This window comes from Morone saxatilis, unplaced genomic scaffold (assembly GCF_004916995.1).
Source record: "Morone saxatilis isolate NCDOM2014 unplaced genomic scaffold, NCSU_SB_2.0 Contig15, whole genome shotgun sequence".
Classification (NCBI taxonomy): domain Eukaryota; kingdom Metazoa; phylum Chordata; class Actinopteri; family Moronidae; genus Morone; species Morone saxatilis.
In genome coordinates, this window is record NW_023339707.1 from 21639407 (window position 1) to 21702746 (window position 63340).

A 63340-nucleotide genomic window follows, 5' to 3' on the forward strand; every position below is an offset into this window, starting at 1 on the left:
GGGGGGAAGAAAAAAAAGCTTGTTTATTTAAAATGATAATGATAAACAGAGAGGAGCACGAGTAATACCAAAGATAAAGTTGTTGTAGTGAGTGTGGATTGATGGATGGAGAGCAGGTGAAGCAGACAACAGGTGTGTTGAGATTAGCAGAGCTAGGCGTGAAACAGGTGGTGGGATTTTCAAATGTCACAGCTACACGATCAGTTACAATCAAAATGTAAGATTATCTCGTCTGCTACACTATGTTTCCGTTTTTTATTCTTTAGCATTTCTATTATGTTGTTTTGATTCAGACATACTGTATTCATCCCCCCACCCCCCCCAACAAACCCAGTACAAGACATGTTCTGGGGCTACCGGGGGCAATTACTTTTATATTGATTTGCTTTTAAGGCGATAGTTTTCTATGCAATTCTTTTATAAGCTAGTCAAAAACAGCTTTTTGTATTTGATTTTCATTGCACCTGGTTTTGTTTTGTATTATTCCTCGCCAGACTTTGGTTACTGATGACTTCCCTGTTTGAGATAAATGTGGAAGACAATAAAAGGTTGTTTTTGAACTAGTGTCGTTATACAGCCTGGCAGATTAGTGATGTTTAATGTATTCTATAATAGGCAATGTCATGATCATCAGTTTTGCTGCCCACAATCGGATTTGTTGGAATCGGAGATGGGTGCACAAATGTTTTAGAGAACATACTGCACATTACACTGAGTTTGTTAAGATACATTTAGATACATCCATCAGTATAGTTTAAGCCAACAGTCCAGCACTAAATCCCACAATCAAAGAGTATGTTCAGTTTTTGTTGACGCCGTGTTTGAAAATTGACACCTTTTCAGTAAATGAATATAAGCCAACAAAAGCAAGGATTCAAATGATCTCACGGCTGTGAGTCAAAACCTTCCTGTCACAATGTCAGCAAAAAACTGAATTTGACAAGCTTCATTAAGTTGTGATTTATCGTGGGCTGTTGGATCAAAATGCTATGGATGTGATAAACTGGCAACTCCATGTTGTGCTGGGTGGTTTTGACAAAAATACACATCCATATTTGACTCAATACTGTTTATATCAAAGTGACAATAGTTGGGTTGTGACTATTGGTTCTTTCATACAGTACGTATACTAAATTAAGGTGGATGATGAGGATTTGACAAAAAAAATCTTGGTGATATTGGTATGAAGGTCAAGCAAGTAGGAGCATCCACTCAAACAAGTTGATAAAACGATCATTTACCTGTGATGCAGTCTGGCCAGGGGAAAGACAACATTTAAACTATAATCACAACATAACAGTAACCAAAATCTCAGATGTTATCTTGGATCAAAATCATGAAATAAATACCTGCCCTGTTCTAATACATTGTATATATGGATAAAATTAAAACAAACATGCAACATTTCAAATTTCCAAAATAACCTTTATTCTAAACTTACATTTTAAATTTTAAGTTTAGTATAAAAAAGTTAAGTGCACCTAAGTTCTTTTTTCAAAGTATTCCATCTTTGACACTCATCTCCTTTAGTAATCTTAAAAGATAGAATGTGTACCAAAGTCTATCACATCACTTTAGTACATACATCTATTTTTACAAAATATTGTAAAGAGAATCCCTGAACTATAAATGTCCATAATCCTTCAACAAAGGGGGTAATCCATTTGCTGGCTGTGGTTGGCATAGCATCTACTGGTCAGCTGTAGTTTACAGTACTTCATATTGCTGGGACAAAGCCACCATTATGCTGCTTTACAAACAATCAGAGCAGAGATGGAGAGAGAGAGAAAAAAAAAAATACACATTTGTTTGAATAATATTTTAAAAGCTTTGATAGCTGTGGCCTCTTCCCCAGCAAAGCTGTATGAAGCGGCGGGATGAGTGAGATTTTAAAAACACGAGTGACATTGTTAGTCACGTCCGTTGTAGTAGCTGTGTGTGTGTGTGTGTGTGTGTATGAGCTGCTGAGAGGAGGTTCATCGGATGAATGAAGCACGTTTTCCAGACAGCCGGTCTTTCTCACATAAATAACACTGAAATCACTCGATGTTGGTTGACAGCAAACAGCATTTGTTTTCTGGTGGCCACAGCTGTTAAAACTTGATACAGTATGTCGGATACCCAGTGACACATTGACGCTACCACACACCAAAATGAAGAATATCTACAAATATACGTTTATGGTATCTATACTGACTTACCTACTTTTTAGATACCTAAAGTTCACAACATAACGTATTATGTAAAGATTCTAAAGAAGTGTAATTACCAGCACAAAAATGTCTTTTTAAATGAACTATTATGCTGACAGTGATATAGCCTCATTGCAAATGTTTTGCATACACTTTAAGGCTACTGAACAACACGACACATCTTGACGTTACTTTCAAATGGACTAAAACTTGATGAATTTTAAAATCTTAAAAAAGAAATGTTGAAAAATCTCACAGCTTTCTTTAAAAACTCATGAAAAAAAAAAGGAAAAAAAGAAAATAGTAGCCCCTTGTTTGCAACCACTCAGATTTGCTTAGCAGTGCATCTCAGATAAAAAGTATTTAATCAAATTTGTACATAGCAAAGGTGCAAAAGTATGCAACGACTTAAAAAAAATGCAATTAACCCACATAAAGTGACATGAACACATTATCTAACATGTCCGACTGAAGATCTAGGTACCAACAATCTCATAACTGCGTATTCAATGATATGTTTGCTTTTAAATTGTGACGTTTTAAATTTCAAGTCACAACCAAACATAAGTGCATTGTAGACCAAATCTTTGGTACAACCAGCTCATTGGTTATACTAACGAATGTAATAGTCTAACTACTCATGTAGCACGCTTAAGATGTGAAAAATGAAAGAAATAAAAGAAACACTGAAATATTTAGTCTCCTCAACCTTTGAAAAGTTTAACTAGAAACTAACATTTTTCTTCTACAGTGAATAAATATGTTTAACAAATTATACTGTGTGAAATGACAAAGAGAAACAATGGAGGGTAGTTCTTGAAATCTGCACAATAAAACATTTAGTGTATAAAGTCTGGGTATCCGACTGTGAAATAGAAACAAGACACAAAAAAAGCTAAAATGTTACACCAACCACCCCTTCCCATTCAACTTACTATTTGGATTTACTTTAAATTTCTTTCCTTTAAGTTTACTGAAGTTAATTTGCTTTAAATTAGGGCTATCCCCAGTGCTCTTTGGCACTTGACTATGTTCATCTACAAGTTGCCCAACAAGGTACAGTAAACCACTTTGGATATTGCATGAAATCTTTTCTTGAATTATTTGCTTTAGCTTAAATTTATTTAATTTACAAGTGATTTTAATGAAGGAACCTGTCAGATGAGACAGTTCACTGTGCAACAAATTCGCCGTGTTATTTTGGATACTGTGCAAAGGACAAGACAATTCTAGCTAAAAGCATCCAGGATGCTCACTTTTTTTTTTCTTTTTTTTAAATAGTCGAGATGTAAATTCTTATGATCGTCATACTGATATTTACATGGAACTATTACACATCTATTAATTTAACTACACTAAAAGTTTTCAAAAAGACAAGTGGAGATTTCTTTTTTTTTGCGCTTTCACTGCAACTTTGTAACTGCATTTCACTTTCACCATAAAGCAGCTAAACTATATAATGCGGGTCTGATATTTCAACATTTCATTTATGTAGCTTTACAGGTATACAAGAACATCTCAATGTAATTTGTGATCTATTCGATCAAAGGAGACAAGGTCTCTTGAACAAATACAGATGCCTGAAAGAGGTCCAATCTGGAATGACCAAAGAGGTTTGTGACGAATTATGGAATGAATTCTGCGACTTTAAAAATTTTGCATTTGTCCTCTCCAGGCAGTGGCATTCATCATTTGATCTCTAGGTCAGAAGTGGAGTACTGTACCTTTCACGAGGGCTCTAAAATATTACATTCCGTTAGGTGATATCAGTATTGTGGCATGGCCAAGCAGCCTGAAGAGGGAGGCGTATGGGATGGGGGAAGAACTGGGTCATCATTTGGGACGGGGACACGGTTTAGGCATGGAGGAGGAGTCGAGGACTTGCTGTTACCAGATGGTATAACCTCCACTGGATCCACCAAGGAAGAAGTTATTCTTGCGCTGTGTCATTACAACATTGGCATTCTGCATGGCAGCCAGCTGAGCTGCATTGGGGGGATGTCCAGGAGGTGGGGGCTAGGGGAGAAACAAGCAAAGGAATTTGCATTGAGGTGATCAGCTTTGGAGTTTATATATTCCAGCATCCAGACATGAGATCACACTCAACAACATCCTAACTGCAATAATTAATTGAACTCACTGGGATGGAAACACTGCTGCCTGCTGTGAAGCGAGCACCAGCATCAAAGCCACCTTCCACCATCACTGTTGAACCAGGGGGGTACATGGCTCCCATGGGATAGTAAGCCATGGGGACATTCTGGCCCACTGGCCCAACAGACATATGTGGCTGCATGGGCATGAACACCTGAGCACCAGGGTAGGGAGAGGACATCTGAGGCAACTGACCAGGCACCTGAGGTGGAAGCACATATCTGGGCTGGTATATCTGCAGACACAGAGACGACAAAAAAAAGACAGGTTTAAAACGGTTTACAACTGTTTATATATGTTTATATTCGTATATGTCATGTACATGTAATAGTTACCTCAGAATATGCAGGTGGTGTGTCTGTGTAAGGAGGTGCCTGAGGAGACATTTGCATAGCAGGAGGGTATACAGGTGCAGTGCTCTGCTGAGGGTACACAGCCTGCTGTGGATATGAACCTGCAAAACAACATTTTACTTTCAGCAAATGACCATCGTTTAATCTTAAAAAGTGACCGACACAGAAATTCCAGCTTGAGTGAGTAACAGTGCGTTCATGGCAAAGTGTTGAAATATTTCAGCAGTAAACAAAGTCTGGGGACTTTAGAGGCTTCTGCGAAACATCAGCAAAGTATGTGGCACAGGGCAAGACAAATATGTGCCGTTAACGGCCTGGATGGAGCAAAGAATACCACATTTTCGGCAGTAATAGAAACTATTTTTATATCCAAATAGCATTGCTTGTGGGGTGAAATGTAGTGTCACTTCCACTGCCCCATGATGGAGAGCAAGTAAAAAATATATAAAAAACAGCCCTGAGAAATTTTCTTTTCTTTCAATAAATCCTAAATGACATGAAAAAAAATTACACAAGTTTAAGCTGTTTATTCCAAATAAATAAAAAAATACAGTTGAAATTGTTTTTTTTTTTCAGGTTCTAGGTTTAAAAACTGACAAAACATAAAAAAAAACCTAATCAAGCAAAACATACAAGATAATTAAACTATTAGTCAATTATTTGATTAGTCAATCCACAGAAAACAGAATTTTGAAATTAATGTGAGCATTTTTTTTTCAAGCAAAAATTGTAAATCACTGGATTTTTCGTGTTTTCTTGATGCACAAAACAAGAATGTAAAAGCATCCAACACGTGGATGTAGTTATTCGAGAAAATAATCGGTAAATTTCAATCCGATAAAGAAGCAGAAAAAAAAAAATCGTTAGCTGCAGCACCACATCTAAACTGCATGGCTACAACAAAAGATCTGAGTATGTCCAAATAAAGGTGCATATGACAGTAAAAGGATAAAACAAGCCACACTTTGTGCACAAAAGCACCGCAACGGTAGAAATACACCATTCAGATGCCTCTGCATGTAAACCAAAGCAGTAAAATCATGTCAGCTTCGCCTTTAAAACCCCTTGCCTGTGTGTGTGAGTGAAGCTAGCTATCTGAAAATAATGTGACCTGGCCAGTAAAAAAAAAAAAAAAAAGGTGACAAGCAAAACGTCGGGCGTTCATTATTAACAGATGTGTTCGTGAAAAAGCAAATAAACCACAAGAGGCCGAGCTCAAACCTGTGTGCTTTAGTGTTATCTGTTAGGAAAAAATTCTCGGTTTATTGTCATGTACGTAGCTAAAACGTGAAGTCCGCTCCGGATGGCCATAACGACAGCTCCTCATCTCTTCTTATAACCTCCGCGTCGTGTGGAGGACTTATTAACGGTGCCTAGCGGAGGAAAAAACAACAAAAGAAATACCTTTGTTGTTCATTGTTCTGGGCTGATCCGGAGACTTGAGGGATTTTCAGGTTTTAAACACGGAGCTCTGCGTATCTTGTCCACGGGCCTTATAACAGGTTACGGGCTTCACAATCATTCACTTCCTTGTTTTTCAGCTTTCTTGTTGTTGTGGAAGTGGTGACGTCGGTCGTTCTTCTGCCGTGCGGCGGCTCCGACGCACTGGTGCGCGCGCCGCCTACAGGCGAGCGCGAGGTGCGTTCAAGAGGGAGTGAAGGTGAAAGTGTTTGTAGTTGTAGAAGAAAAAATAAAGGGGGGCAAGACAACGATTAGATGTGTATGTGTAAAGAGTTAGACATAGAATAAAAAGATGTGTTCACTGGAAGAATACAGGGTGAAATAGCTAGATAGAGCAATGATAGATAGATAGATAGATATAGATACGATAGAAGATAGAGAAGAGAGTAGAGTAAGTAGAGTAGAGTACTTTTTTCCCATGTGTGGTTTTGTGTGCACTTCTGAATAATGTATATTGTATATGTATATGTTATATTATGCACAGCTGCACGCAGGTCACATTCCTCGTACCGCGTAAAATCCTACTTGGCAATAAACAAAATTCTGATTCTTGATAATAGATAGATAGATAAGATAGATAGAATAATAGATAGATAGATAGATAGATAGATAACCAAAAGTCAAGTCAAGCTTTATTGTCAATTACTTCACCATGCAACCAGACACAAAGGAATCGAGAGTATGTTTCTCACTCTCCCACTGTGAAACAGATAAAGTGCACAGGCACAACAGATAAGACAAGACATTTCTAATACTAAAAGTAAACATTAAATTTCACAGCAATAGATAGATAAGATAAGATATTCCTTTTAATAAATAAATAGGCCACAGTTCTAACTAAGTAAGTGAAAATATAAATTTTACTGGCCAGGTATGTGCACACAAATGAGGGATTTGACTCTCAATGTACAAACACAGACTATGCATCATATATAAACAGGAAAACAAGCTCAACAAAATAGATTTAAACAACTATGTATAGTTTTACATATATATATAAACAAACAATAACATTTGTAGACAATAGTGCAATAGTGCAGAGTGTAAAGGATGTTGAAATACATGTTTTACGTTAATTTCACACTTTGTGTACATGTACATTATGTAGATAGATAGATAGATAGAAAATAACCATAACAAATAACTATAAATATCTACAATATATCTTAAAATACAATATACAATACAATAAAAGAGAAATATAAAAATAGGATAAAATACTATACACAAGACAAAGAAGATGGACGTTTACAACAGTGAGAGAGAGACGGAGTATGAATATGTGCAAATTACTGAAGGGGCAGGACGGAGGGGGAGGTATGAGAAAGAAACTATAAAGCAGAGTTCTCTTTTAGACAGCGGTGGGGAAAGATTTTCTGTATCTGTCCCTGTGGCAGCAAAGTGACATGACATGAAGTGACATGTGAATGTGAAACACAAATAACTAATTAATCAGAAACTGAACTAAAACTAAGAACTAGAACCACACAGTTCATATGTAAAACAATATGGGACATGGTTAGTGCAAGTGTAGGATATACTCCTACATTGCATTATAGCAAATACCATACAAGAACGTTAATACTGATATTAATGGGCAGTCTCTGTCTCTCTCTGACTTGTAGTGAACTATCTGTGTTGCTCACCATAAATATAACACAGTAGGCCTTTTTCACTTTAGACATTTTGACTTGTTGTAATAGGAAAAGGACAGATATTAATAGTAACATTATTGATGGCTCTGTTTTATTCAAGTGTCCCAGTGGATGGTCAATTATTATCTTTTTAGCACTGCAGTCATACGTGCAGTTTTTAATGCTTTAAACATAAAGAACATGTACAATTCAATTTTAAGAATACAACAATAACAGCATAACACTTTAATAGGAATGCCACAGTAGCAAAAGCACATAATGATGAACTAAATAATGGCTTAAGTCCATTTAGATGCTTCAGTTTCAGGCTTCTGGTATTGTACATGCTGTAACAAAGCCACCATTGATGTTTTTAGTAATACCTCAACTTTTTCTACAGTGAGTATAAAAGACACAGGTATTACTACTACTAGTAGTTTTACTACTACAAGTTAAAATGTCTAGGCCTAAAAAAAGGTGTTAAAGGTGGTGACAGTACATGATCCTGTGGGGTTAAGGGGCCCAGAAAACCTTGTATAACTTTGCCTGTAATTTATCTCCATCACTAAACTCAACAGTTAACCATTATTCTTTATGTTGAGATATGCACTATATGTTTGTATACATGTTAATGTATTGTGAATTGTATACACAGTTGGTATTTACAGATACTTATATGCTGTAGGTGCCATTTCCATTTATTAATGTTGGGGATTCAGATTTGTACATTAAAAAGAAATTAAGAACATACTTTTAAGCTTACAAATATTTCTGAAGAAAACTAGGAGATTAAAACCATATGTGTGCAAATCAGACCACAATCTCCTGTTGTTTTGTTGAAGGGCTGGGTCGATAAAATGTTTCCATCCTGTCAGAAATACACTCATTTCCACTTAACCAGCTTAACAAACACACACACAACACAGCAGATGTGTCACTACTCACAGTCATAGTCAAATTGTTAGTCAGACAGAAGGAAGTCCCACCCAGAGGTGTGCTTGAATGGAGCTATTTTATTCAGCTTTCAATAAATAAAACAAAATATATCAGGAAACAGGATACCCTACTACTACTAATATATGTATATCCCTATACATTCATTAATATTCTATATATTGTTTTAGATATTGTATATAAGTACTATTTCTTTAACGTTGTGTGAGTAGTGAGTAACAACTGTAAGGAACACTCAAATAAAGTATTTCTGATTCTGGTTTGTCATTAAAAACACTAACTATAAGTGAGCGAAACAAGCAAATAGTGTTATTATATTTATTTTATATTTCACTGTGTCGGTGCCATAGACTGTAGTCAGTGCTGCGTCCTCCAGAGCTTTTATTTATGGAGGCACTTCCCCTTTAAGAGAACCATGGCACCTCTCAAGTCGAGGCAGACATTTTTCAATGCAAGATTTTTTCTTGCATAAATTATGTTCATGACGTAGTGCAAAAGGCCAATTTTGTGGCAATTTTGTCCGACTTTGTAGCTCAAATAGGATTTTGTGAGACACGCCAGGGATTTTTGATTGTCTGAACTGTTGCAGAAAGGGCATCGTCATTAAATATTAAGAGAGAAGGAGATCCTAACATTGCAACCCTCCTTATCAATGCAAATACCTCTTTTGTGTGCAGTCACAGCGCCTGTCTGGGAGCTGAGATGAATTTTTAATTATGTGTGACTGAAACAAACTGTGACAAGGACCTTTATAAGAGCGAGGGATTACAGAAAATAAGCTGCATTTACGCGGTAAGTTGAATATAATAACCGGAGTCTGTTCTAGCCTGCTCTTCGCGCATAGCAGCGAAATGGCGAGAGGAAATGAGTTTTGGTTAATATGCAATGTTCGTAATTAGCATAATTTATATATTTATGATAAAGAGAGGGAAATACATAATATTCGGTCTCTAAGCACGGGTCGAGATGATTTCTGTCGCCTGTACTTGGTGGTTGGTGCCTGTCTCCAAAAGTGGCCGACGCGGCGAGACTTTTATTGGCCAGGATGGGGGTGGGGAGCCCATCAACACCCGCTGAAGTTTTTGACAGATCCTCATTTCTAACGGGGCATTGCAGTAGGAAATGCACCATCTTGAATCTTTTTTTGATCTGTGTTGCATTTGTAACCACTTCATGTCCACGATCAGCGTGTTTCATCACGTTTTCTGCAGCTTAAGTGCAACACAGTATCGCCTGTTTATAGGCCCCTCCAAATAGTCTGGTCCTGCAATGACAGAATTAGCCATGAATAACAAAACAGTCCTCTGCATGTGGGTCTGTTTTAAACCAGCATTTAACACCCCCTCCCCCTTAAAGTGCAGCTGTGCCTTAACAGTGGTCACCATCATGGAAACTTTTATACTTGAAAATGACTGCAAAACAGATTAGGAGTGGGTTAAGTAGTCAAGACACTAAATCAAGAAGACAAATCTTTCAGGGTTTGTTTAATCAGTGTTTGTTTACCCAGAATGCCAGGAAGACAGTGACGGTGGTGGTGCAGCGAGCCATGAACTCCCAGGATCTCCCTGCCAAAGATGCCCCACTTACTGTCAATGAGCAGGTAACACACTGTTTAAAGCACAGCGAACAGACCTGCACTTTCCACTGTAACCCCTCACTTAGCTTAACCAAACCCTGATAACTTATGTTGTCTTCAAGTTCTTTGCTCCCGTTTGCTCCCCGCCGCTCTCCATGTGCCTACATACCATACCATGTTGGAATGATTAACTTCCATACGAGTTCGTTAGAGAATCAGGACCCACGTTTTGTGTTTTATCACCTAATAATACCTGCTGCTTTATGCTTGGGGACGGTTGCCGTTCTTTAAACTGCCGTGTTTAATAATTAATTGTGTTTTTTTTTATCTCTCTCTAGTAACATTCTGTGTAGACATAGTCAGCAAACAAAAAGCAATGCTCTTCACAGATGTACGGAGGGGGGAGCTTGAAGGAAGCATTGCTTGAGCTGCTTGTTTGGCTGATGCCTTTGTCATTGTTTTGGTGTACTCATGCTCTTTTCGTTTGTGTCTCTTCCTTTTTGGTGTTGTCTTGTTTTGGGTCATTGTGTCCTAACATGTGCTCGGCTTCTCTGTTCTCCTTAGCCATTCACTGTCTGACTGCAGAAGTCTTTTTTCAGCCATTTAAATCCTGCACTTTGAAATTCCCTGCCAAAGACAACCAGGTATGCATCCTCCTCTCTCTTCCTGCATTGTCTCTCTGCACCTTGTCCTCCAGCCCAGGTTGTCTCGCTGCGTCTCCTCTAGGCCTTTCATTATTGCATACCATGAATCATCAGTTAAGTCGAAATTAGATCTAATGAAAGGGGGAATTCATAAAGTGGGGAAATACTAAATTTAGCTGTTGTCTATATTTGTGACCCTTCACGTATCAAGTGATACTTTAACCATAACAGAAATATTTATTTTTTAATTTTTATTTATTATAATAGAATCCTGAGCAAAAGAAGTAGAATAGTGTAGGAATTTTTTTGTTGCATTTGAATCATCTTAGGTTTTACTCCCTAATTGCTGTGCAGGTCATTGTGATGTCTGGCCATGAGACTATTCGTGTGCTAGAGGTAGAGGTCGATGCGTCTCTGCCGTCATCAGTAACTGATGGGAAGAATGAAGGCAAAGCTGAGGAGGGAGTGGCTCGGCCTGCAGAGCAACCTGAGCTCGGCAGCGTGCAGGAAGGCCTCGTTGTGCCCCGGAGCACCGGGGGAGCAGGTAAATCATGGTCATACTAGATGATGATGGATAGCAGATGACTTATTATTCATACGTACATGACACTGTAGCACTGAAATGTTAATAGCAGCTGTGAAAACTACTTCAAATGTCAGTCAGAACTAACCCTGTCTGTGCTCTTGCAGTGCTGGGTGAGCAGCAGGTGGTGTCTGTAGAGGCTGCAGCCCCTGCTGTTCAAACGTTGACTCCTGCTGTTCCCGTCAGTGTGTCCCTGCCACAGCCCCAAGCCACCATGCCCATCACTGTACAAGGCTGTCCACAGGTAGAATTTACACACTTTCCAAATACATCCTATGTTATCAGAGAAGGAAAGTTGTAGGTTGTTGGAGTTTTTCTTTAGCTAAAACCAGGGACAGACATTAACAAGTTTAAGCTGCATTGGGCTTGAAAGTGCTGAAAGTGTGAAATTTCAAACAAGGGGAAATTTACAAGGACCCTATTTGCATTTCACCTGGTTCACATTTGTCCAATATTTATTTATCAGAGGGATTAAATCACCTACAGTAGTCTGTCACCCACAGACAACTGTAGGTGATTTTCTGAAGTCACTGACAGAGGCTCTGGTGCTTTGTGAATGGTAAAAATTGAACAAATTGGATCCCAAACACCTGAATACAGAGCATGAGGTTGTTGAAATTGTTCGTACAGCATTTACAGCAATTGAGAATTCAGACAACTGCCACAAAAAATAAAACACCCACTGAAGTAAAAGACAAAAACAAATTGAAATTCAAATTGAGTAGTTGAGTGCACAGACAGTAAAAAGTGTATTCATAATTAGTTCAGTAAGCTTTCCCCTGTAGAAACACCAGGATGTCAGTAAGCATGTTATCTAGAAAAACATTACTGTGTTCATCCCAGTCACAAATGTTGATGGAAAGCTTTTATTATGCTACATTAGGTGCTGACCCAGGAAAGTTTGGCCACTCTAATGACTGGTATGATGGCACAGACAGGATCTCTGGGGCAGCCCTTGCTCATCCCCCTCAGTATGGCGGGCTCCATTGGTGGCCAGGGTGGTCTGGCTGTTCTCACCTTGCCTACCACCAATGTAACTACTCTACCTGGGTTTGCAGCAGCTACCACAGCCGGAAACCTCCTCAAACTGCCCTTCACTGGCCTCCAAGGTAAAACACAATCTGTTTATGTGTGCTCCCAATTTAGCTTCTCATAAACAGATTTTGTCTAACTTTATTTTAGGTTGATCATAGTTGAGACCTGACTTCAAAATTGCCATCTTTATGAGCATGTTAGCGTTGTTCATTTAGCTCCACAAACCATATGCCTAAGTACATGTTAGCGTGGCTCTGTGACAATATTTTCTCACAATGAGTAACTTGATTACAGAACAATAACAGGTTGATACTGTACTTTCATTCAGCTGCGACTGTCCTGAACTCGGTCCAGCCCCAATTGCACACAAATGCACAGGCGATGTTCCAGCCTCAAGCTTCCATACAGCCAGTGCAGGTGACGTCTCAGCCAACACAGGTGACCAATGCACAGGTCACCGCTGCTCAGATGGCGGCCCAGGCGACCTCGGCCACAACTACTGTCTCTCAGTCCAACATATCTTTAGCAGCACTCCAGACTGCAGGACTCTCTATCAATCCTGCTATTGTAAGAATGCTGCTTAAAGGATTTATGCCTGTTCATACTGTCTGTGTCATTTTAAATCATGTCATTCACAGGATTTAGTTTCCTATGCTATTTTAATTAGTTGTGTTTTTCTGTTCAGATCAATGCTGCTTCCTTGGGTCAGCCCCAGTTTCTCAGTTCCCTCACCTCCACTCCCATCATCACCAGTGCCATGTCCAACATGGCTGGCATCACCAGCCAGATCATCACAAATGCCCAAGGACAGGTGGGTACCTTAAACTGCTACTCTAGCTTTATATTATATTAATATTATATTATATAGATTTGACTAATCTCCGTTAATCACCTCCCCCCAACTGCCCTCACTCTCTCTACTTTGTACTTCCAGCTGAATGAAAGACCTTAAATATGAGGCTCTGTCAGAAAAAATCGTTGCCTTGTAGTACTGTATCATTAGCCAAAAAACACCCTCTAGGCGTTGATTGATTAGAATGCACAGACTTTCATAACAAAGTAAAAACAGAGTAAGAACAAATCATTTACAGACAGTGAGCTCCCATTACACAGTGCATTTTACACTTTTTGCGAGTTTAGATTTATATTGACTGGTAATCACACCCTCTGTAAGGACAGTCAAAATGCTTTTGTGTTGTGTTTCTGGATTGGTAATAAAAGCAACACCCTCCAGATAACCAATCAATCAGCTGTGCTATTTCAGGTCAGTAGATCATAAGACTATTTCTGTGAAAGCTGATTTGTCCTCTCAAACAGATCCATTACTCAATCTGGAGTTAGTATTGCAATGTTTGATCTGGAAAGACATGATTTTATTCCAAGTAAACAGCTAGTAGAACGTACTTATTTCCCAGAAGCAAAAACACTGCTATGACACATGACACATTGATGAATGTGCTGTAACTGGGTTTGGTAAGCAAAAACTACCACAGAGTGTTACATTCAATTGTTTTTTGTATTTCTCTTAAACTCAAACTAAATTCACAGGTAATAGGAACCCTCCCGCTGTTTGTGAACCCAGCCTCTCTGGGTCAGGGTCTCCAGGTCCAGACTGTCACCCCACAGCTGCTTCTCAACACCCAGGGCCAGATCATTGCCACAGTAGGGAATGGACCTGCAGCGGTTGCAACCTCTGCTGCAGTTCTGCCCAAAGCTGCTGCTCCTCCAACACTTTCAAAACCTAGCACTCAGGTAGATAATAAACATCTGTCTGAATTTAGTTTTTAGGTCAGAAAGGACTAAATAATTTCAGCACAGTTAATTGGCTGATCATCAGTATGAGTAAATCTTACCATTACGTTGCATGTCCCATCTAAGAATATTATTTATTTGTTCCCTCGCAGCCTTTGGTAACAACTGCCACTCAGTCACCAGTTGTCATCGCCCCACAGCCGTCTGTACTGAAGACCACCACCACGCTCTCCTCCACAGTACCCATCACCTGTGGAGACATAGCAAAAGTGGGCCAGCTTGTCAGCAGTATGTACACCTGCTTCCCGTATCTAAACATAGATGCATTTTAAGTGGGTAGATATTTTTAACCAGATTCTCCTTCAATTGTAGAACCCCAGCAGGTAGTCAGCAGCGAGGAAGGCATTAATCTGGAGGAAATTCGAGAGTTCGCCAAGAATTTCAAGATCCGCCGGCTCTCCTTGGGACTTACTCAGACACAAGTAGGGCAGGCCCTTACAGCAACTGAGGGTCCGGCCTACAGCCAGTCTGCCATTTGCAGGTAAATGACCCCACTGTTCATGTTACCTTGCGGAAGCTTACTTTACTTCTATATTGTGAAAAACCCATGTATTTCTGTATGTAAGCATCAGTGATTCATCAATGATAGGGTGTATGCAGCATTTGTTATGTGCATACTCTGACCTAATTTGCATGCACACAGAATTACAATTCCATTACTATTGAAGCATGAATGTAGTGAATGCCACGCACCCACATCTACTCATCTACTCTCATCATGTTATTGCAGTCGTGCTTAGTGGAGTCAGTTTGACATTTGTAAAAGGCTTTAGTGTTAAATCCTTAAATTAATATATCATTGTGAATGTGTTATGGTAACTTAACAGTCAAAAACACTTCCACCGCTTTGGCTACATAAAAATAAGTATAGATTGTAAGCTAGAAGTTGTGTGTTTAAATGATTTATTTCCTATGAATCAAAATTATTTTAAAAGAATTGTTTGACATTTAGGGAAATATAGTTAGTTTTTTTGCAGAGAGGGAGAGATGAGAAGATTGATACCACTTTCTTGTCTGTCCATTCAACAAGAAGCTACAGCCAGCAGCTGTTTAGCCTAGCACATAGTTTAACAGTTTTTGTATGGATGAAACCAACAAGATATAATGTGTTAATCAGTGAGCTCAGCTTTAGAAGTGGTGGAAGGCAGATTCTGTTACCTTCACACAGAGCCCAGACTAGCTGTTTCCAGTCCTAATGCAAAGCTAAGCTAATCAGTTAGCTTCATATTTACCTTACAGGTATGAGAGCCATATTGATCAAGAGTAAGAATATTTCCCAAAATGTAAAACTATTACTTTGAATGTGGATATGATTGTAACAGGCAGTAACATTTTTAAGAATTGTCCAAATGGTTCATGATCTTAGATTGACATTTTGATATGAACAGCAATGGGTTTATCCTTATATAGAGGTAAGTAGGTAAATTAAGTAAATAGATGAGACTAGTGATCAAAATATCTAACTTATGTACTTTCCTGCAAATTGGGTCTATGTGAATTCATAGAGATAAAATAGAAATACAGTTCATACAATGTGTTCTCATGATATGGTTCAGGCTGAACTTTCTTTTGCACCACAGGTTTGAAAAGCTGGATATCACCCCGAAGAGTGCTCAGAAGCTGAAGCCGGTGTTGGAGAAGTGGCTGGCTGAAGCGGAGCACTGGAACCAAAAAGGCCAGCAGAATCTGATGGAGTTTGTTGGTGGTGAACCATCCAAAAAACGCAAGCGACGTACTAGTTTCACACCGCAGGCAATAGAAGTTCTTAACTCCTACTTTGAGAAGAATGCGTTGCCAACAGGCCAAGAGATTACAGAAATTGCCAGAGAGCTAAACTATGACCGAGAGGTTGTGCGAGTATGGTTCTGCAACCGGCGACAGACATTGAAAAACACAAGCAAAATCAATGTCTTCCAGGTTCAGTAGCGACCTTGTTGTGGGAGGGTTCGCCACTGATCTTTTGTCGTTTTGGGAAGTTGAACATTTAATACAGCAGCACAGATTCAAATTATGTTACAATACAATACTACAAGCTAAACTCCAATAATATGGTTGAAAGAATATGAACTTTTTGAGAAAATGAAGGAAAAGTGTTAGTAAAAATGAACTATTGTATTTTAAGGCTGTATATGTGTACACTCATGTGTGGTGGGTACTAAGTCAAACTGCATGGTCCTCTTATCATACTCAGATGATAATAATACAGTGACGATAACAACTAAAAATATTTGATGAACTTTTATACAAGTGGTTTTATAGGATATCCCTCTGAATTATATTAAGTGACAGTGCATTGAGTCACATTGATTTTAGTCACAAAATTGTCACTTTGGCACAATGGCTGACATAACGCTGATGTTTGAATAACATGCTTTTGCCACCTTGGATGTTTTTAAGATTCTAGCTGCTCATTTATTTTGTATTCATGTAGTATTTGTACCGCGTGAGCAGCTTTGCAAACATAAGTAAGATACTGACAGATATAAGATTCTGAAGACTGAAAGAAGTAAATAGCCTAGTAGCCTATTTTCATCAGAAGATCACTTGTTGTCAAAGGAACGCCAAAAAATACGTTGCTATCTATGGACTCCTGACTGAAACTGTTTTTGGGACAATCATCATTTTGACATATCTTATTGGTAATCACAAAGATGATCTTAAAATCTTGAGTAATTTCCTCTTGTTTGGCTTTGATACTTTATTTCAGCGGTGTGAAATGTGTCACACTGTTTGGTGTCCATAGAGAGGGTAATTTCTGAGTTCCACGGACGACAGGTTCTTATCAAAATAAAGTTGCAACTTCGGCTATTGTCTGCGATGCCACAACTGTAAACTTAATTTAGTTTTTTTTTTTTATAACGTTTTTTCATTTGTGAGTTACTGGTCATGCAAATACACATATTGTATGTGTGGGTGACACGTATGTGTGAAAACACCACAGTCCTGTTTTTACACTTTCTGTTTAATGTGCTTATAATACTCTGAGAGTATTTTGTATTTCCTCTTTATTCACTGTTGTGACTATTCCCTTAATGACTTGACAATGTTTCTGCTGCATTTTTCATCAACTTAGATAAAGTTTGCAAAATAGGATCTTAATTGGCCTATTATGAAGTCAACATAAAATAGTCTCATGTTGCCTAGGAACATTAGCAGGAGATTTTTTGATACTTTTACTAAGCCTAATATCAATCAAATTGATTTACTTATTTAAAAAATCTATTAACTGTTCAGCCAAGAAAGGGGATTTTGTGATTTAATGTGTTGTGACTTTCAATCTGAATGACTAAGAAGAGTGTTTGCATGTTCAGTATTTTTATGTAGGAACAAAACTATGGCGGTCTTCTTTATTTTTGCCAATTTAAGATTTACTTTCATTCTTCAAGAGGTCTTTGCACTTTAGTGACAGCAGGGAAAGTAAAGCGGTTACGAACGGTTTATGTACAGTGCAAGGTTTCAGTGATGTATGTGAGAGAATTTAATTTCTGCATTTAATGTTCTTGAACAGCAAAAGGCTTTGCTTTACGAAATGTAGCAGTACTGGCAAAATTGCAGTCATCAACTTGACAAGCAACATCACTAAGATTAATGTACTTTTTACGCAGATAAAATGTAAAATACTGCAGATTAAATATAAACTCTAGTATGCATTTATCACATTCTTTGAGTTTGTGAATTATATAATGCATTTTATGGTCCACCTCATATTTGCCTTTTGAATAACAGTAGGCTTATATTGCAGTGGACTTACCTAACCATAAAAATAATGAATATTGCAAAGTTTTTGCTTTAACTATGTTTACCTTCATGTTCAATATTGGAAGACAGTATATAATATTGTTTAATGTACTAAGTTATCAGTAGAGAAAAGGAAGAGCTACATTATAAGATATCAGCTGTTACTCATTTGACTCTGCAAAGCAGATAAAAAGTTCAGGTTACTGTGAGATAAGGAAAAAACAAAGGTTGGAGACTTTTTGTCATTTTTTGTCAGATAAATCAAATAAATCATGTCTTTATTAATCACTCTTTATTGTTGTGTGTTGATATGTGTACGACCTGGGCATTGGCTGTAGTTCACTGGTTCCTAACCTTTTTTATTAAGGGACCCCCTTTTCTATAGTATAGTATAATTTTAGTAAACTGACAACCCCTGCTTAAGTGACATATTTAATGGGTATTTCATATTATATTCAAAACTATACAATTAACCCAAATAGTGAACTGCAAGACGTTTGTGTAAAAAAAGTGATTTGGATGAATTTTGAGTGCATTATTTCCTGTATAGGGAACCTATTATACATTCTGTCTGTGTTATGTATTTTTTAAAATAATTGTAACAATTATAAATACGCAATAGGCTAATCTTATTGGTTTTTTTTGGACAAATTCAGTGTTTTCTTGTCCACTTGGCCATTGTTCTCAGAGTCAGAATCAAACAATCCTGACAATTTACTTTATATCTACTTTTCTTCACAGAAGTGAGCTAAATGCTGAGATATAGCATTATTATATATATTGATAATATATTCCTTTAATAGTCCCACAATCCCATGGGGAAATTCCCAATCTTACAGCAGCATAAGTGGATAGAAAGAAACAGTATAAAAACAGTAAGAGTATGAAAAAATAATATAATATAATATAATATAAACACTGTACAAGAGAAAAAACAGTAAAAAAAACCACAACAGATAACACAATAACACAAATACTAGCAGCAGTTGCACGTAGGCAATAGATTGCACAGTAATTATTGTCCATTGATTATTGCACATTGTTATTGACAAAATTATTATTATTGATGCTTGTGTGTATTTTTTAAGTTTTCTAGCACGACTTAAAGTCAAGAAGGCCTCATTTTTTTTTTCATTTTTCAAGTAAAAATATCACTTCTAAAAGCAGTAAACCTCCTCCTTCATCTCCCTGTTCTATCGACCATAAGCGGTAGGTGGTGGCAACGAGCTCCCCAAACGTCCTGTGCTGCCGCTGTGAAATAACAACGAAGAAAAAGAACAAATCGGAAATGACGGCGGCTCCTTTTCCTGACGAATCCAGATAAACAAACAAAAGCAAGACATTATATTATATATATTTAAGAGTCTGAGACATTTCCGAGGCGCTTCTATTTACAGATATGTCTACCAGGAGCGGTTTATTCGCCAGTAACTGAGGTAAAGAAGAGCTATCATCGCCACTTGCTGAGTTATCTCGCAGGAGCTTGTTAGTTAGTGAGCTCGACATGTTTATTTTAGAGCTGCAGCGACATGATGGCATGACCCTGTCGCAGTGCTGGCGAGTAGCTACACGTTCACTTTAAGGTATGTTGTGTATATGTTTTTATTAATGGATAATGTTACCTAACGGAATAATGAGTGCAAACTAATATTAGTGTGGCTGAACGCAAGTTGTGTTCACCCGAGTGCACGGTTGCATAAAACGTGTGTGTGTGAGGAGAGGAGAGGAGAGGAGAGGAGAGGAGCCCTGCGTTGTTTAGAGTGGTAACTTGTTACTGACCTTTACACAAGCTGCTAATTTGAGTCTCGTTTCTGTGGGCACGTCCCTCGGTCAAGCCTCTGCATGTCGGCGTCTTTTTTTTTTTTTTTCCACACGACCTTAAAAGTTGTTAATGCACTTCTTATTTCACTTTCTCCACTCCAAAGATTTGAAGACTGTGGGGGGAAACAGGTTCAACTTTTAAACCGGATCTGCACTCCGTTAAGATCTCCACATCGTCACCATGGCGTGGGCCCTGAAGCTGCCCCTCACGGATGAAGTGATTGAGTCCGGACTGGTCCAGGACTTCGATGCCAGTCTCTCGGGCATTGGTCAGGAGCTTGGTGCGGGGGCATATAGCATGAGGTACTGTATGGGTTTTATTTGGGATGGGTTGATCCCTTTGCTTTAACGTTACTGTTGAACTGAGCTCCTCTGATGCTGCTTCACTTAAATATTGACTAAAATATGTCATCTGATTTGTGATTTTTTATTTTTTTTTAAATACAGTCCAAACGTTTTTAACATGAATGAAAACATCTATGTGTTTTATTTGGGGGGCCTAATTGTTGGTGTAAAATCGTGGTAATAATGGCAGAGTGATGCCTCCTTCACTTTCTCAAGTTAGTCGAATGTCAAGTGTGTAATTTTATGACTCTTATGTGGAATATATTAGAGATTCTGTGTGAAGGTATTTCATATCTAGACAAGTGATCAACCTTTTCCGTCTAATCAAATCTGCCTCATTAATGTGCAGTGTTTCTCTCAGCTGAGCTCTGTGTCCGGCGCAGTTTGAGCAGAGAAATCTCTTCACGCTTTGAATTTGTACACGAATATGTGAAAATCTGGCACGGAGAGAGAGCAAAAAGGGCAAATTAATCACCACATGCAGATGAATTGCAAGGCAGTGATTATGAGACGAAGAACACTCTTTGGTGAAATTTGATTGCGGCATCCGACTACCACTATGCAGCGTATCCCTGATACATTAATGTAAATATATCTGCACACAGTTATGTGTTTTTTTTTTTTTTCATTTGTTGAGGTCTTATTCAGAAGTTTAATGTCCAAGTAGATATTTATGATGCGTGTGCTCAGTTTTTCATGATCGAAATGATGTGAAATCCATTTTGGTTTTGCTGACTCAAGCACTTTGCTTTGCTGGAGAAAGATCCTTCTCTTATGTGCTGCTTTCTGGCTGGTTAAGTGCACTGTTAAACGATACTGTGCAAGCTGCAAAGTGCCTGCCTGTTCCTGACATTCTTCTGTTGAGAGGTGCAATGAGATCCTGACTGGATACCTTGGTATTTAGTAGTGTTGCCTCCATTATAATTTCTAAACTGCAAAGCTGATGAACACAGTAACCCAGCATTCAGTGTTGTTTAGTGATGACAGGTATTGTTACACTCTCCATTTGACGTAACATTACTTTTATCATGAGGTTGAAAGTAACCACTTAAATATCCAGAAGCATTTTTCTGTAGACCTGTTAATAATGAGTGTGTCTCACATGAGGTGATCAGGCTGTTCTTCTGTCTCTGTTCTCCAGCGATGTACTTGCCCTCCCCATCTTCAAGCAGGAGGAGTCCAACCTGCCCCCAGACAGCGACAACAAGATCCTTCCTTTTCAGTATGTTCTGTGTGCAGCTACCTCGCCTGCTGTTAAACTGCATGATGAAACACTCACCTACCTCAACCAAGGTCAGCATCGGGATCCCAGACACACTGTACATTTCAGATTTGTGTAAATGTATTGATGTCTAAAAGCAAATTCAGTTATATGATCTAGCAATTCTAGATATTGTATTACCTGGATGGCAGTAGATCTTCATAGACAAATTTAATTTAAAAAAAAAAACAGAGGCAGGGAGAAAAATCTGACTGTTGTCAGCTTGTATCTGTTTTACTCTGAAGTTGTTTAAGACATTGAAGGGTATCTTTTTCTTTTCTGTTACACAGATATTGTGATGTGTGATTGATCATCATCATTATCTGGCAGTATATGTGGTATTGCAGAATTTGCTTTATAGTCATGCCATTGCCATCCAAACAAGCTTGTAGAAATGATGTGTTATTGAGATTAGTATGACTAAAAGGAATAGATATCAGCTGGGAATGTTTTGTGACAGCCTCGTAGGAATCCCGATCTTTTTATTCTCTATATGGACTTGTCATTGCAGGCCAGTCCTATGAAATTAGAATGCTTGACAATCGGAAAATTGGGGAGCTTCCGGAAATCACTGGTAAAATGGTGAAGGTAAGATTGTGACGTGCCGGTTCACATGTACATTATGTATGTGTTAGTTTAAATAGCAATAACATTTGCCCTGAATTCTTTATAAAAAAAATTAATTTCTCTGAATTTTAGAGCATCATCCGTGTGGTGTTTCATGACCGACGACTTCAGTACACAGAGCACCAGCAGCTGGAAGGCTGGCGCTGGAACAGGCCGGGAGATCGCATCCTCGACCTGGGTGAGCCCTGATAACAAATGGTTTTGGGTCCTATGGTGGATTTGTTTGTTGAATGAATGTTGCTGTGCAGCCTTGTATATGTATATTAACCACCCAGTAGTTTTTGAATAAATTCTGTTCAGGATATTGACTGTTAACCTGAACTATAAGTACATGGCTTAGATGACAGTGTTGATATTATGGAGACGATGGTGTGCATTAAGAACTCTTTTGATAACAGCCTGTTTTACATTGATCCATTGCAGATATCCCCATGTCCGTCGGCATAATCGACCCCAGGGCTAACCCTACTCAGCTTAACACTGTGGAGTTCCTTTGGGACCCATCAAAAAGAACCTCAGTTTTTATCCAGGTAGCATGACAGACAACACTGATATTTTCCTGAATTACTTTCATTCATTAAACAGCAGTAATCTGAGGCAAAGTTTGAGCACTTTGGCATCATGCAGCTAAGCTTTGTAACATTTAGTGTACTCATCTATTCTGTTTGACAAAATGGCAAGTAAACTGAATGTCATTCTGCAGACAGTCATTACTAATACAATAGTTTTGCCAATATCTGTTTATTAATGAATTTAATTGACCTAAGTTTTGTGTTATGTCATCATTCCTGTATAGATTTAAATTTCCTATTCCGTTCCTTTTTTAGGTACACTGCATCAGCACAGAATTTACTATGCGCAAGCATGGAGGAGAGAAGGGTGTGCCTTTCCGCATCCAGATCGACACGTTTAAAGAGAATGAGAATGAAGAGTACACAGAACACCTCCACTCTGCCTCCTGCCAGGTCAAAGTCTTTAAGGTGAGAGGAATGAGAAGAGACAGGGATGTACTGCATGAATTTGTTATTTATGCCCACCACCTAAATGACCCCTACATGACCTGTTTCAGCCTAAAGGTGCGGACAGAAAGCAGAAGACCGACAGGGAAAAGATGGAGAAGAGGGCGCCACAGGAAAAGGAAAAGTACCAGCCATCCTATGAAACCACAATCCTGACAGAGGTTAGCATATTACTAATGTGTAAAAGGGATGAATAATTAAATGAAGAGAAGAGCCTGGAAAAGAGCAAAAACACCTGTGTAATTGGCTGTGGGTCAGCTTCTGTCATTTCAGCTAGAGCTGCAACTAACGATTATTTTCATTATCGATTTATCTATCAATTATTTGTTCAATTAATCTTATTAGTATGTGAAATGTCAACTAAAAATGCTCATCACAATGTCCCAGAATACACAGTGACAGATGTCAACAAATTCCTTTTGTTTGTCTGACCAGCAGTCCAAAAGTAAAAATATTCACTTCACAATGATGTAATACTGACAGAACAGAAGCAAACCCTCACACTGAGAAGCTGCAGCTAGAGAATGTTTGGCATGTTTGCTTGAGAAAACAACAATCGTTTATCAAAATAGTTGCTGATTGATTGATTGTCTCATAACTTTCCATCTCAGCTCAAATTCCAATTAATTATTTAAAACTAGTAAATAAAATTGTGAATTGTGAAAATGACACCAACAGTCTGGATAAATTAAATGTAAGGGAAAGCTGCAGCTAATAACTGGCAGCAGCAGAAAGTTATTTCTGAGGTTATTTAGATGCCACAGTAACAAAAGTGTTCTTTTGCAGTGCTGTCCCTGGCCTGAGGTCACATATGTCAGCAACTCCCCATCTCCTGGCTTCAACAGCACACACAACAGCTTCCCAGTTGCGGAAGGGTATGAGCGTTTCAGGATTTCTGCCAGTACTGCTTGCTGCTTGAATTTAATTTACCATAAAATCAACATGTGGTTTTGGTTAGCGAGGAGCACAGTGTTTTCAGATTCTTAATGTGGTATTCAATATTCCTCTTGGATTCTAACATGGTCAATTTTTCGTCCCTTTAAGAAATGGATCCCCAAACCACCAGCCTGAGCCCGTCATTCAGGTAGCAGATGTGAGTAAAAGAGCATTTTTCGCTTTCTGGATTTACTTGCCTGGCTACGTCCGGCCTCACTGAACCATCGCATATTAATATTCACAAATGCAAAGCTGACATATGTGCGTTAAACCTCCCAGTAGACTCACTAAGGCAAGATAAAATAAACAAAAAAAGCCTGACCTGCCTCAAGGTGTGAATGAAAGCATTTAATATTGAAAAATCAGGTCAACATTACATCAGAACTCTTTTCTATGTATTACAGGGAAGCAGACAATGATTCAGTGCTTCTATTATTTGACCTTGGAAGATGATTTGTCAGAATATTTTATGCTGTACAAACTGTATTTGGGCAGATGTTTGGCTGATATGTTTAGCTTTAGTTTCTTACATTCATTAAGAAACAAAGGTATGGTGATGTAACCCAAGTACAATTAGATTAGTAGAGATTAATAAACCTCTGCACAAATGTAATCGTTTCAGAGGATATATGCAGTATAAATCAACTCTAGATTAAAAAGGTTAAATAGATTCAGGCATATTGATATTGAGAGCACAACATGCAATATAATAATTTTGAAGTCACAGAAGGAAACCTTTTTGAAATCTAAGTAATTTGTAATGTGACTTCTACAAGCTAACTCTGAGATACTCTTTGAGATTTGTTGCAATTAAGTGTTTTATTTTCGGTTCTGTCTTGTTTTTTTTCTTCTCAGAATTTGTTACCCACAGCAACACCACAGGATGCACAACAGTGGCTTTTAAGAAACCGCTTCTCACCCTTCTGTCGACTCTTCACCAACTTCTCAGGTAAAAAGGCTCTTGAATCCAGAACACCCATTTGTTTTTGTATAGTGTCACTTGTGACTGTAACAGAACAGCTTGACAGAACCCAGGCTCATGCATTTTAGAGAGAAAAGAGCCAGGAATGTGAAAGGAAATAAGCCCCTTTCAGACATTTACCTGATTAGGTAAACCTTTTTTACAGCCATCTCCTGCAGCCATTTTGAGATGGAGAAGTAGAATAAACACAGGTGATACCAATGACACTATTTAAGGTTATGTTTAGTTCAGGTCAAACAGAGTCAGGGTGCTGCTATTGTGCATGTTGGCTCACTGCAAAGGCTCTGCAACAGTAAATGAAACCTCAATTAGTATCATTGTTAACACCTGTGATTACCCTACTATTTCATGTCAAAATGGCTGCTGTGAAAAAAAGTCTTTTGGACTAATATCTGTATCACTTTCAACATGTCACAACACTTAAAGGCCACAGCAGCATGAATGAAAACATGCAGGGAGAGAAATGAAATGCCCGTTGTGTATGCCTTTCACAGTACACTGTAAAAACAACAACTGTAACTTAATTATCATCTCTTAAGCTTTCAGAAAAAATCTGTTTAACAAACCACAATCCCTGAATGAGCCAGTGTTATGTAACTATAAATATATTAGTGTTATATTTAAGATTTAACCATTACCAAGTCATTACTTTATTAGCTAGATGAAGCTAACTGTTTAATGTATCCCCTTTATGAAAACAGCTGTAGACAAAGAATCTGTTATTTAGAGTATGCAATGTAGCATAGAGGTGAAGAAAGTCTCAACCCTACATGGCACAAAACATCCACTCTGCTTAAGCAAGACACTGCATATCTTCCAGCCCCTAGTACTGTGGTCTTTAGTGGACCCTGTATGGTGCTGTCTGTGAAAAGGCTGTTCCATTAAAGGGGTCTATGATGTGTTGTATTATTTTACTGTGCACGTAAACAGTTGGACTGAAAACAAACTTGTTGTGAAATTCAGGTTCACATATAGAGGGAATGGTTTTACGGTCTTCAGTAATGTCTTGTTTATGTGTCCCAGGGGCCGATCTGTTGAAGCTGACCAGGGAGGATGTTATTCAGATCTGTGGGCCAGCTGATGGTATTAGACTCTTCAACGCATTGAAGGGACGGTGGGTCTTCTTTAATTAAATCCCATTTTACAGTATCATTAACCTGTCATTAACCTGGTATATTAAAAAAAATGCTTCGTACATTCATGGACATGCTGTTTTCCTCCGTGTGTATGTTTACAGGGTGGTACGTCCGAGGCTCACCATTTACGTTTGCCAGGAGTCTCAGCAGACACGGGATCAGCAAGTGAAACATGAAAACGGAGATGCTGCCGCCAACACTTTCTTTGGTCAGTGCATGTTCATGGTTTATGCATGGTTTGCTATAGCAAAATACATAGAGGAAACTTGAATTCGGGACAGAATCCTTGAGAGTTGAGCAGCTTCAAGGCATTGTTGGACACATCACAGAATCCCAGTAGCACCGCATCATGGTATCAAACATTGGAATAAAAAAGATGTGAGTAATGTATAACTGTAAGTCCTTAGTACTGTGGTGTATTTACTTAAATTTTCTTCTGCTAACATATAAAGTAATAGTTCTACGTTTTGGGAAATGCACCTTTTTAGTGTCTTTCTGAGAGTTGAGATGAAATGAGAAGATGAATACCATTGTGACATTTATTCGGTAAATTTGAAATGTAATGATAATTCCTGTAGTCCTCTTGTCACCGTGCAGATGCCAGGTAACCAGCCAGGAAGTCCGTCAGATGTTTGTTCGGCAGCCTCCTGTAAAACTGCAACTTGATGTTTTTGCACTTTGGTTTTTAGACATGTTAAACAAACAAGATGTAACGTGGTTAATTAGTTGACGTCATAGGTGCTGATTGGTGGAGTTTGTTACCTTTTGGACAAAGCCACACTAACTGTTTCCAGGTTTTATGCTAAGCTAAGCTAACTGGATGCTTGCTGTAGCATCCCATTTACCATACAGGCGATACTGTTATTGATATTCTCATCTAACTCTAAGAAACAAGCATATTTCCCAAAATTTCAAACTATTCCATGAAGCTTAAGCGTATCTCTATGCTCTGCTGTTGTAACTGCTGCTGGTAATGGTTACAACTCTGTTCTTGAATTTCAAACAAGTTGCTCTAGCTTTTTAAAGTAAAATGCATCACTTGCCGTGCACAAGAAGACTGACTTGTTGTGCATTTCTGTTCAAAGTAAATCTTGATACACAAAATACGGACAGTACGTTTTTACAGTAGTTAAAGCATTTAAGATAATCGTGTTCTTGTATCTGCGTCTTTGTTGCAGTATATCACGCCATTTACTTGGAGGAGCTTACATCTGCTGAGCTGACAGAGAAGATCGCCCAGCTCTTCAACATTTTACCCAGACAAATAAATCAAATCTTTAAACAGGGTCCCACTGGAATCCATGTACTGGTCAGTGATGAGGTAAGATCATGTTGTTTTTTCCAATAATCTCCCCCTGCTAGTACCAAGGCTACTCTTTCAAATCCCAGTCTCAGATGATGTGAAACTGACTAGTTGTCATTACAGATGCTAGTAAACTCCTTTAGCTTGTTTCCCTCCTGCATTAAACATCTACTCTCTCTTTAACAGATGATTCAGAACTTCCAGGACGAAGTATGTTTTGTTTTGGACACAATGAAAGGTATCCGAGCGTGGCGCTAATAAACGATGATGATTTATCTGTTTCTATATCTAACATAGAGCCTTAATGAACTTTATCATGGGAGATTTATTTATAACACCCTTCTCTGCTTTCCTTTTCCCCCCCAGATGACTCAAATGACGGCTACCACATCATCTTGAAGTGAATACTGGGCAGGAGAACCGCGTTGCTCTCTTCGTCTGCCCCGATCCAGTCAGCCCCTCTAGCGCTTCATACTCCTCGCTGTTCCTGGAATATGTGGAGATGCCCCAAGGAACCTCTTGAGGCTGCTTGAAGGAATATGCGACTGAAGCCCCACTCCTCACTATACCTTACTGTCTTACGTTCGAGGGAGTGACTGTTACCGCAGCGAATTAACAGTGTCCTTCTCGCCCTGCCATTGTCTCCCTTGAATGGTTGCATTTTCCTCTGTCGCTTATATCTCATGAAAGAGGTTAGTGGCACTACAGCTGCTATCACTGTTTGTTTGTTAGCTGAGCATCTGGTGTGCCAAAGCTTGTTTGCTGTCTCTTTTTAAAAAACCAACAACCAAAAAAGACAAAAAAAAAAACAAAACGAGAAATGCTTCGTCAGTACTTGACTTTCAGTCTGCGATGCAAGCATAGTTTCTCGTCTTCATGCTAGGTTGCCTTATGGGATCCACTTAAGCCAGCCTGCAAGAAACACGGTATAGCTAACACAATCACAGAATCACATCAAAGAACTACAAGAGGCATCAGAATCAGCAATCAGGACATCAAGGGAAACTGCTGGAATCCAGCTGTTCTGCGTAACATCTGTGATTCCTTTTGAAAGCTAACAATGTCCCTGGTTTGAACTTTTCACCTGTCTCCCACACACTGTTTGGTCCTTATAGTTAGCGTAGAGCGCATAATGGCACCCGTGGTTGTTCCTTATGAATCTTGAATGATGATTAAACACTGTCTGTTAGTGATCACAATGGCAACACCAGCAAACTGTCTCTGGCTCATGTACTTGCTATCCCTCTCAACTTTTTATTTTTTTATTTTTTAGCTGTTTCATTGTGTTTTATCCTTAGCCATTTCCCAGCATTATTTGTAAATAGATGATTATTTTAAAAAATGTTTTCATAAGAATTGCGTGTTACTTTTTTTTTCTTTTTTAATCTTTTTAACATACTTACGTCTCTTCATTGTTTTTGGATGTTACCACTTCCAAATACTAATACATGAAATGTGCTGTTGGGCACACACCAGAGCTGCATGTGAAACAATGTGGTTAGTTTATGTTGAGTCCATTGTACTGGTTACATGAAATTGATAGCATGACATTTTACATTTTCATCTTTGACCCCATCTCATCAGCGTTATTAAAATACCTACCAACGTACTGCCATCTATTGTCTGTCCTCCTATTAATATTTGCAAAAAATTAAAATAAATGTGTTTTTAACAATATCCCTTAAATGTTGTTAAAGAAAATGTGACAAATTGTTTTTATTTATATTATTAAACACAGACAGCCTTTTCCCTTTTTTTTGCTGGACAGAAGTGGAGGCTTACAGACATCCACAGTCATTTTGTTGCCATGGAAACTAGCTGTGACAAGACAATAATGATGTAACATACTGTAAATAACACTGTGTCAAGATGCAGGTTTTATGTTTAAAACATCATCCGTGGCATGGTGCTGTCAAATGCTGCAAGTGTCCGCCTTTGCACAGTGTGAACAAAGAAAGTCCAAAAAAACCCCCAAAAAACTTCATTTCCCAGCATGCTCCGGCGCATGGCATGCCTGTGATGTCACAATAAGTATATATACGACTACAGGGAAGAATTTCTTCCTCCATTGTTACATTGTAACAAACGGGGCCGGGGCGAAACGGGGGAGGAAAAGGCGTCTTCTCGTTACAACGTTTGCAACATTTTAGGCACCGACCGGCTTAAAAAACCAAAAAACAAGCCAGTCTGCGTTAATGCGAGAAGACTGCGAAGAAAGCAAAGCCCGACTGAACCCGCCCCGGTGAGAAAAAGGATAAACCAACACAGATGTCAGCGGATTTCTCCATCGCAAGCGTTTGCAGGGCTTAAATCAGGAAGATAAGACGTTTTTAGTCTGTTTACGTTATTAACATTGCACCGAACAATGTTGGGGGAACAAATCGCAGGCGACCATACGACGTCCCTCTTCTTCTCCGCCGTCTGTCCTTTAAACTAGGGAGGCATGCAACGTTTCAATAAAACCCGCAGGTCTAACAGACAGCTCCTGCTCTCTTCGTGATCTTTTCACTGTGCAGAACAATGAGCGTGGAGTCTTAAAGTAGCCTCGTATAGTCGAGATAGACATAAAAAAGTGTTGCAAATTGACAGTCACGCAAAGCTTTTAAAAGCCAGATCACTTTGGGGTCGCCGTTGCTCCACGGTTGCAGTCTGGATAGTCGGTTTAAGGGGATATTCGGTTTTGGCACACACACACACACATAAAAAAGAAAGGGAAAAAAAGAAAGAAAGGGGGCATCTCATAGGGCGTTAAAAGATTGATGTGCAGCTCACATTGGGAAAGGGAAACGACCTACGAGTTGGTTGGAATAAGGGTCCCTGTTTCTGCCCCAGGTAAGAGGGTTTAGTATTTCAATAACCGGGCGGTTTGCCATTGTGTATGTGTGTGTATGTGTATGTATGTATGTGTGTGTATAAAAATGGGGAGAGCTGGTATACTGGAGAGAGAGAGATAGAGGGAGAGAGAGAGAGGGCGGTCGAGTCTTTGCCTGTCAGACTGATAATGTCCAACCTCCCCCAGCACAGTCTGGTCAGTTGCTGCATGCATACACAGTTAAACAAATATATCAGCAACACTGCATGTCCCTGGAGGTAAATACACCGTGGAGTCACAATGGGCTGTTAGCACACTGTAGCTTGCTGTCCACACTGTCCAACTGAGAGGTTGAGTGAGTCAGATTTTCATATGTGAAATGAGCCCCTCTGCTCTGTTTGGCCCATTTATACTGGAGTCCCCCAGGTGGAAAATCCAGTTCACATTGATGCTACAAGCATCTTTACTGAACATTTGTTCCTCGCAGCCTCTTTCAGGGGTGTTAAAATAGGTTAAAACCTCCTTCCAAAGAGGCACGTAAAGAAAAAATCCATATGAATTTGTTGGCTGCTTCAGTGATCTTTGCACAGTAGCGTCACAGACAGACAACTACAGCAGACAGACAGCTACAGCAGACAGACAACTACAGCAGACAGACAACTACAGCTCATCATTTATGTTTGAGATATCGCATCCCATGTTAGGACTTAGATGATAAAGTGTCCTCCTATCCCGGTGAAATCACTCTGGCTGCAGCAGTTGTTTCATTATTCACTATCCACAGAGCAGCTCCAGGATTTGTCTATATGACATCATCACTACATCATCTTCCTGTTTAGCTTAAAGACAAACTAGGCTGTACAATATTGTAGAAATGTTACATATATTTATATACTTAGGACAGGTTTTTCCCTGTGAGAGCTTTAATAATGGCTCATTTGGAGCTGTGCCATCAGGAATGAAGGTGCAGCACGTTGCTGTTAGTGGGATAGTAAACTATTAATTAGCTCTTGAAGTGCCTTATTCATAGAGAATACTAATATAATAACCTTAAGGTATATATTTTTACACGGACACTGTCTTTATGGAATAGTGTGCGTGTTCATTTATTTGGATTATATCTTCAAAATATAAAACTTTGTGTGATGAAGTTTGACCGCAGACATTTAGGGCTTAACATAACATATCGTAAGACACATATTCATCTGCTCTCATTCACCTTGTTTGACCTCTCCCCGCCGATGTGATTAATTAGCTTCGGCCTTCAGATTCGCTCGCATCGATCCCCCTCTGCGGTGTTTATGGCAGAATTAAGAGAAACAGAAGAGTGCGAAGCCATGGAGATCATTTGCTTCAAGGCTCTTCGCATAAACCCGTGCTTGCTTGCCTAGTTGCCATGGTGACGTATTTGGACTTGATGATTTCAAAGTAGGATTTCATGTGAGATGTTGGGGGGGGCGAGGCTGGGGGCTGGGGGGGAGGCAGAGGGAGGAAATGATGGAGCTGGAATACAGATGAAAGGAGACAGAACCAAACAGCTGATGTCACCTTTTAGTTTCTGTGTCGGTGTTGGGAGCTGACCTTACACAGGAGCAATTTAACACGAATGATCCAGTTCAGTTTCTGTGCGTGACAACAAGATCATTCTGTCTTTAAGGTGTTCAACTGGTAAACAAATATTACACAGCGCTACACACATTATCCACTCTGCCTCTCATTAATAAAAGTTTATTTTTTTTGACTTTCACAAATATCCACTTTTCCACATGTTTTGGTTCACAGTTACTGGTGCCGAGTGTTTTGACCATGGCTCAATGTGTGCTGCACTGTCTCTCTCTCTCTCTCCCCCCCATCTCCCATCAGACACCGAGTTTCCATGGAGGCAGGTTCGTCCCTCAGCCTCAAACGAAGATATGAAGAGGTGGACAACAGCTCTCCATTCTCTACACCTAAGGACTCCGACGATGACATCTCCAGCAGTGACAGCGCTGACAGCTGTGACAGCCTCAACCCTCCTTCCAGCACTGCATTTACCCGTAAGGAACAACAGGAGACACACGTTAAAGGCAATCCACTCTAAAACCCACTCAAACAGTTAATTAGCAAAAGTATTTAATTACTCATGTGTAACATCGCATCCCAAATCTCTTCCCTTTTCCACATTTCAGCAACCTCCATCCTCAGACAGCACAAGCCGTCACCGGGGGGGAAACGGGTACGCTTCGATGTGGTGACGGTGTATTACTTCCCCCGGCGGCAGGGATTCACCAGCGTGCCCAGCCAAGGGGGCAGCTCACTGGGCATGGCCCGTCACCACTCCTCCATCAGACACTACACGCTGGGCGAGTTTGCCCGCGAACAGGAAACGAGCCACCGGCACACGTTACGCCAGCACCTGCGCCAGGAGAAGCTCAATGCCCGCAAGATGAAGGTAGGTTTCACATTTTGTCAGGGACGGACTGATAAGTGGATGAGCACAAATCACCTTCTGTTCCAAGGTGCCTTGTTTTGGGTCAAATATATTTTTGGCATATGATGTCTTACAAAATGACATTTAGAATATTTTAGGGTACATTACTTTTTTTTCTTGTCTCTTGAAAAGCAAATGACATCCCCCATTTGCAAGTGCAAAGTACATTTACATAGTACTGTAGTACTGTACATTTGTAATGCTACTTATGATACATATGTAATATACATATATACATATGTAATATGTAATATATTGTAATTTTTGCTCCACTCCATTTATCTGACAGCCTACGTTACTAGTTACTTTGTATAGTGTGTGTAGTTTGGGACCCTTGTCACTTTTCAGATGTCTGTGAGTTGTTAGCAGGTCAGCCAAGGAGAAAAATCTGAAATGGTACAGGAAAAAGTAAAAAAAAATGTGTGTAGAACTGTTTTCCTTCTTCCTACTCTATTAATCATCTCCCCAGATTATTATGTGAGAGGGTGGAAGCACTGGACTAAGATACCAAAATGTATCTAAACTCCACTTGGACGGGCTACAACAGTAAAATGTTGCTTATGAATTGACTGAGCAGTCTTAGCAATCTAACCATGGAATATACATGTATAATAACAGATCAGTTACAGGGCCAATTGTACTACAAAAGTACTTTTTGGTGATATTACTACTTACTACTTTACTTAAGTAGGAATTTTATTGCAGAACTTTCACTTTAAATAGAATATTTTTTACATTGTTGTATTGTTATTGTACTTAGTTAGTACTTTTTCTAACACTGTCAGTTTGAAAGTTCTTGATTAAGTTAAGTTCCAGATAAAACAGTTATTGAAGTCTCACTCTTTATGATAATTACTCACTTGAACTCTCAATAGGAAATCAGTCTCTTATTGTCTTCCCTAACTGTCGTCCACAGCTGACACGGAACGGCACGGTGGAGTGCACTCAGGCAGACCTGCTGACTCTGGAGGACGTATCAGATGAGGACCTCGACGTGGACGGGGTGGAGGTGGATGACTGTTTCTTCCTTCAGCCACTGCCCACAAAGCGCCGCCGAGCCCTCCTCCGAGCCTCTGGCATCGCCCGCATAGATGCGCGGGAGAAAGCTGAGCTCAGAGCCATCCGCCTCTCGCGGGAGGAATGTGGCTGTGACTGCCGCCTCTACTGCGACCCTCGCCACTGCGGCTGCAGCCAGGCTGGTATTAAGTGCCAGGTAAGGGTTGTTGGCTTGTCTGTGCACAGGAAGAAGAGAGCCACTGTGCAGTTTCTTCAGTGCTCAATACAATGCGCACCTTGTATACTATATTTGACGCATTTTTAATTTGAAGTCACGTGCAATGAAATCTTTTGTCACAGAAGGAAAAATATAGACGTAGATAATAAAATTGATGAATTCCATTTAGCTGCTTCAGTTTCAGGGTCCTTGTATTGTACATGTTGGCTCGCTGTCACACTGTCATGGCTTACTGGGACACTTGAATACAACAGAGGCATCATCAGTGTTATTACTAAGACCGGTGCTTTTCCTACTATGACAAATCAACATGTCTGCTGTCAAAAATACCTATTCTTTTCATTTTAAGCAAATATTTGTTAGACTGTACCGTCAGCTACAGTTTAGTTCAGTATCTATGCCAGCATGAGATAATAATGCTTAATTATTCTAGTGACACTATTCTTATTGTTTGAAGTCTGTCACCTTAGAAAGTGACTGTGTAGATGAATTAAGTTCCTGCAGCACTCCTGCTGTTTTATTCTGTTTGCTGGCACTTGAAAATGGTCACTTTCTCTGCCTTCTATTTGTTGAAATTCAGTGTACTGTATTTTCCAGTATTGGCACCAAGAATATCTCTACTTTAAAGAGAACAGCCCAAAGGAGCCTCTGTGCCTATGTACAGTAGTTCTGACAGATTTAATGGTTCCAATTTGTTAAAATAGCCTAAATCAGCAATCATTAGTTGTTTTTGTTCTTGTTAGGAATATTCTATTCAAAGCATTTCTGTGTGATACAGGACTGCAGCCTGATCGATTCATTGAGATTGAAATGCAATTTACTGCACTGATGCAGTGAATCAATCATTACACCATCTTCTATTTGTACAGCTCATTTCCTTTTTTTCGATTTACTGAAATTAAATGATTAACATGTTGGTACATTCAGAATATTACGATGCTTTTACTTTTTTGTGCATGTCTGTGTCCTGACAGTGACTGATCAGAGTTTAAATAGAATTTAAAGTATTAAAATGTATATATATTTAATTTTTGTCTATAAAGATAGAGCATTTAACATTAAAGGCTGTATCTCTCTGTACCTGTATTATTTAGAACTACAATAAGTCGATTAATTGATTATTCGTTTCACAGAAAATTAATTGGCTACTATTTTGATAATTTATTAATACTTTTCAAGCAATAATACCAAAAATGTGATGGGTCCAATGTTCCAGCTTCCCAAAAATGTGCCGTAATGACGTCACCATCTAGGACAGTAAAATAATAAATGTGTCATAGTCAGTTCTAAATGATAGTGAAGGGGTCCCTTAAGGAAAAATGTTGGGAACCACTGATCTAGGAAATTGTGATTTCTTTGACTAATTTATTGTTTTATTTGCCAATTGATTCATATAAAAAGTAATAAGGAAAATAATAGTTAGTTGCAGCCCTGGTATTTTGAATGTTAGAAATAGTGTGTTTAACTTCGTGAATGACCTTTCTCTTTTCTGGTTACATTTTGTACAAGTACAACTATATCTCAGTCTGAATAATTACACAGTAACCAGATATTCTCTTGGTTGCCATGATATTTTTTCCTTGATATACTTATCTCAGCATGTGTGTCATCTGTCTTTGTTCTTTGCACAACAAACAAACTCTTACGTAACCTAAATAATAATTATGTAAATGAGTCAGTAAATTCAAAGTGTTTAGTCTACCCTTTCCTGTTTGAATTACCTCTGCTCGTTCCCAGGTGGATCGAATGTCCTTCCCATGTGGCTGCTCCAGGGATGGCTGCGGCAATGTAGCAGGCCGCATCGAGTTCAACCCTCTGCGTGTCAGAACTCACTACCTGCACACCATCATGAAGCTGGACCTGGAGAAGAGGAGGATGCTGATACAGGGGCCTGGGGACCAGTATGGTGAATCTGACCCATTGTCCTCCCCCTCCTCCACTTGCCCCACTTCTCCGGACTTGTCTTCAGTCGCTGGCCTGGACTCTGAGCTCGAGGAGAACGAGGTGCAGACAGTGGTGGAGGTTCAGGATCTCCTGGCAGAGCAGGACATTCTGGAGCGAGAGAACGAGACAGCTGTGTTGCACCTGCAGAGCGCGGAGGAGCAGGAGAGGAGGGAGAGGGAGGAGGCAGAAGGGGAGGCAGTGCAGCAGGAGCTGGGTGCAGGAGGTCTCACAGAGCAGCCTCTCTGCCTCATGCCTGGTGCCTTGGGAGGGGAGCTGCCCGAGCAGGCAGAAGTGCCAGGAGTGGAGCAGGTCCTTTTGCAGGGGCCGTTCCCCACAGGGGCCACGGTGCTGTGCATCACTGACAACCAGGAGGAGAGCCCTTCTGACCTCCTCAAAGACTCCACCTCTCTGCTCTACTATCAGCTCAGTCCCATAGAGCCTGGAGCCTTTGAAACCCTGCCCAGAGCGGAGGAGGCTGAACAGGAGGAGCGCCTGGTGAGAGAACAAGATTCAGGAGGAGACGAGTGTGTGGAGAGGAAACAAGAAGGAGGAGAGGAGTCGAAGAATGATAAGCCTGAAGAGACCACCTGCAGGCAGAGTTTGGGCAAGTCCTTGACCAATGTGATTCTGTGCTCAGAGGAATATGAGGAGGAGAGGCCCTCGAGTCCCCAGCTGAGCTTCCCTGAAGAGCGGTGCCAACGTGGGTCCTGCTTGGAGGGAGAAGTAGATCCACTGCCTCCTGAAGTTTAATTCTAGCTTCTCTGCAGATATTTTGCACAATAGCTTCATCTAAGATGAAAAATTACACATTTCACCTTTATTACTGCTATCATCAAGAATGATTACAGGTTGCAATCTATTGTAGTGACTGTCATTGATTTAGGTGGAGAATGAGCTTGGGTATTACAATACATGAGGATGGGGGAGGGGGGTGCTGAAAGCACATACAGATCACTCCCCAAATGTAATATGGATGCAGTTACAAGGCAACATTGTACGTAATTCTGTTAGGGGTAATGAATGCGGCCTTAATGGAAAAACATAAAAACACTTGTGTGTAGGAGTCATTTGTCGATGAGAAAGTACAGCAAGTAGTGCTTTGTTAATTTCCAACGCAGCAAACAGAAAAAAAAAAACAATGTGTGAATGCTGACATAAGCCTTTTGTTTGGTAATGTATTAAGGTATTAACACTAAACACAAATTGTTTTGCAGTGTGCAAGAAGCTGGTGTATTTAGATACTTGCTGGCTCACTTTCCATTACAGCAAACTTGTGCTGTAGTCAAGCCAAATGAAGGCCTCTGATAGCATCCTCCGCTGAAAATAGACCTAATAATCCTGGAAATACTTGTTTTTGTGTACTGTATATGCATTTGCAAAAGTGCAAGACAGAGCCGAGGTTGCTGCTTTCTTGATCTGTATGCACATTGTGAACTGAGGGCAGCGAGTGTTGTGGCTCTGCTGTTATGAAGGTAAACCAACACTGAGCAGCAGACTAGCACTGGCCTTAGTTGTTGCTCTTGCTCACCTTGAGCTGCTCGTGCAAATGCAGTCGATTTGTCAACAAAAACCTAGTTTACCTGTAGTTACAATGCCTATGATATTATTATTTCTTTGAGTAATGTGTCTTTTGTGGATTAGATACTGTTGATTTGAAGTCATCACAGTCTTTTTTTTTCTTCTTTTTTTTTCTTTTTTTTGAGTGAAAGGACATGTTATTTCTTTCATACTGCTACACTGTAATGCCATGTAGTCAGTCATGTCACTATGAAATGCCAGAACAGACCCATGTCGTCTCCTCTTTTAATGAGTTATACTGTAAGGAAGAGATGATTCTGGCTCGTGTCAAATTTCATATTAAGAAGATAGCATTTAAAGAGTTAAAGAAAATAACAGCCTGTGCTGTTGAAAGTAGTTATACAAAATGATGTGATGTTACTAATTTATGAAACAGATTGACAACAACCTGAATTTGTATATTTTATGTTCAATCTGTACAGTATGTGTGTGTGTATGAATACTTTACATCTGTGTGTCTATGTGAGAGAGAACGTAGTATGCATCTGTGTATGCATGCACATGTGTATGTACTGTATTATGAAAAAGGGGGGAGGGTGGGAGTGTATTAGTGAGGATACATATTTTATTCCTGAAAGGTGCTGATGTTACAGATTTACAATTCACTGATTTCTCTCCCTACCATCATGAGAAATATGATTTCATGGAGATGTTTCTTGATGACTGATGTAAGAAGTAAAAGGGTTGGAGAGCCTCTTGTAGGAACGCAATAGCTACTGCACTGCAAATCATTAATGTGGCGGTTCTGGAACGAGGTGTTTTGTCATTGAGTATGTAAATGCAATCGTATAACACTTCTGGTCTTTAAATGTCTTTTTTAAGCTGTGTCTGATTAATACTGATCTGCGTAAGTGTGCCGACTCTTCTTACACAAAATCAGTCCTTTGTTTTGTTGCCTAAAATTACAGCTGTTGCTTTCGGTAACACAGGATGTGCTGCTGTGTATGAGACGTCTGATGTATTTCTTTGCCTTTTTTTATTGTCTTAATATAAATCTACTTACGAGTTGCACCAAAGCAGTGGTTTCAAACCTAATTAAACGATGCTTTCATCCATCAGATTTTAACAAAGCAGTCTCCTGTAGTTATTGTGAGGCTGTAGATTTATCGTGGCCCTTTGTGTTCGCGTGACTTGCCTTGACATAGTGCCATCTTTGAAGTGATGATGATTACAAGCTGCCTATTGTTGAGCTTTTGTCCTTGGCTTTCTACTAATAGACTTAGGTTTGGGATCACTGCATCAAATCAACTCCACTACACTATGTGATTGTGTGCTTCTCTGTGCGAAAGGGGTGTGTGATTGTTGAAAAGACCAACAAGTTTAGACTTCATCTAAAAGCTGTGAGAGCTACTCTCATGCTAACTGTTGCCTAAAGTGGACAAAAAGGTTTTTTATACAAAAATAAAAACAATAAAACACTCATTTTAAAAAGGATCAAGTTTTATGTGTGTTGTGTTGATTTTAGTAGGTCATAAATCTTTATTTCACATGATCACAAGAGTTAAAAACTACAGATCTGAGGCTGCCATTGGCCTTTTTCCATGACCTTCATTTGGCTGGATAGGGACATGATATCAATCATTTATTCACAAAATATCCCATGATGATTTTTACTGTTCTCAATACTATAACAGAGGAAGCTTTCAATATAACATATTTTAACTGAAAAGCAGTTTGGGTTGAAATTAGCTCCAAAGCAATTATGTTTCATATTATGTATGATTTTGAAATAAAGAAGAAAAATTACTTTATATGGTTTTATAATTTGTCCTACTGAAAGCGGGAACTTAGTGTTTATCTGTTTTGTCACTCCAACCATTCACTGCAAACGGATGTGACAGACCTAAGACTGTGTGAAAACTGTACATAATGTTTAGTCACTAAAGGGAGAAAATGGGAAGCCTTTGTCCTTATTCAGACACTGGAGGTCATGACAAAGGCTGTCTGTTGGATGCAGTGTAACCTCTGACCACTAGATGGCAGCATAAACCCAGTGTATTCCTCCTAAACACAACGTGCAGATATCTGTCACATATAAGGTTCATCACAGCAGTTGTTCCGGAAATCCAAGGCTGTACATCTTATCTGTTCCACTGAATCACCACTGGAGATATAATCATACCCATTTATAGGTCATCTCTCGATGTGATGCGAACTTGGTAAAATAACGACAGCCTCTTTCATACCCCAGTTTTCCACTCTCACTGACCTGGCTCCAGATTTCTCTGGATGATCAGTAGCAGCAAGTCATTTTCCGAATGTTATCTTACAGCTTACACGGGGCCTATCACTTTTCACTGGGTATAACAACTGATTGTGGAAGCCAAAATATTTGCTCTCTTTTCTCTTCAATAGAAGGAAGTCGCTAGCTGGGGAAAGTGACACAATGTCTACCCTCTATTCCCCTCTGGCCCGAGCCAGAAGTGGCTTCTTAAGAGCGGCCTTTCGGCAGTGTAACCCACATCGCTCTGAGGTCTCTGCTCTGGGATGCAGGATGCAGGCTTGCTGCTCTGACATTTACTTCCCTTCAACTAGCTTTGCAATCCAAATACTGATAACTCTGGTACAAATAAACAGTCACATCAGTGGTTGTGACAATTCCTTTAAAATTTCTGTTATCTTAGATACATTGTTTTTTTAAAGGGCTCTCCACCAATTTCGAGACATCATCAGGATTATTTTTTTAAGATTGGGCTTGAAGACAACACATTTATAATAGAAACTTCCGTTACAAACTGCGAGTGGGTTTTCAACACAAAGGCCTTTATTAGGTGGGGAGGGTCTAACAAAAGATGTTGAGTTGCATTATGGGAAGTGTAGGAGCCAGTGTTTTGGAGCTCTTGACTCACTCTTAAAGTCAGTATCTCACCCTCTGCTGCTTCAAAGTTGACAATTCAGTCTTTAATGTGTCTCTTGCAAGTTTCTCAACTGCTGAGGTGAAAACTTAATTGCTGGTGCACCCCTTTAAGTTCTTTTAAGTTACCTAATTAAAATCCATCTACTCTTCTGTGCCAGTCACTGTGTGTTTGTTTGTATGTATGTGTGCCATTATTGAGTTGGCCAACATTCTGAGAGTGGGCCCACACACATAAACAAACACCACAAACATGCAGAAACAAATTACCTCTGGAACAATTGTGGCAGCAGTCCACAGCTCAGAAAACTATGCATCATCTGTTTAACCTTTCCGGCCTCTAACTTTCTATTGTTCTACCTCTGCAATGGCCGGAAGGACTCAGCTGGGCTTGATAGTTTCAGGGCTGATGATGGAGCCCATCACTAGCCTGTGGAAAGATTTTGAGGACACATTAAAAAAACATAATAATCAGAGGAGAAAATGGCTCCCACAGTCGTCTCAGATCGTGTTGACAGATGTGCAAAATCACCAGCTTTATCTGGGCTTTAATTTTACTGTTGTGACTGGACAGAGCCATGGAGAGCAACTGGGCATTAGGAGTGACGTATATGAAATGGAAAGTCGCCACACCACCTCACTCCAGTCTACCAGTCTGAAAGTGCTGCTCCAGCGCCTGGAAAGAATGCTCCCTCTTCCCCACTCTCTCTGTGACGCCAGCGCTATGGCATCATTAGCCCTTTACCGAAACCAATTCCTTTTAAATGGCACTATTCATAAAACTGGCTCATGGTATTTTCACTACTCTCCCCTGCTCCTCACATGCTGGCTGAACTGAGGAGGGAAATCCAGACCCTCAGAAACAAAGTTCATTCCGTGTGCTCAGGAGAGAGGATCCAAATATCCTTCTGAAAGCAGGAAGAAAGAAACAATGAGGACAGTAAAAGTCAATGCAAAAAAAACTGCAAAAACTTTCTCTTTGCGCCCATCAGTTAAGTGAGATTTTCTCCCTAAGCTTGTCTACTTATTTGGTGCCTACATGCAAGACTTCTTTCTCTCTTATAGTCTCTGGGCTCTATGTCATTCTATATTTTATCCAGGGATGCATTTTTGGAATAGTGTGTGTATGTATGCATGCAAGGATGCCTCGAAGCAGTGATTTTTATTTCTCACATTGTTTCATTTGAGGGATTTTTAGTCTCGAGGACATAAAATAATCCAGTAGTAAAAAGCAGGAAAGAATTTGAAAAATAATACATTTTGTGGAACATAAATGGTTTTTTTAATCCTCTTTTCATCCATCATAAGGCAACCCCTTAGATTTATCTTAGTCCCGACCCGGAGGCAGGAAGCCATAGTAGCCTTGAAGGGTTGGTTGACTCAAAAAAAAAGAGAAATGAAGACAGAAATAAATATTGAAAATTAAAAATTCAACAACAACACATGTTCTTTCCAGAAACAACATCCCATTCGGTCTGAATACTCCATTAAATGGCCTCTGAATGTTTTTACAGTACCGGGGTCTGTCGTTTTTGTATGAATTAAACAAACAAGATAATGTTAGTGAGCTTTAGAGGTGCTGGTGAGTGGATTTTGTAACTGTTAGACGTAGAACATAGGAGAAATCAGATGAAAACTGCTGATGCAATTGAGTGAAGGATTCATTTCTTCTTTTGTACAAATCTTTCATGGATTTGTGTTTTGTCTAATTAGATTCTTTGAAACCATTTCCATGACAACTTCGCTCCTGCACATTACAGGGACTACTTTCTCAGTACAAAACTAGCTCCAGTGAGAACTAATTACACCAAGATATTACTTGAGGTTATCCTGTAGAAAAGATATTAAATCATCATTAACACCACCAAAATCCTGTTTTGTGTACGTGTAACAGAAACAGGTAACAGCGTAACAGGTTGTTATGATTCATTGGTGACAGTCAACTCTCTAGCATTTGAATGCAGTCCGAGTTTGCAAGGACACACTGAAGCCGAAACTCAAAGGTTTTTATTATGACATCAAGCTCTGGGTATAAGATGGCACCGCCAGAACAAGCAAAAAAATGAAACTGAATGAAAGCAAAGTATGGCAGCCAAGCAGAGCGACTCCCAGCAGAACCAGAAAAACAGCTGTGTGTCCACAGCTGCATGAAATATGGTGTGTCTTGTATTGAATGCTAGTCCCCAAGGACATGTTCGTCATTGTTACAGCCAAGTTCCCTAACAACAACCCTAAAACACCATATACTATGGAAGTTACTGAAAAAACAGCATGTAGTTTCTGTGCATGCTTCCTTGTGGGTTTTTTGATGTTACATGCTCTTGCTTCCTTTCAGTCCTGTAATAAAAACCATCCCATTAGCTAAGCAACTGGCTGTGTGCCCAGCCCTCCTTGAGGTGGAAGTTTAAATATCTATATACTGACATAGTTTCTTAACAACAACCAGTGGGTAACCTCACGTGAATGTTTTCTATCTAACCCAAGAAGAGAAAAGAGGTGACTTCATATCAGAGGTATCTGGAGAAAGGAAACCGGCTGAATCTTCCATGACCCTTGAAGCTTTGAGGATATGTTTAATTTAGGTAAACAAATAGACAATCTTCACAAACTGTTCGCAAACTATTAATTTGGTGAAAGTGGTGAGTAATTTTGGTTGTTGACTGTCTTTGCTTGTTTGAGTTTTCTTCATGATTACTTCTGTTTTTTACTGGCAACTGAATAGTTACATTACAGTAGAGGACATTAACAGGACAAAAGGTGGCAAGGTTCAGGGACTGGTGGATGAATAATGATATCCCCTTGGTGTGGTGATATTATGTCATTAAAATAATGTTGTTGCAATATTACATGACAATGCAGTTCATGCTCTCACTACCCAAACCACATTCTAGCAGCAAGGCTCTAGGGGATGGCACTGCCGGTAGGTTGGTCCACTGTTTTATCACACACTGATATATCTACAAAACCTTTAGTTGGACTGCCACAAAATGTGGTACAGACAGTCATGGCTCCCACCAAGCATTGTAATAACTTTGGTGATTTCTCTAGCTCCACCATGAAACATTTGTGGTTTTAGAGAAATGTCTCAACAACTATTGGATGCATTGCCATGAAATTAGCTACAGACATGTCTGTTCCCCTCAGGAGGAATTGTAGTAAAATAGGTCAAAATGAATTGAAAAAAATGAAATGAAAAAAATTTCTTTGTCCAATTTGGACCTTAAAAAACCTTTGTTCACATCAGCCTCAACTGTATTTTGTGTTAAAGCTGCAAGAACCAGAGAAAAATGATGAACCCAACATTGACATCAACCTTTAAGTTGATATGGCAAACTTGTGAGCAAACAGTGCTTATTTACACATCCTGCAGTTATGGAGCAACATTATCATTCATTTAGAGTCCTGTTTGTGTCCAATATTCACTCTCATTTAGCTCTGTTTTGGTCTCTACCATCTCCTGAGAGAAATATCTTGCTCTTTAGGTGCTTAAAGCGCCACTTTGCTTACCATCTAGACTCTGACTGTCACTGTCTGCCATTTGATGCTTTTTCACTGAAAACAGCTGCATGTTGTGGTCAGAAACAATGCTATGAGAATGGCAAGAGTGAACAAAAACAGTAAAGTTTCAGGGCAGACAGCAATGCCAACATCAATGAGCAAAAATCTGTAAACTACAAGTGACCCTTTCACATTGATTTTGTTATTATTTAAAAAATGGATTATAGCTGCTTTAAGTTCTAGCTGCTTTGCATCTTTCAAAACAGTATCAAAGTCTGAGAATGGAAAACAAAGAAGGAAAGCAAAGTGTTTAAATTGTGTTTTAACACGTGCCTTTGTCTAAGTGCGCCCTAGAAAGGCTCCACTTTCTAACAATGCTGTTAAACTTTTTTCTGCTCTTGATCCTCAATGCTGCTGTCGCCTCGGGCTCACATGATCAATAGCATGTTTGTGGGGGTCAGACTTTTTGTTGTACAAGTGGTGGGAATAAGAGGGATATGTGTTTTTGGAAATCTGGGAAAGGATGTAGAATCACTTCCTGTGTAGGCCTATGTGCCCTATTCCCTGATGGACAATTAAGTGAATCATGTAGAAGTCCCCTGCTTATGGCAAATGTCTAACCCCCATCACGGCAGGCCAGTCACTTCTCAACCTTAATTAATACCATATTCCTACAGTACTTTTTGTGTTTTTCTCTTGCTTGCATAAAACTGGTGGTGATAGTCATTCCCAGCAGGAGTTATAGTAGTTCAGTTTTCAGTAGCGGTCTTGTATATTGATTGTTTTATCCAAATGACCTCATTTCCTGTAACAAAGGGGTTCACTGGTCTACCTGTAAAAACAATGCTTTGCCCTGTCGTCTCTGCGGGTAAGAGTTTCCATACTGTGTGTACTGGGATACTTTTTTCCCCCCTCTCATCACCCTTGGTGTCATGGAAACATGTATCCACAGGCGCGTGTGTGTGTGTGTGTGTGTGTGTGTTAGGGAAGGGATGTTGGAGGGTGGAGGTTGCTTTCCATATGTGGAATAATCTGAAAGGATGGAGTTACGCAGGAAATGTGCCGCTCAAGGTTACAGGTGCAATTTAATTTGAAGCTGATAAGAAATCTTGTATTTTGGCTAACTGCTTCGTATTCCTTGTAATGGCAGTGATTGGAGTGATTAAAGTGATGAAATAAAATATAAACATTTTATCACAGATTTTTTGTTAACCCCTTAGGTTCTCTTAGAGGAACCTCTGGATTTTATTTCTGGAACATTTTCTCTCATTTGGTAGGTATGTCAGAGGTGTCACCCAACCAGCAGCGGCATGTATATAAACTTGCATAAACAACAGGATTTTCAAGGCACCACCGTTTCTGTTTAAATAAATGGTTTGCTATCTTTTGTTGGGTCTGTACGCGCTCCACATTTTTGTGGAAAAAAAACAATTTGTGCTTAAATTTTGCAGCTTCAAATTCACAAATGCTTCAGATACTAAGGTCACATATTATCTCCTAACTGCCATTAAGAAATACTTCACCTACTAAATATTTCACCCATCCTAAAAGTAAGGGAATTTTGTCATACACAAATGCTATTTTTTACCTGCTGTGTCACTGGTGTCATTGTGTGCTGGGAATCAGGGCCTGTTCTTGGGTTAATGCTGGGAAGACAGGCGTAGCGTGAGTCCAACAGGTGATGGGCTTGATGGAGGGGCTTGTCATAACACTGCAGCGCTTCATCACTTTGGAACTACTGCTGAAAATTAATTACGCATCAGGGATGACTTCAGAACATTATTTATAGCCTCTCTGTAGGGTTTCAGTGGAAAGAGGATCCCCTCAGAGAGAATGGAAGTATCAGAGTATCCGAGGCCTCTCTCTAAGAATAAACTGCACGCCTGGACCCTGAGCAACATCCCTTTGACTTGTGGAATAAACAAAGTAATGTGAGGTCATTGAGAGTTTGGCTTTTTAAAGATCTGCTCTGCATCTGTGAGCTGATGTCAAGTTTTAAATGTTAGCAATCAGTAACAGATAACAGATCGGTTTAACCAAATGAGCATGAGGTTAAGCTTTTTAATGCTCTGGAATGCTGAATTGATCTTAGTTTCTGGGTCATTTTTTAAGTTTATCTCAGATAAATCACTGAAAAGCAAACCAGGTGCAAAATAAAGACAACAGAAAGAAACCTACTTCACTATTATCAAGTGTGCTCATGATCTAAAAGACGATGTTGCTGTGACATCCTTTCTGCAGGATTCAGAAGATGTCAGTACTGGCATGCAGAGTCATCTGAGCTATGTAAACTGGTAAAGAGGGGAGATTATGTGGCAGCAAGACGGCAGAGTTAAAAGGTCACAACACTGCTGAATGTCAATTTGATCTCCGTCTTCTCCCTTTAATGACCAGACAATACCAGCTGCTCCCAGAGAAAATGTTATGGTTCAGCACTTCTATGAGATGTGATGGCTTTCCCACCGGCCCCTCAAAGGGAATCACAGAGAAGTCTGGTTTCCAGGGATCTTCATTTGTCTGGGTTTTTAAGAGTTAACTGAGACTGATGAGGCGTTCCTGAAAAACATCAGAGGACTCTGCTGTGATCTTGGTACAGATTTACTTCACTCCCATGTCAGACAGCATCCTGGGAGCTGCTAGAATATTTCAATAGAAACTCAAAACGCCCTCCCTGAGATTAAGCTCCAGGGGAGAGAGAGGGAGAGGAAGAGAGAGAGTGAGAAAGAGATGAGGAGTTCAAACTGCCATAAATTCTTGGTGGAGTAACGTGAACTGGAGAGCAGCTAGATGGTTAATGATTAGAATATGTCCTGATACGCCTCATTTCACCCTCTGGTGCTGTTTCCCACAGGCCACCAGTTTTTTCCTTGAGGCTGTAGCACTGAAAAGTCATTGTTTGGTGTGGGCACAAACACTTAAATTAGATGCATTTAGTCTTCTCTTCCGGGCCTTATGACACTGTAAAATTAGATCTTTGCCTGTATATATTTTGGTGTTGGAGGCCCTTGGGGAATGTGTTTAGGAAGCAGGGGTGTTTTGGATATGTGAGTGGATACACTTAGTTTACGCTTTTCTGGGCAGAGGCCATGGCTTACATCCCACTGAGTGATGGGTAATGCCCATATTTCATATCCTTGGCTGAAAGATTTTTTCCTGTTATACTATAAAAGTGCTTTTCCTCTTTAATAGGTTGGTTTGACTTATGATTTAGCCAAAGTGCCCTTTAAAGGGTCGGTTTACCATAATTATGAAAAACCCTGTTTAGTTGCCCACCTTCAGTGCTGTACTCATACAAGCAGTTTGACTGAGCAAACTCCATCTGCTGATGAAGATCATGCGATATGATCAAAAGCTGGACAATGAAGTGAAATTGTTTTGCAGAAACGGTTACTTTCATTGGAACTATTGTCTGCTACGTAATCTGTTTAAAGATCCCCTCCATACATGTATACAAATAGTCTGCTTGGAACAATACTGTCTGTCTGTTATGTGTTTTTCCACAAAAAAAGCATAATTTCTCCTTCTTCACTGTAAAGTCCATTCTCATTGTGCACTGGTGGCTTATAGACTTGTATATGTTTTATATATAGTTATAGTTAAGTTATACATAGTGGGCCAGTATTGACTTCCAAACTATTTGTGATATCTATCGTGCACACCACCCCTTACAATCTGATTTACAGTGAGCACAGAGAAACTGTCCACTTTCAGCAGATTAATGTAAAAACATCCTTCTAGAGTCTGGAGAGGGACTTCAACATGTTTGCTTTCTTGATGACAGCTAGAAGAGCGATACAGCTCAATTTATTTTTATTGCTAAATAAATTATGTGGAGGAATTTGCCTTGATACATTGGTGCATAAGAATCAAAATCAAGCATCATTGTGCCTGGCTGAGAAGTGGTTGAATGAAACGGCCCGTAAGACCTCAACATTGTTCTTGGTTGCAATTGAAATATAATTAAGTAAGTAACTTTGGACTGAGCAAGGCTTGCTGTTTCCCCCTGGTTCCTGTCGATACCATTAAGCTAACCGGCTGCTGCTGACTCTTGCTTTATATTTAGCATACAGATAAGAGGGGTATCGATTTTCTCGTCTAACTTTAGATAAGAAAGAATAATTGCATTTTCCAAAACGTCACACTATTCTTCCGATAGCTAGGTCTGCAGATCCAGAGTAACGGGCATGCTTTTAAAAAGACATGTTGCTGGTACAGTTTACCTCTCTTGTATTGGGCTGGAGGCAAAAGTCTGAGGAGAAAACCTGGACGAATTAAACCAAAACTAAGTGCATGGCTAAATATCACTGGAGATCACTGAACTGAACCTTCAAAGAGCACTTTTGCAAAATCATATTTACACACACACACACAAACACACACGTACAGTTCTCGTGCGGCCTGTGTTGGGTGTCACCAGATTAGAGGGTTCTGTAGTTTCTCACTGACATTAGACTCTGACCCTGCTTGCCTTTCTTTGCATTCGGGCCCCTTCATTAGGCTCCTGCAGAGTGTGGCCACTCACCCAGGGAAGGGGAGGTCATCTCCAAGCCTTTTACTAATCACAGCCTCCCCTCCCTCCTGAGCAGCCAGACCCCCTCATCAGCAGCTGGCAGGTGAATCAACGCGCTCTTTGTCGAATCACCTGAAGGTCTGTTTTCTCCCCCTGATTACGGGGTAAAAGCCAGTGAGTCAGAGAAGCACCTTTGTTGGGTTGTAACTAACAGCTGCTTCCCATTCATTACTTCAATGTTTTCTTTCTTTCTTTGTCATCGCAGGGGACTCTTGTAAGGCACGATTTTGTATTCATGTGGTTATTTATACTTGTGTGTTCACGTTTAGAATCAGGATAGGCAATCCTCCAATTTGTTTCTGTCTGTGCAATCCTGAATTTATGCTTGGCAAGGAATATGGGAAAATAATGAATTAGATCAAGATAAAGAAAGAATGATTGAGCTTCAGAGGGAGTAAGGAAACTGATGAGTGCAGGATTGTGACAGGTGATATATGAATATGGAAGGTTTAGGAACCCTTACCATTAATGCTTTAAATCACTGTTGGTGCAGGGTGTGTCCTTATTATAGAATAAAGGAAGTTAAAGCACCATGCTGTGCTAATGAGGGTGCCCGGTGCCTTAACCCAGCATGGGCACCCCTGCATGTGGAGAAGGTTGCGGGAAAATTGAGCTGCAGAGACAGGAAGTCCACAGGATCTGGACAGAGATCGTTTCCCTACCAGAGGCCCTGAGAAAAATGTTCCACAGTCTTAGAAAGTTAGGAAGTCATGAAATCTTTCATCTGGATGGGTGAGTCATCAAACAATGTGCATGTGTCGTACGAACTTAAGGAATAGCATTTTGGGAAACATGCTTATTCGTCGCTATGAAGCTGTATGATAAAGCTAGGAGCCAGTTAGCTTAGCTTCTCACAAAGACTGGAAACATGGGGAAGCAGCAAGTTTGGCTCTCTCAAAAGGTCACATAATGTGCCCACCAGCACCCCTTAAGCTCATGAATTAACATGTTTATCTTGTTTGTTTAATCCATACAAAAACAAAAGTGTAAGAGCTTTAAAGGTGCTGGTAGGCGGATTTTGTTATCTTAATGCGGACAGAGCCAGGCTTGCTGCTTCCCCTTGGTTTATGCTAAGCAAAGCTAACAGGCTTCTGGCAACTTCATATTTAGTATGCAGACATGAGATTGGTATCGACCTTTGCATCTTTTAGCAAGAAAGTGAATATAATAAACATTTTTCTTAAAATGTCAACCATTTGCCATTTTGGGAAGCTTTGACCCTTCATTTCACTTGGAAAAGTGGCCTCATATTTTTTTAGGCATTAAATAGAGCATTAAATCTGTTGAAATCTCTTTTATCCTTTCAAAAGAAAATTACATCTCAAACTCACATTTAATGTTTTAAGTAATTATGGCAGGATAATCAAATAATAATATAATCAATAAAAATGACCAATTCCAAATGTGTGTTAATGGATAGAAAGTGGTTGGGTAGATGTTGTGATACTCTGTGTGTAGTTCCAGTTAACACAAAATGGTAACTCCTTGACAAATGACCCAAAAATGAATCAGCTAAACGATAAGTGAGAAAGATGTAACCTCAAAGTGACACTGACGTGATGATGAAACACAGGAAGAAACACACCCTGATATTTAGTTGGCTTTGCCACCACCGCAGTGAGGATGTTTCACACACTTTTTTTTAGTGTCCAAGGGGTTCAAGTGAGCAAGACTGGGTGACAGTGATTATCATTGTGTGCTTATGTGGAAAACACACAAATACATTTACTGAGGACAAAAGATTTTTGTTTGCTTAAATTACATAAAGTATTAATTGAGTGGTAATACCATCACTAACAATTATTTACGTGCTTGTGTCATACACACTGAACTGTGCTGAACAGAAATATTTTGCAATGATTTTGCATCATAAAACATGTTATTTGTAAAATAGGGAACTTTTTCTTTCATTTCCCCACCCTCACAGTTAAGGAAGGAATAGTTTTAACGTTTTGGGAAAGAGGCGTATCCGCTTTCTTGCTTAGATTTGATGTTAAGATCAATACCACTGTCATGTCGGTCATTGAGTATGGAGCTTGGGCCAGGGCATGGTTAGCTTAGCTTAGCATCAAGACTGAATGTGGGAGAAACAGCTAGCCTGGCTCTGTCGAAAGTAAAAAAAAATCCACACACTTACACTTTTTAATTTGTTTATAGGTGCTGGTTAGTTATTTTGTTACCTTTGAAGAGAGCCAGGCTAGTTGCTTCCTCCTGTTTCCATTCTTTGTGCTAAGCTAACCCAACCAGTTGCTGGTGTTCAGCTTCATATTTACCACACAGGAATACAGTATCAAATCTCATTAAAGCAAATGTGAATTTCTCAAAATGTCAAAATTATTCCTTCAAGTATTCTGTGTACATTTCTGATGGTAGGCCTGAGTTCCCTTTTCTCAAAAGAAATTTATGAGCAAGCAAATGAGAAAGTTTTAGAGCTATCAAGTATGTTTGGAAATAAACAACAGGAAGAATCAGCAACCTTATTCCAGGAAGTCACTGTGCCTTATCAAGATATAGTTATAGCACGTAACTCCCTGTAAAACCACATTTGCTTGCATCATCGATTTGTGCGACTCAGCACAGTCTCCCTAACAAACAGACGTTTCTTGAACTCAACCTTCAGACGCTGGAAGTGAGTAGGAGTGTAGTCACAGACACAGACAAAGTTCTGCATCCTTGTACTTGTTGTTGCCAGCTGTTTTTGTTACCAGACCTCATTTAACAATGCATTCAGTTGTGTTATCAACAGATGATCTGTGTGTAAAACTTTTTATGTGGTAAATATCAGCAAAGAAAGTGCAGACCACCCTCAGATCAGTGGTAATGTGGTTAATAAAGACACTCCAGATCCCAAGAGTGAGGAACAATTGGCTGTTGTTCTTATGAAGTTACTGTTCCAGCTTGTCTTGCTTGAGTTTCTCTGTGATGTGGGGTGAGAAAGAGGTTGGTATCAGTTAATCATTTCAGTTGTCAGTGCAGTTTCTTTTTGCTCCTTGAGAAAGACACACATGTTTGTCCTGGTATCACCTCAAATCTGCTCATATCAAAAGGTATTTTCAGAGAGATGGGAACACCTGGTGGATCGAGCTCAGAGGAACCACATGGCACCTGTGGAATTCATCCTCCTCACCTGCTGCCAGGGTGAGGAGCGTTCAAACACTTGGATGAAGTCTGGACACTGAGTTCTTTCTGTTTGCCTAGAAATATCTGTCTGTCTGAGGGTTTATTAGACTGACATGTGTTGATAAGTGAAAAAAATCACATCTCCAGAATCGTCTGCAGATTTCCAGCAGAGCCACGGATCAAAAAGATCTCTAACTGGAAGCATAATACTTTATAAATGACTTTCAATGTGTTTCAAATCAATATATCTATCTGAGGCCCTTTCACAGTTCAAGAAGTTGTAAGAGTTTTAGATGTACTGAATTTACCTCATTCCCATTTTGCTAAGCGTGTGGTGACTTTAATTGGCTGTAGGAGGTTGTGGTTCAAGACGTAAAGACGCCCGACATGACTGCTATGGAAATAGCCCGTTATGAGCAAAGGAAAGCCTTACTCATACAGCTCACACAGAGAGGTCTGCATAGCTGTGTCATCAATGTGCAGGACTCTCAGCTGAGAGAATGGGCCCTCCACAGCCAGTAAATGACCCCACCCAGCTGGTCTCTGCTGTCCTCATCCAAAACCTCCTCTCTCCACCTCTCACTAACATCATCAGCATGGCCTGCACCACAACTGAGAGACATGGAAGCAATTATAGCAGCAGGCACGGGAACATACAGGGTGAAGTCAAATCTGAGCAACCTAAGAAAATCAAAGCTCTGCCTCTGTGTTAGAATGGCAGGGTACTGATCATTGATTCAGGGAGAGTGGTGCTAAAGAAAAACTTTTTTATGAATGTCTTGTACCAGAAAATGAGGGGATTTGTTAAAGGGGCACATATTTTACACATCAAGACTTGTTATGTGAGTCATGTCATCTCTGGCTCTGCTGAAACGTTCGAAAGTCAAAGTGAAAAAATAACCCTGATGGTGTCATGAGAGTTATCCCAACTCTCAGCTAGGAGCCATTAAAAAATTGGAAAGCCTGCATTACAAACTGTGGATGTAGAGGTTGAAAGACGTGGTTGTTTACCAGACAGGGAGGGTCTAACAAGAGACGCTATCAAGTTGGATCATGGGAAGAGTAGGTCCAGATTTTTGAAGCTTGACTCAGTTTACAGACAAAATGTCAGGATATTTTTATTTAAATGTGTTTTTCTTGCGATTCCTTCAACAGAAGTGCATTGCTAAATTGGAGTGCCCCTCAAGTATATAAAATATATAAATAGTATACATAGTGTTTTTACATGTTTTATCTCATTAAAGGTTTTTGCACACCATCTCTTCCATTAGAAGTATTAAAGGGGATCTCTTAATGGCCAATATGGACAGGAGGAATGATTATAGCAAGAAAAAACAATTATAGAGTACATGTGAGACATGTATACTGTTTTAGGACAGGCTTAAAAAAACGTGAACTTCTATCCTTTACTTTGTTAGTGAATTGAAATATTTCCGTCTAAAACCTGAGATTCATCAACAAGAATAGTTACCCTTTAATGCAAGAAATTACCTAATTTGATATTTTTTTTTTTTACAGGTTTTTGTTCATTTTAATTTAATTTAATTTCCAAATATTACATACAGTGGTAATTTCATCTTTGTAAACAAAGAATTTTTCAGGGAAGTCCCCAATTACATTGTGATTAAAGGCCTATCCCAACAAAGTTTGCTTCATTCATACTGTAATGACTTGAAATGAAGCTGCTAATTAGAAAAGGAAAATCATATCAGTCTAAGAACTTACGGTATGCTTTGAAAATGGTAAGCAGTAATGTAGAATATACACAATTTGTTACACAAGTTAATGAGCTAAATGTTGAAATCACTTTTTGTTTCTGGATCCACACCAGCGGCTTTGATTCTCACAAGACCCATGTAATTATTTCCGAATCCAGATGATAATTTTTCTGACCACTTACTTCTCACAGGCTCATCCGACATTTCCTCTGATCCTCCCATCATACCAGTACTTTTTTTCCCCCCCGCTTGGCCTTCCACCAAGGCAGAGGTCACTATCGTTCATATCACATGGGGTATTACAAGACAACAAGGTATTTCTTCCAAGAGTAACCCAACTCCTCAGTGGCTGTGGTTCGGCCAGATCCTGATGAGCTAAGGTGGTTCTGTCCAAAAAAGTGGACGCGCCCATGACAGCAGCTCCTCGGGGAGTCCACCCCTCCTTGTTACCCATGGAAACCAATGTATTGACACACACAAGTTTACTCAAATGTTCCGGGTTGTCCATGTCCCCTGGTTGCGTGGGTGTGACAGCGGGGGGCAGCTGTGATTTTATACATTATATATCCTGTATGTGCATATGTGTGTGAGTCAAAGTGAGAGAGACAGACTGAGGGATGGAGGGCTGAGTTGTAAAAGGGAATTTCTGCCTTAACAGCTCCCGTACCTAGGCAGAACGCACGCAGCTAGGCTTGTTCCAAATCACTAATGGAAACCAGACACATGCCGCATGAGGAGTGAGGCTTTTACAGCACAGTTCCAAAGGGAACCACTGGAGGAGTGACGGAGGAGAGGAGGTAGGGAGGGTAAATCAAGCAGCCAAAGAAAGAAAGAAATAAAAAAAGAATTGGGCAGATAAGAAACTTTTAACCGTTATTTTCACTTAGAGCTTGCCTCAGATGGGAGCGTGAACTCCCTATTTGTATCTGAAATTTCTCCATCCACTCGCAAGATGAGTGCCACTGACTGATAAGGGGGAAGCCAGCATAGCACTTAACTGAGATAATTCTTAAAAAACTGAGCCTGCTGTATATGTGAGAAAAAACTCTATTGCTTGACATCTTATTGATTTGGCTTAACGGATAAAGTACCTAACTGCAACCACATGCACACACACAGATAACCACCCAGTTTCAACTTTTAACTCACTGACAGCATACTGAAATGTAGCCAGCAGCATAATTAGAAGATAAACATGGAGAGAGAAAATCTGAAAAGTTTAGTATGGTGTAATAGTGCTTTTTTTTATTAGACAAACTATGTCTGAAATGGGAATAGAGGGGGATGATTTGGAGTACTTGTGTAATTTGGGACATTGGGACTTCAGATCAGATGATTCATCATCATCATTTTGTGAATCAGATGTTTTCTCAAGACCACCAGACCTTTAAACCTCCTTAAAGCTGCCTCTCCTCTCATCTCTTCTCCTCTAAGTTTTATACAACGCTTCTCTTCGCGGCCCATTTTTTACTTTATCTTCCCTCTCTCTTGCCTGGAGAAGCTCAGTGTCGGTCATGTGTGAGACGTTCGGGGAGTGAGAACAGAGGCTCCACTTCAGTCTTTTTCTGCCCGCTTGTACTGTGCGTCAGGTCATAAGCAGGGACAGAGAGTACTAGTCAGTGGGAAACGCGCTGATAAACACTGCTGAGAATTACACTGCCTTATTTAGAATCACAGTAGGAAGAGGATTTGAGTCACAAGGCATTGGCAGCACAGTCTCTTCCAAGAGAATTCATTAGGGAGAATGAATCAGCATTTTAGTACAAACATTAGGTGTTGGTGTTTATGCTCAGCAGTCTTTGTGTGAGATAGGTATTACCATGAATGGTCAATTCCTCCTTGGAGTGAGACATTTAGTCTCCAGGTGGGGAAGATGAATCAGCTTTCAGAGCCGTTTTGTCACTTCCTGAATCAGTCTATGATGAACTGGAAACTAAATGGTAATATTTAATTTAACTTTCATTTAAAAAAGCTTGAAATGCTTCGAATAAAAACGTGGACGGGAGGGATACGGCATAGATCTGACTGAGCTGGTCATTAATGCTTTATTATGTCAATTAAACAAGTTAACAACATCTCATTAGCTCAAAATCAGCAAGAACCTGAAAACCAGACTCTCAAACAAATTTCCATAACTATCAAAAAACAATTGAATCCTTTATTTATTTGTTTATTTATTTACTTTAGAAAGAAGAAAGAAAGAAAGGTTATGTGTCAGCAGCCAAAAGTGTTAGATCAACATTAGATACAGTGATTTCCTTTTAATTATAGAGTAAAGGCTTTGACACAAGAGAAGCTTCTCTCAATTAGCTCTAAAGCAGCTATAATCAATATTTATTTTTACTGTATCAAATGACAGTGTGACAGTGTAAAAGGGGTTGATTGCAGTGATTTATTTGAAGTCATTGTTTAGCTTTCAGGACCAAAGCTTTACTCTAAAAACCCGATGACAATAACTGCTCAACAGCAAACAGCAGACAGACACAGTTAGCGACTAGCTGGTGAAAACAGTGGAGCATTTAGCCACTAAAAACAAATATATATATTTCTCTCAGGGGTTTTTAAGGACCAAAAATAGAGCTAAAAGAGAGTAAATATGGGTCTTACATTAATCGGATGGAGAGAAACACGACTCCATATAAATGATAATTCCAAACGAAACCAAATGCTGGTTCTAGTTGGGGCCTTTTGACCTAGAAAGAAATAGTGCCTTTTCAGCTCATCATTGTGTTTGGTTGTATATACATGATACAAACAAACCTTCCATCTCCTGTGGTAGTTTTATAGGAAATGAGCTACTGGCAAGATAATGTTTTCCTGTTGTTTTCCACCTGGGTGTTCCGCTTTTGAAAATGAGTTTTCAGTGAAATAAGAGGTGAAGCTCCGTTGTTAAAAATGTATATTTTGTTATTTTCCCCACAGGAAAGACACCACTGCTGCTCCGGTGTGTAGGTGGTCCTTCACTAAGCCCTAAGATGTGTTATATTACATTACCGGTAATGCCCGTTATGTGTGATCAGGAAAATGCATTTAGTCAATGCATTTAATGTAATTACAGCAGTATTATGTAAATGCCAGATTAAAGTAAAGTGGGTGTGATTGTCATGTTTTCAGAAATAAAGCAGCATTTCTTATGGCCTTACACATAGCAGTCACATATAAAGGAGTCAACACGTTCGGCTCAACAACATATGACGTTAAATAAGCTGTTAGATTAGTCTCTTGTCCTTTGAAGAGCATGCGAACATTCCTCAAGACAAACGCAGGAAGACTGGGATTGTTGTTCTGTGGCAGCATGGTACTCTCCTAATAATGCAGCATGTGTTCCACCACTAAAACATGCCAAGATCACCCAATCAATGTGATATGGACAAACTAGGGGTTATGCAGAGGTGAAAAGCACACTGTTTTGTGCTTGTGATGTGGGTTTGGATATACCTACAGAGCAAAATAAAAGGCAAGATGGAAAAGCTATTTTTAGTCCACAGCAGGCTGTTTGAATTATGGATTCCTTACAGACAGAAGAGTAGCTGTACACGCTGTTGCAGATTCAGTATTAACGAGTGTCCCAAAAGCAAGAGAGCCTAGCAAAAAGATTTTCCATGGAGATGTCCCAGAGCTCGATGCAGCAGCAATAAAAATACCTGCCTGGATTTCTTTCCCCCTATTCATCATTGTTTGAATTTCAATGATGACTTTAAACTACATGTTCATGTCATACCATTATCTGCTGTTCACAACAACTGCTTATATATTCAAAGGCTCATTGAACAACTAAATTCAGAGAACAGGTGGTGGAGAACCCTCTTAGATATTTAACACATGAACATGTGATGTGTCAGATTTCAAGTGGAGGAAAAAACCTGCAGTTGAACCACAATAATACTCGTGACCTCGGACCCTTTCATTAGAGAAGACACTTCCCCTCTGCACTGTTTGCTTGTGTGCATGCTTTGGTTTGTTTGGGATGTAATCCTATCCAGGCAGAGGACATGCAACGTGCCAAGTCTCCTCTCAAGCCTTCATCAATCTCGACCCCCACGAAAAAAACTGATATTAGCATGCCAATCATTTTCCCAGGACCCTTTGTCCTGTGCTTCCACTGAGAGAGACCTTCACTCTCATATAAGGGAAGGGCATGAGTTATTTCAGCAGACTACCACAGTATTTGACCTTGCAGTGACTGGTACATTAGCAAGATGACAAAATACCCTGCATGTTGCTTCACATCGGCTGATACCACTAATGCACTGATCATAAACCTCTGATGGCTTCTATATAAGGCTGTGCAAGAGTGTGTGACACCTTGGTGGTCTGGACAGCATTAACATCAACATTGACTTATAAGGAGGAGCAGGGCAGATTAAGGGGAGTCAGGGGGGTAGGTGTAACATTTTAATGGGCATTGTGACTCACCATCCCAAACATTGTTTTTAATGTTTACAGAAGGTGACACAGCTGAAGTATAGTACATTCTTTTGAGACCTCCACATAGTTCAAGACCCACAGTGTTGTTCATCAGCCTCGACTAACGGCAGTCTGGACAGGACATAACACACAATGCATTGGGAAGTAGTGAGATTAAAGATAGAGTGGGAATAATATGACAGGACCCTAGGGATGGATATGTTGGTCAGCCTTTTTATTTCAGTCTGGATAAAAAAAACAACTATTGGATGGATGAAATTCTGAACAAATGCCCTGAGAATGAATTACTCCCCTAATTTTTCTAGGTGCTAGTAGGCGTTTGGCACACAATTTTGAACAGACATGCATGGTTCCCTGATGATGAATCCTGATGACTTTGGTAATCCTCTGACTTTTTCTCTAGCGCCATGAATTTGACATTTCTGGTTTTGAGTGAAATGTCTGGACAAATGTAGGATGGACTATCATGAGATTTAGCGCAAACATTTATGCCCCCCTCAGGATGAACTGTATGGTATAAAGGTCTTTACACAACGGGTGTGTTTTTTTCATTTGCACGTCAATATATTTTTTTAAACGGTTGTTTTTGTCATGAGTACTTTTACACAGAACACAAATATCATGCGGTGAAAAAGCATCAACCAATCAAATTGTATGGAACAGACATCACGCCAAAACTCATGGTGGACCTATTAATTGTTGTATGTTTCTCATCACCCTGTATTATATGACACCAAAATTATAAAGACAATGTGACAAAAGTGACTTGGGATGACGCCTCTGCACAGACTGCGATGTGGGTTTTACCACCGAGGAACGGCATATGCTTAAGTAAAGGCTGTGGCTTATGTTCAAACCTGCTCTTGATCTAAACTTTAAGTCTTGAAAAGGCTTTCAAGCTAACATCAGCATGTTAGTGTTGTCATTGTGGACATTCAAGCATGCTGATATCAACATTTGGCTCAAAGCCTTGCTGTGCCTAAGTATGTAAGCATTTGGAAGGCTGTGTTGAATGATCCTACACTGCATGACTGTGAACACAGTGATAAATGTGAAATTCCACCACAGGAAGGAAGAGACAACTTAAACATAATAACCAGAAACATTAAGGAAACTATAATAATGTGTTACACCCATTACGTCAACGTAGATGAAGCATGACGAAAGATAATGTAAAGACCCCCCTTCCCAAAAAACTCTATTTCTCTATTGTCCACCTGTCTTATTGCAGAAATGCAGGGGAGACACTATGGGCAGCCTTTGTTTCTACCATCAGCCGTTATTGTTGTTCCATCAATCTCATCTAGAAACGTCTCCGTCCCTGGAGGGAAGTACATGTCGCCATTCAGCTGATGAAGTGTTGAAAGTTGTCACGATGGTGTTTTGTCTACTGGTGCCATCAACCATTCATTATCATGAGATTTCTCAAGTCACAACACAAGTGGAGCAGCCAATGGCTTTTTTTAAAGGGCGGCATGTCCTCCTCAATCATGCGTCTAATACAGATTTATATGTGCTCAAAACAGAAGTGGTTGATTCTCTGTCATGCTGTTTTTGCAACAATAACATGAGGCTGCACAAATAAAAAAAGAAAATGTTTATGTTTATGTCTATGAATATAAGAAGAAATGTTATCTATACTTATCTATTTTCGACTTAACAGCAGTTTGTTTTTGTCATGGGAAGCCGGGTGCGACTGTTTCCATATGCATTGTGTCAAACATGTTTGGCCAAGGGAGTGGGTGTGGGAAAGCAACAGCAGCAAATTGGAGGGAATGTGTGAATGGTTATACGTGTGTGTGTTTGTGTGTGTATATGCGTGTGAAACAATACCCTGAGGCTCTCCAGTGATCACACTGATTCACTGCCCTCTCCTGCTGTACCCCCAGATACACACATTTTACAGCCGCATTCCTTCACTCCGAGGCCTGGCGGCGGCCTCAGCTGCACGCCCGCCCCAATAGCAAAACACAGGAGGGGGTCAGGGGGCACACCATTACTCCGAGAGACAAATAGGCCATCCAAATAAAACATGACACCCTGAACAGGGGACCTGAATGCAAGACTGGTCGATGGGCTGTGCACAAATGTCTTGTTCAATGTCATCTTTCAACTCAAACATTCCTGTTCACAAGTTTTGACAATAAAAGAGTTTTGACCTGGTCTTTGCACCATACCCTCTGCAGTTTATTTGTTGTTCCTCTATTACAATGACCTGCAAATATTGCCTGCTGTGACCCAGCTCAGAGGGTTACCCGTTTTATGTTTCACTGTTGATTCTGGTATTAAAGGGGATTTTTCTTAGCAGCCTACCTTGTACCATTTTTGTAGCCGAGCGCTTGCATCTTGTCTTGGTTTGTCAGCCTGGCCACTCTACCTCAGTGACCTTCTATTAAGGGATGTCAAGCATTTTATACCGCCTCTTAAAAAGTTGTGTTTTCAAGTAAACAAGTTCAGTGAGGGAGGACAGAGACTAAACGCTGCATGAAGCACAAGACTGGCTGTAAATGCAGGGAGGTCAGAGTTGCTGTTTCGGGACACTTGTGTGTTATGGTGTGTGGAATGAGGCTGCTGGTAGTGGGGTCGTTTCCCCCCAGCAGCTTCCACGCTGCTGCTTTACTGTACTGCTTCCCTGCACCGAGTAGCAGATGTACATAAAAACACAACTGCTTATTTTCAGGCGTTTTGTGGCTGTTTTAACAAGGCAACTAAACAATGGACACTGTTTGGATCATCTTGCTCCCCACACACGTTGTCTCATTTTGTTTGGATTGACAGTAAAAGCTCACAAGAGGAAACCGTAATGCAGAGGGGCGGGTGAACTTTGCCTTGTAAGGAGCCTCCGGGATGATTTCTTCTCCTAAAACAATCATATGATTCACTCAGCCACTACGTTGCTAAGAGCTTGTGTTGAAAACAATGGACCGTCCACTCAGCAACACGGGCCAACTCCGAGCTTCCACCCCTTCATGACAAATCTGTCATCCCGTATGCAATGCCTCAGACTGGCTGGAGCAATCAGTAACACCTCACCACCCTTCCTCCTTGTACATGGGGAATGTTACAGAGCTGAGCTGAAAGCAAAGAGGATAGGAATCGAGTGTGCGTGTATGTATAGTGTGCGTCTGTGCGTGAGCGTAACGGAGACGCAAAGAGTAGGAACTCGCTGAAACAGGAAGCCCAGGAAGACTTTTACATTGGAGGAATTTCCTGCCAGTAAGATGTGTATCACTGTGTTTCTACCGTTAAGGAGACATGGAGAGAGGGGAAGAAGGAGGAGCAAAAAAGTTTGCTCTGTGTGTTTGAAAGGCTTTTCAAGGCAGGTTTCAGGCTTACAGAGCAGGTTTGAATATGAGCCACAGTAACCCATTCTTTTCAAAGACTTATATGATTGAGAGCTGACCTCTGTTTTTTTCACAACAGTATAACCACATTTTCCATCATTACCTTCAATTACCTCGCTCAAAAACACTTTTTATCCACGGCTAAATGAATCACAAATCCAATAGTTCTGAAAGGAACTGATAAACTGCTTAAAGGAACAAACAGAAGTCAAATCCTCCTGATTGTTGTGGCTGTTGACTTTTGTGTGTACAAACTATCAAGTTGCCTGTTGTGGCCTTTATCTGCTGTCTGTTCCCTAGTGGTAAAATGGTGTTTATTCTGTGAATTAAAACCCTAACAGTTGCCCGATGGCAGTCATCAGGGTGTCTCCCCACCCCGCCCCCACGGAGCCCATCAGTGTCAGCTCACCGTTTGTGCTACAAAGAGAAATGAGATGAGGGCGGAGGCTGGTGCCTCAGGGAATGAATATCATTTAAAAGTGGCAGATAGATGCAGTGATTGTTTGCTAAATTAGAGTCAGAGGCCACTTTAATTTTGGAGTGAAGCGTTTTGAAGGAATAGTTTGACATTTTTGGAAACTTATTTGCTTTCTTAAGACTCTTAAGCTTGCTTTTTTATGACATGTCTCACGTCTAGTCAGATGGAACGGATACATTTGTATTTTAATCAATACAGCCATTTACACATGCCACATATGTCATATCTCTTCTGTTGTACGTGCATAACTGCAAAAGGAAAGATATATTGTACTTTAATTCTATTTTCTTTGGTTTTATGCATGTATGACCAATATGAAGTTACCATGAGCATCTGGTTAGCTCAGCTTAGCGCAAAGACTAGAAACAATGGTAAGGAAATCTGCCCACCAGCACCTCTAAAGCTTTTTTGGTATGGTTTATTAAGTGTTTTTTTCAATTTTCTGAACTTTTTCTTTAAAAGTTAAAGTTAAAAGAGTGTTCCACATTTTGGATAATGTTGGCTTTCTTGCAGAAAGTATGATTATAAGATGAATACCACTCACATAACTCTCTGCAAATGCAGATATTTCCCAAAATGTTGAAGTATTCCTTTAAATTTGATCATAACAGACCGGTGACAGTGATGTTTCTTTTCAACCAAGGAACCAAAGATGTTTTACTTCCTCATAAAGAATTTTAAATAATAATAAAGGAAATGACAGTGTTATTTTGGACACTGAGTTGACATCTTCATATCATGATGTATATGTGTGAAGATGACGTAAAGAAAGTGACTTCCTGGTATTGATATGAATGATTTGTTTTGCTATATGAAAACATATGCTCAGTTTCCAGGGTGGAAGATAGTATGTGCTGTGTGCACACATCCTACACACACATACTTCTGCATATATATGCATGGCCTTGCAGGAGTGCCAATGTGTCAGGTCTATATTTAAAATAGTTGGCCAGCTGTGCAGAGTCCTATGAAATGTTCTTTAAGTGTTTTGCTGCACTTCAGATCTGTTGCCATAGTGGCCAAATGATGATGTCAAAGCAGAGGCACTGGAATAAAACCACACCCCCTTTTCTACGGAAATCACAGTTTGACCAAGATGGAAAATACTGTTCAGTTAGCCAGGCCAAATTATTCACCACCAAAAGCAGAACAGGCTCTGGCTTCACACACAAAATATGCTTAACGGAACACACTTGTGTACGCTGGCTTGTAGGTTACGTTGCTACTGGATGACACACATACAGACTTGTGTGAAGAGACAGAGGGGGGCAAAACACTTCAAAGAAATATTTCTCCTATCTTCTGGCAAATCCTGATCCTTTAAGATGTAGAATGGATAATTGTGGGTGGATAGATAACATAAGAACTGTGCTGTTCAGTCGGGCAGACACTAATGAGGAAAATGACTAAGAGCTGATACCGTTATTATCTATTTCCAAAGTGTTTGCTGGCCCCCTCTGACTAACCTCATAAGTGAAGTCATGGGACTGTGTGTGGATGAGTATGACGACCTCCTCTGGCTTCAGACTTTCGGAATATCCAGGAACACAAATCAAAGTAGCATGAGTTGACATACCTATCACTTTAATTCACCAGTATGTTTGTGGCAGATCTTCTCATTTCATTTTGCTATGATGGGGTTTCTAAAAAACCGAACCATGACTTCAGAGGGAAAGTTTGGACTAATTTTGATTGGCCCCATATAATCTGTCTTTCTGTCAACCAC

The 63340-nt window shown here is 39.8% G+C and overlaps 4 protein-coding genes across 8 annotated transcripts; 3 read left to right on the forward strand and 1 right to left on the reverse strand.

The window, feature by feature from the left end:
- Positions 1-1404: 1404 nt before the first annotated feature.
- Positions 1405-6260, reverse strand: dazap2 (DAZ associated protein 2). Its single transcript, XM_035656321.1, has 4 exons — positions 6104-6260; positions 4682-4800; positions 4333-4581; positions 1405-4208 (listed from the first exon to the last, which is right to left on the reverse strand). The coding sequence occupies exons 1-4, from the start codon at positions 6114-6116 to the stop codon at positions 4080-4082; spliced, it is 510 nt and encodes a 169-aa protein (XP_035512214.1). The 5' UTR covers positions 6117-6260; the 3' UTR covers positions 1405-4079.
- Positions 6261-9190: 2930 nt separating this feature from the next.
- On the forward strand, positions 9191-18426 carry pou6f1 (POU class 6 homeobox 1). Of its 4 annotated transcripts, none has more exons than XM_035657357.1 (11): positions 9191-9540; positions 10256-10348; positions 11323-11512; positions 11659-11795; positions 12435-12660; positions 12915-13153; positions 13272-13397; positions 14135-14338; positions 14491-14626; positions 14711-14879; positions 15979-18426. In XM_035657357.1, exons 2-11 carry the CDS (start codon positions 10295-10297, stop codon positions 16322-16324), a joined length of 1827 nt encoding a protein of 608 aa, XP_035513250.1. In that variant the 5' UTR covers positions 9191-9540; positions 10256-10294; the 3' UTR covers positions 16325-18426. The 4 variants fall into 4 exon arrangements, with proteins under 4 accessions (XP_035513250.1, XP_035513251.1, XP_035513252.1 ...); XM_035657358.1 differs by lacking the exon at positions 9191-9540 and adding an exon at positions 9599-9863; XM_035657359.1 differs by lacking the exon at positions 9191-9540 and adding an exon at positions 10889-10968.
- Positions 18427-19407: 981 nt separating this feature from the next.
- Positions 19408-29181, forward strand: tfcp2 (transcription factor CP2). 2 transcript variants are annotated; one of them, XM_035657191.1, is made up of 16 exons: positions 19408-19719; positions 20062-20260; positions 21444-21595; positions 22075-22151; positions 22263-22368; positions 22614-22720; positions 23018-23170; positions 23260-23370; positions 23996-24084; positions 24254-24302; positions 25001-25094; positions 26151-26241; positions 26365-26471; positions 27442-27584; positions 27753-27804; positions 27933-29181. In XM_035657191.1, the coding sequence occupies exons 2-16, from the start codon at positions 20139-20141 to the stop codon at positions 27968-27970; spliced, it is 1491 nt and encodes a 496-aa protein (XP_035513084.1). In that variant the 5' UTR covers positions 19408-19719; positions 20062-20138; the 3' UTR covers positions 27971-29181. The 2 variants fall into 2 exon arrangements, with proteins under 2 accessions (XP_035513084.1, XP_035513085.1); XM_035657192.1 differs by having other exon boundaries at positions 19408-19572.
- Positions 29182-29631: 450 nt separating this feature from the next.
- Positions 29632-39035, forward strand: csrnp2 (cysteine-serine-rich nuclear protein 2). Its single transcript, XM_035657348.1, has 5 exons — positions 29632-30398; positions 32242-32414; positions 32547-32809; positions 33765-34061; positions 35820-39035. The coding sequence occupies exons 2-5, from the start codon at positions 32255-32257 to the stop codon at positions 36774-36776; spliced, it is 1677 nt and encodes a 558-aa protein (XP_035513241.1). The 5' UTR covers positions 29632-30398; positions 32242-32254; the 3' UTR covers positions 36777-39035.
- Positions 39036-63340: the final 24305 nt, after the last annotated feature.

What these genes read in the sequence shown, in the direction of transcription:
- dazap2 (XM_035656321.1), bottom strand. An exon ending in CACCACCTGCATATTCTGAG is followed by an intron (nt 4,582 to 4,681) that starts GTAACTATTACA and finishes CTGTGTCTGCAG; the next exon opens with ATATACCAGCCCAGATATGT. An exon ending in GCAGCAGTGTTTCCATCCCA is followed by an intron (nt 4,209 to 4,332) that starts GTGAGTTCAATT and finishes TTTCTCCCCTAG; the next exon opens with CCCCCACCTCCTGGACATCC.
- pou6f1 (XM_035657356.1), top strand. Translation starts at nt 10,861, where the DNA reads ATGTGCTCGGCTTCTCTGTTCTCCTTAGCCATTCACTGTCTGACTGCA. An exon ending in TCACAAATGCCCAAGGACAG is followed by an intron (nt 13,398 to 14,134) that starts GTGGGTACCTTA and finishes CTAAATTCACAG; the next exon opens with GTAATAGGAACCCTCCCGCT. An exon ending in AGCCAGTCTGCCATTTGCAG is followed by an intron (nt 14,880 to 15,978) that starts GTAAATGACCCC and finishes TTTGCACCACAG; the next exon opens with GTTTGAAAAGCTGGATATCA.
- tfcp2 (XM_035657191.1), top strand. Translation starts at nt 20,139, where the DNA reads ATGGCGTGGGCCCTGAAGCTGCCCCTCACGGATGAAGTGATTGAGTCC. An exon ending in GCGGGGGCATATAGCATGAG is followed by an intron (nt 20,261 to 21,443) that starts GTACTGTATGGG and finishes TCTGTTCTCCAG; the next exon opens with CGATGTACTTGCCCTCCCCA. An exon ending in GAACCTCAGTTTTTATCCAG is followed by an intron (nt 22,721 to 23,017) that starts GTAGCATGACAG and finishes TTCCTTTTTTAG; the next exon opens with GTACACTGCATCAGCACAGA.
- csrnp2 (XM_035657348.1), top strand. Translation starts at nt 32,255, where the DNA reads ATGGAGGCAGGTTCGTCCCTCAGCCTCAAACGAAGATATGAAGAGGTG. An exon ending in TTCCAGCACTGCATTTACCC is followed by an intron (nt 32,415 to 32,546) that starts GTAAGGAACAAC and finishes TCCACATTTCAG; the next exon opens with CAACCTCCATCCTCAGACAG. An exon ending in TCAATGCCCGCAAGATGAAG is followed by an intron (nt 32,810 to 33,764) that starts GTAGGTTTCACA and finishes TGTCGTCCACAG; the next exon opens with CTGACACGGAACGGCACGGT.